This window comes from Phyllostomus discolor, chromosome 4, assembly GCF_004126475.2.
Source record: "Phyllostomus discolor isolate MPI-MPIP mPhyDis1 chromosome 4, mPhyDis1.pri.v3, whole genome shotgun sequence".
In the NCBI taxonomy this organism is placed as follows: domain Eukaryota; kingdom Metazoa; phylum Chordata; class Mammalia; order Chiroptera; family Phyllostomidae; genus Phyllostomus; species Phyllostomus discolor.
The window spans coordinates 204,548,796-204,620,322 of NC_040906.2; positions in this window are offsets into that span (position 1 = coordinate 204,548,796).

The window sequence follows — 71,527 nt, forward strand, 5'->3', positions numbered from 1 at the left end:
GAACAGCACCCGAGGGAAAGAAGGCGAGGAGCCAAGAGAGATGAGGGGAAAGACTGGTAATGCTCTATTTAAGCCAAAGCAGACATGCCCCGATGCGCTGGCTCCAAGGTTTTGGAAGCAAGGCTGGAAGGGGAGGCGGGGCCACAGCCACGGTGGTTTTCAGGAACTGGCCGAGGGCTGCAGAGGCGCTGGGAGCCCCGGGGAGCTTTAAGAAAGAGGAGCATGGCCCAGGAGCTGCCCTGGAAAGCCCACGGCAGGTTCTTGAGGATCCAGCAAACATCCCAGGACACGGGTGTCGGTTCTCCCTCCTTGCCCAGCCTCGCCCCTCCTGTCTGCATCCCAGGGGTCTGAGTTCACTGCCCGGGCACCTCAGGTGGATCGCCACAGGGAAGAAAGACGATTTCCACTTCTCATCTCACTTTACTTTGGACCCACTTTGCTCCCGGCACAGGGCGTACTCACCCTGCTTCCTGCCGTCTGTGGCCGGAAGAGAGGGCAAGGTCCCCGGAACGAGACACCGAACCCTGTGATGCTGTGCATCTTCCTGGCAGGGAGAAGGCAGAAAGGAGACGGACCTCAGTTAAGGCTCCCCGGATCTCCGGGTCAAGGGTTTCAGTCTCTGACAAAGTAACTACCATGTCGGTGTGGATGCTGTCGCATAAACACATGTTCTTGTTTTTCTTCTCAATGACAGTTTACATTCTGCGGGGGGGTCCACCCGCAAGGCCCCCCTCAGCCACCATGAATGAGAATAAGTCAACCAAGACATGATCTGCCTGGGGAAGAAAGGTGGCCAATCTCTCAAAGGAGAAGGGCCAAGAGGCTTTTCCTCAATGGGCTTATATTGGGTTCATTTGCACAGGAATACAGGTGAAGCTCATTAATCATTATCAGGCAGTAAGGATCAAACAGTAGATAACATACAAAGAACTCTGAGGGCCTATTTTAAGGCAGGGCCAGATAGCTAAAGAGCTATAAGACTTTGAGGAACAAACTCACTTCTTGCTTGGACCCTTGTCATTTAATTGAGAGCATTCTAAACAGAGCAGGTTTCACAGGATTTTACATATTCTTTCTCAAGTCTGATGGCCTGGGGAACCCGCCCTTTCCAGCACAGGGCTGCACCGCCCTCTGTCATTGTTTCAGGCTTAAGTCAGGCAGGGGGAATAAGGCAGCCAAGAGATTAGGAGACTTCTCGCAGACAGAATGAGGACTCAGGCTTGTCAAAGCTGAGGGGCAAGGGTCCATCACCCCCTTTTGCTATGGCCTTCCAAGTCCTTCCCTGGGGCCTCCCTGTGATTGTGCCTGTCTTAGGTCGTTCCCTCCTTGGGGAATCTTACCCGTCATTGTCTAACCAAACATTGGGGGCCAGGTAGGGTGAAGAAAAAGGAGCAGAAGCAGCACTCCTGCCAGAGAGATAAGTTTTGTCTCCTTAGTGGCTTCTGGTCCGAAGGTCGCTCACTCAGCCTTAGCCATGGGGGGTTACAGCTCCTGAAACCAGGCAGGGCGGTTCCCAACACATTCAATGCTATTTTGTATTAGTTTCAGGTATACAGCTTTACATAATCACGTACTTTGCAAAGTGTTCCCAGCTGGTATTTCCAGTACCCACCTGGCACCATACAGTCAGTAAAATATTACTGACTATATTCCCTATGCTGTATTTTACAGCCCCATGGCTGTTTTGTGACTACCAATCTGTTCTTCTCAATCCTTTCAACTCTTTCACCTAGTTCCCCAAACCCCCTCCCTCTGGCAACCATCAGTCTATTCTCTGTGTCTATGTCTGTTTCTGTTTTGTGTGTTCATTTATTTTGCTCTTTCGAAGTCACATGTAAGTGGGATCACATGTTATTTGTCTTTCTCTGTCTGACTTATTTCACTTAGCATAATATCCTCTAGGTCCATCCACGCTGTCACAAATGATATGATTTTATTCTTTTTCTGGCCGAGTCATATTCCATGTATGTTTGGCCGTGGCCATTTTGTCCACTCACCCACTGATGGTCACTCAGTGCCTCCATAGCTCGGCCGTTGTAAATGACACTGCAATGAACAACACATATATTTTCTATAATGGCTTTTTCTAAACATGACTCTTTAGCAAGATTTAGTGTCAAAGTGGCTGCAAATGAAATTTCAGGCATCTCTTAAGATATTAAAAGAAAAAAAGTTGCAATCATTAAGCTAAATTAAAACAATCACACAAATGGCCACTCAACCCTAAGGAAGGAGAAGGACGCTCTTGTTTGGCTGATGTGTTGGATGGTTTCCATGGTGATGAGCATCCCCGCACAGAGCTGGGTGAGTCGGTGTGGCTGGTACACAGGCAGGGAAGGGCAGAATTAAGTGTGGAAAGGCAGTGGCATGTGAGGCTGGAAAAGGGAGAAGGGTTCCCATCGCAGGCCTTGTCATTAGGACCGGTTTTCAAAAACCAACGTGTGCTCAGTGAAGTGTTCTGAGCAAACATGTGATGTAGCAAGCAGGCTCCAAGACGGTCCCTGGTGATCCCCCCTCCCGTGATGTTTACACCGTGGTCTTATCCCCACCCTTTGACTGTGTGCTGGGTGGAGAGTTGCCTCTAATAAAAAGAGCAGAAATGATAGGAAGTCATTGCTGAGACTGGGTTATAAAAAGACTGCGCCTTCTACCTCGGTCCTGGGGAAAGTCAGCAGCCATGCTCTTGAGCAGCTATGGCAAGGGACCTATGACCCACGTGGCAAGGGACCAATGGCTTCAGCCCACGTCCACCTGCGTGAGCTGGGAGCCAAACTTCCCTCCACCCAGCCCTGCAATGCCTGCAGCCCAGGCCAGAGCAGACCCAGAACCACACAGCTGAGCCACTCCGGGATCCCTGGGACTCAGAAGCTGCAAGGTAACGAATGCTTGTTGTTTCCAGCAGCTAGATTTGGGGGATAACTTCTTATACACCAGTTGACAACAATTACAGATGATCTGTGTATTATACAATCAGTCCTGGCACATTGTGGAGAATGGAGACTGTGGAGATGGTGGCCTGGTAGGCATTTTAGGGACAGTTAGGAGGAAGGGCACACCCAGTGATGACCAGCTGGCCTGTGAGGGGTGAGGGAGGGGGAGGAGGCAGAGGAGATGCCCTGGTTTCTGGCTTGAGCATGCTGGGGGACAGAGAAACCCCTCACTGGCCAAGTAGCAGGAGTGGAGGGAGCGATGGGGAGCTCCTGCTGGGAAAGGTCGATCTGGAGACACCTTTGGACGCCCAGGTGGCGGCAGCGCACAGCAGTGGGAGGTGTGAGTCAGGAATTCCAGAGGCGGGGTCAGCAGCGGGAGCTACGGGTTTTGCACTCGATGGCATCTGGGCAGGAAGGGGCGGAGGACAGGGGTGCAGGCTCCGGCCAGGCAGCTCCACAAAACTTATGTATCCATTCCTCAGTTTCCCGGTCTGAAAACAACAGACTCGTGGAACACGTAAGTGAGCTACCCCGTAAGGCACCTAGTGTATAGTAAGTATTGTTGAAGAACAGCTCCTCTGAATTAGCGTCTTTGGGGAAAGGAGGAGAATTCCCAACGGCAGGATGGTCTGGGAAGTCCGCATGAATCGGTTCCCAGTGTTTTGGTGCAGCTGCAGCATAGCTGAGCATCTGTCAAGACAAAGCTGCTGCCAAAAAGCTCAGCTCTGTTTGTGAAAGGGCCGCGCAAACAAAGCGTGGCATGGGTCTGCTTTCGGGATCCAAGACAAATGCAGCAGGAAAAAGCATCCCACAGTCCTTTCTCGAGTAGAACGAACAGTCTGTTGTTTGAAGGAGCCGTGGGTGAAGAGCAGGTGTTGACTGCTTGTAAAGTATCCATCACAGCCAAGAAACACCTTCACAGCAACCTCTAGGCTGGTGGTGGCCACTGCCTGGGCCCCGAGGCCCTGCCAAAATGACAGTCTGGGAAGCCTTCCTGGAGGAGGCGTGTGTTTATCTTGGTGTGGTTGGCATGGATGAGGGAGAGGAAGGTCATTCGGGCCAGCAAGAAAAACCAGTGAGGACTGTGTTCGTGAGCAGGTGGTCTCTGTGGGCAACTGGGACACAGTCCTACTAGGGCCTATCTGTGGTTTGGGGTCTTTGTGCCCCCAAAACCAGTGAGGAACTTGTGCAGCAAGACACGGAGGCCTCTTCCTGAGCCTGAGCCTGGAGACAGGACTGGCTGGTCCCCATGTTCGAGAGCCTATCAATGGGCTTTGTGAGCGGGGGGATTAAGCCTGTGTTCCTGCCCAGGGAGCTAAGCCAGCCTGGTGACATCGCTCCTTGGCCATCTGTCCCCATCTGGCTGACACGCCCCACGTGTGGGCTGAGCAAGTTCCCCGGGGACTGGAGCAAGGCTCAGGCTGGAGGTGGGAAGAGTCAGCATTCTCTTGGGGCGCCCAGCATCCCCCAAAAGTGGGCCAAGGAGTTCAGGGCAGGGCATTCGCATCATCTGCCAGCCACGCCCTCTGTTCCATTTGCTATGTGACCTTGGCAAACTAACTGACCTCTCTGAGCTTATTTTCCTTCTCTGTAAGTGGGCTTAACAATGAACAACACAATGCGCTTGAAGAGCTCAGAAGCAGCCTGAACTTCCAGACTCCTCTCTCCCGCCCCAAGGCGAGCCCTGCAGCCTGGACTTCCTCCACTCCCAGCCGGGGCCGCTCTGCTTTCCCCAGCGTCAGCAAGCTTTGAAGCCTCTGGCAGAGGAACAAGGTCCGCACCGAGGGGTCACAGTGGCACAGCTGTTGGTCACCAGAGCCGCCTCTTGTCCATGATTCACTTTCTCCAAAAAGGAAAGACCAGCAGAAGATGTCAGCAACGAGGAGGAGGGTTTCTGCAACTCTCTGGGCTCCAGTTCGTTTCCGATCTGAATGTTTCCTCGGCCGTTTCCCACACCATCCGCCCGCCGCACACAGTCTCACCGCCCGGTGACAGGCGGCCTGTGACCACAGTGGCCTTCTCGCCACCTTCCTATCACTGCTGTTCTCCGGGGCCACACAGATGCCCTGCGCGCAGGGCGATGCCTGCACCCACGCCGAGTCTTCCTCAGCAGCGTCCCCCAGCACTTCCCTCCCTCTGGGCCACGGCGTGCGGGCCACACGTGGGAGCGCCACGCCCGCGTATGGCTCGCCCTGCTGCCCAGTCCGTGGCCCTTTGCAGTCCATGTCCTTGGCCGGTGCCGGCTCTTAAAGCCATTAACACGCTTTTTCTGGGAACTTCCCTCCCTCCTGGGCCCAGGTGGGGACTGGGTCTCCTAAGAGCATTACTAACAGTTTTAGCTAACGTTTCTGCAGTACCTACTAGGTGCCGGGCACAGCGTTCCGCGGCTCATTTCCCCATCCGGCGCTGGAAGAAACTGCGGGAAGGAGGGGTTTGCCAACGTGGCAGACACGTCATCAGGACGCAGAGCACCTGGGCGGGGCCTTGAAGCCCTCGAACTGAGTCTGCGCCCTTCTCCGCCGGCCGCCTGCGCACTCTAGACGGGACCTCACGTCCCACTGCCCCGGCTGAGCGTCAGCAAACCCGCAGGCCCGGCCTAGCAGGGCGGAGTCTTGTGTCCACGCTTTCAGCATGGAGACCGAGAGTGTGTCGGAGGCAGGCAGAGGCCCGCGGTGCCGCGTGAACTAACGGAGTGACCATCTGTCTCCCTCCCTCCTGCTCCGGGCAGCCAGGTCGCCGGCCACCAGGACAGACATGCAGATGCTACACCCGAGGGGAGAGCCCTGTCATAGGGACTTTGCGCCGCCGCCAGTGGGGTGGCTGCGCTGCCAGCCTGGATCCCATGGACGTCCCGGAATCTGGGCTGCATTAGCACCCCAAGAGGCCCCATACCGGGGAAGATGGTCCTCCCCGCACCTGCGCAAGTCACTACAAATGAAATCCCACCCAACCGCACGGCAGGAAGGCCTGCAGAGCTGTGATTGCACCTGGCGGCCACTTTACCTTTTGAACATCATGTATCAGATTCTTTAAACGAAAAAAAGCCACTTTACGGGTGCTCTGAGCACCCTCTGGAGCTGCCCTTCAGGCAGCCTAGCACTTCTTGTCTCCGTATTTATAATAAACTCCCCTCTTCACTCGAGTGGCCCGTAATGGTTTCTGCTCCTTGTCCTGAACTCCACTGAGTGGCTGAGCCAACCTGAATTTATAGCAGGTTCTGAGCTTAGCCCCTGCCCGCACCCCACCTCCACCCCTACCCGGTGCTGAGCTCCTTGCAAAAACAGCAACCATCTGCAATGCATTCTGAAGGCGATGGATGCTATGTTTGACCCATTGCCGCAAGTCCTGTTGTGTTCCATTGAACAACTCAACGTGAGTTGTTAATTACATCTTCCCAGACACGAGGAAGAGGATGGGAATGGGACCACCCTGGGGCCAGGAAACACCACGCACTGAGGCGCTCCTGGAGGCGGTTCGAGCAGCAGGTTTCTCCGAACACGCGCACGCGCACACACGCACACACCTACAATTGCTCGCTCGCATTCAGGGAGAAGAACAGTAGGTGCCGTGCCCACAGTGGCCTCGCGAGCAAGTTGGCCGGGGCCGTGAAAGGTGCCGAAGTGAGCAACAATGTCTGTTTTTTCGTAGCTGCAGGACCCAGCACCCCCAAGTCACTTGACATGCACAGCGCCCCGGAACCGTAGTCCCATTTTGAAGGGATGCACTCAACCACCATGGCTGCCTTCTTTTCCCACGCCCGCCTTTGCCAAGGGCCGGGTGCTGGGAACAATGGAAACGCCTCCTCTCGAGGTGCTGGAGGCCACCGTTCAACTCAAAACGGTGTCCAAACCGCCCTCATCTTGTCCACGCCTTGCTCCCAACTCTCGGTGGGAGCCCAGCGGCCTCCGTTCTCGTCTCTCTCACCTTCTGGGTGCAGCTCTCCCCGCCGCCTGCCCACACTCGGGGCTGGGCTAGTCGGTGCCCGTGATCTCTGGCTCTCTTCTGTGAGCATCTATCTGTCCCAGGCTCTGCCTAGCAGCCTTCCAGGTGCCACCTTCTCCAGGAGGGACTCTGGGAATCTCGTAGGGCTGCGTCAGCTGCAGGACAAGATCTGACGGCCATTGGGACCCGGGCCAGCACTAAGGCCAATCTTGCTCTGCCACGTCCTTGTGAGCAAAGCGCCCGCCCTGTGCCTGGGTGAGGCATGAACCCTGCAGGGTGCTGACGCCTTGGGCGACTGCCTCTGGTGGGAAGGGCCCCTCCCTGGGGGTGAAGGCAGCTATCCCTTGCTGGACGGCTTTGTCCCTTGTCTTGCCTCTGGAACTTTAAGTACATTAGGGTACAAACGCTTCGCTAACTCACAAAAGGTGCTCGAGGGCATATGGGGGCTCCGGTATGGTTACCGAATAACCAAACAAGGGAATTGTTCCCCTTGTGTCACCTCCCGAATACTCTGATTTGACGCTGTCACTGACTTGGCTGAGCTACTAGAGCATCTGAAAGCCAATGGTTCCAAACTTCAGTTTGCAAGAGGATTCCCTCAGGATGTTCACTAACCTTCAGATTTCTGGGTCCCAGGAGGTGTGGGAAGGAAGGGGGAGCCCAGGAAACTGCCTTTCAACATGTCGCTCCCCTGAGTGACCAATGCGGGGTCTCCCACCTGCTCAGAGATGCAGTGACGGCAGCACAAGTTTTTAATTTGTGACTTTACATGCACACCATGTACACACACATACACACTGCATACATACCTACACATGTCCACACATGCCACACACATACATACATACTCACACAGCACACATCTATAATTAGATGTGCCCGAGTGGATTGGCCACTTTTGCTTCTAGAAGGCTCTGCATATATGGGGATAATTGGACGTTCTTGTCCCTGTGTGCAAACAGATGTGCGGGGGTGCTGGCTGTCCAGCACAGGACAGTGGCCTGCTTGTCACCACCACTGTTCTAATTCTGGAGGCTTGGCCTTCAGGCCACAGGGAACTCAGATGCTTGGATTAGTAGCCAGGAGTGACATGAGGACAGGACGCAGAGGAGGCAGAGCTGGAGGGGACGGCCACCTGATGACCCGGCCCCGAGGGAGGGCCCAGCCTCCCACACACGGAGCCCAGAGGCAGGTGACGACGCCAGCCGGTGTGAGTCTGCCCAGCGTCCGAAGGTGGATCAAGAGGAGAGTGCCCTGCAGCGCCTCACGCTGCGGGGCCCACGGGGTGGCCGGGCCGGGCCCACAGCTGCAGGAGACACAGTCCCTACCACAGGCCATTCGAATGGCACCTGAAGACACTTCCTGTCACTCGAAGACCCACACGCTCCCTCCTTTCCTAGCCCTCACCCCCGGCCAGGCCCTGGGGCTGGCTCTGCTCAGGGAGCTCTGCCTGGCGGGTGTCGCTCTGGGGTGAAACATATTCAGGAGCCCTCTTCCCTGCAGCGAGTCCTGAACACGAGTGACTCCCGGGGGCTAGATGGGCGGGGAGGAGGGGCACGGGGTACGCAAATGCGGCCACGCTGGACAGCGCATCTGTGGGACTTGACTTCCATGCCGGGAGGGACTAGAAAAATAGATCTAAAATAGATCTAGGCCCTGGCTGGCATAGCTCAGTGGATTGAGCGCTGGCTGCGAACCAAAGTGTCGCAGGTTCGATTCCCAGTCAGGGCACATGCCTGGGTTGCAGGCCATGACCCCTAGCAACCGCACATTGATGTTTCTCTCTCTCTCTCTTTCTGCCTCCCTTCCCTCTCTAAAATAAATAAAATCTTAAAAAAAATAAAATAGATCTAAAACAGAGGTGACACTCGAGTGCAACTCCAGGACAGGAGGTTCTGGAATGCTCTTAGAGCACACCCTCCTGTTCTCCCTTTTCAGGTTTATTCTTCCTCCACACCTCCGCTGGGAAGATGTATCCGTGTAGTGGAGAAAAAGAGGAAAGGAGAGAGGACTGCGGTCACCGCCATTGCTCAAGTGCCCCTTCCTCAGTCACAGGGTGACGGAACACACGGAGCAGTCACTGACCCAGAGGGAAACTGAAACCATTTACCAGCCCGAGAACGACGGTCTTCGGGGGTCTGCCCCGCACGCCCATGGCTTCTGCCTGGGCTGGAGGGAGCCGCTCTGCTTTTCAACTGCTTCCTTCGTTTTTGTTCCGAGTACTACGGGGTGGGTGGGGGGAGATGGTATTCTAATCTGAATTGCTTCTAAACTGTTCCTTTTTTCCCCTTCTGGAAGAGTTCCTGCATAAATGCTCTCTCTCCGAGTTCATTTTCAGGGGCTTGTTTTTCTTAAAAAAAAAAAAGCCTACAGATTTTTCTCTGCAGACTTAACGTCTGAAACACACCCAGTTCCCTCTCAAATAGTTTCCTCTGTGCGTTTCTCCATGTGGGTCTATTCCAAATGGAGCCAGCGCTGCCACAGGCCAGACGGGGGCCCTTCCCGGGCCCAGCCGCGCGGCCAGGGCGGTTTCTGCAGGTCACAACCCAGAGAGGAAGCATGCCCCCCACCCGGACCCCTGCCGGGGTGCCCTCCATCTTCGGACAAATGACATTTCTACAAGTCCCCCTCCACGAGAAAAAAGTCTTGGATTCTCGGCTGCAGATCTGGAAACTTTGGCACACACCCCATGTTGCTATCGGGTACGGCCGTCAACCCCACCGATCACGGCCACTGATCACGGACACTGCACACCAGCCACGGCCCATGGACTCGCCTTCCCCAGGGTTCTCGCCCAGAGGAGAACTGGGCACGCTCGCACTGGCGAGGACGCGGGCTGGGAATGTGGAACACATTAGGCTAGAGACGGGAGCCTGGAAGGAATGAGCACGCTGCTGCTTCAGGCAGCTCGGCCGCACCTGATACTAATAAAGGAAATGCAGGCTGAACGGTATTTAAAGCAACCGTGCAAATTGGAACAGGCTCATCTGGTCAATAAAACAGGAAGGCGATCCAGAAGTCAGCAATAAATAAACTGAATAAACTGATTCGGTCATTTCTATTATTTTTGGTAAGCTATCCATGGGACTCCATCTTTTGAAAGATTTCACAAGTGTTTACTCCTTGTGTTGAACTTGAACTCTTCCCTTTGCATGGGAGCGGAAGGCTCCTTCAGAGCAGGGGTCAAGGGAAGGGCCTGGCGTGTCAGGGGCAGCCCCGTCTCATGCAAATTATGCTTCCTGCTAAATAGTTTTCAGATTCCCCAAAATGTACACAAAGACCACACTTGTTAAAATAACAACGATGAAGATGTTTGGAGTCTGAGCCAAGTACTTTACCTAAATTGCCTCATTTCACACTCCCCAAACCTCATTTGATGTTATGATTTCCATTCTATACGTGGGAACACTCAGACCCGGAGAGACCCAGGGACTTGCCCAGGGTCACGCACCTCGGGGACTCGGGAGCTGGCCAGTGACACAGGAATTCAGCTCCAGTCGGGCAGCCGACTCTGAGGCCTGTGCCCTTATGTCCTGAGACCCGCACCTGACACTCCGTGACCCAGGAGCTGAGAGCGTGGTGTCATCCTTCTGTCATTCCAGCCATGCTGAGAAATGCCTGGCATGTGACTGTGTGACGGACAGCCTTCCATGCGGCCAAACCATGACCACTCCGGCGTCAGCTACAGTCCCCATTGGGTCACACAGTCACCATTCCCTCTGTGTGGGACAGCGATGAGCACCTCCTCTCTTAACGTCCCAGTACAGGGTGGGGCAGACACAGGTTTACAGCTGTGTGTAAAACACAGTCTATTCTTGTATTGCCTTATTCATTATTGCATCATTTCCCTTACGAACAACCGTAAACCTACTTTTGCCCACCCTGTATATAATCCAGATTGTTGACTATGATCGCCATGCTGTACGTGAGGTCCCCAGAACTTACTCATCTGACAGCTGAAGTCTGTACCCTTTGACCAGCATCTCCCATTTCCCCCACCGTCCCCCCCCCCCACAGCCCCCAGGACCTGCCACTCCACTGTCTGTCTCCACGAGCTCAACATCTGCGGACCCCACTGGGAGGGGAGATTACACAGCTCTTGTCTCTCTCTGTCTGGCTTGTTTCACTCAGCACCACAGCCTCCAGGCCCACCCACGCTGCTGCAAATGGCAGGATTTTCTCCTTTTTCGTGGCTGAGTAACATTGCGTGGTACACACACATGACGCGCACCTTCTTCACCCGGCCATCGGGGGACGGACGCTCGGGTGGCACCAGATCCACACCGTGGCTCTCGTGCAGAAAGCAGCAGTGAACACGGGGATGCGGGTACCGCTTCCAGATCCTGTTTCCGTTTCCTTCGGCGCAGGCCTGGGGTTATCTTTCACTGCGTGAGGAGCACACACCAGCAGTTTGCACAAAGCAGAGGCAGTAAAATCAGCCAGGGTATGGTTTTATACAAAAGACACCAAGGTAATGCAGCAAAATTTTTGCAAATTTAGAATCCATTTGTAGAGACAACACTAGCAATGGATTGAGTTACAAGTCAAGATAGTGTATAATCGCCATTGAAATCATAGCCTATTTTAGCAAAGCCCAGAATTTTGTCATAAAAACCCAATGTGAGCGCCACCACCTGGCAACACCCAGATCTCCCGCACGATGAAGTCCGCGTGGCCGCTGCGTAGAAGCTGCTCTGTGAGCGCCGCAGTCTGCAGAACTCTGCAGTGAAGACAAAGAGAGGACATGTGGAGAGAGGAAGGAGGGGTCAGAGGTCAGGGAAGAAACGTGACGAGCCCCTGGCCTGTCCCCGCTTCCCCCTAGTCAGTCACGCTCCCCGCCCTCAAGGGCCACACCACCACACACCTGCTTTTCGTCTTTGTTGAAGTTGGGGGGTGGGGGGCAGAAGAGAAGGGAAAGGGAGAAGGAAATGGGAAAAGTGTTAAGGAAGGAATGAAAGAAACTCGCCAGGAGAAGAGAAAGTTTTAAATGGCCTTCGCTTTGCTCTGAAGGTGAGGACATGAAACAAAGTCACTAGAAGAACCCCCATCACTGTTCAAAATTTCGAGCAACGGCTGTATCCTGTTCACTCCTGTGGAGAGAACAGGCAGGAGGAAGGGCGTGGGTGTGCAAGGAATGCCGCAGAAAGTCACGCTGTAACCAGGGCTGCGTGCTTTCTAATGCTAAGACGATTTGCAAAGTTAGGTAATTTAGTCTCCTGTTATTCCCAACAGGGATTCTGAACACAAGGCGTGTAGACCTTGGAGGGATCAATAAACCTAAAAAGATGCAAATTAAGTTGCTGTGGTTTTTCCGGGAAGTGGTTCTGGAGCTCCCATGGGTTTCCCGAGCAACAGCCCCACCCTGGACCGCGGATCCAGACGGAGGTGTTTTAAAGGCTCTAGTTTCACAGTCCTCGCTTGGCCGGCATTTGTGAATCTGACCCCAGGGTGCCGTCCCCAGAAGGGTGAAACAGTGACTTTCTCAGACTCTCGGATATTTGTCTAGACACTTTTCTGGGTAGACATCCATATCCTTGAGCCACTTCTCTTAAGGTTTCGAGTGTTCTCACCGCAGGCCAGACCCTTCCAAGCATGCACCGGCCTGTCAGTTTCTCTCAGTGCATGGCACCCGTGGAGCCGGCACCCGCGGAGCCGGCACTGTGCTCCCACGTAAGTCCGACCAGCACAGGGGAGGACGGATTGCCTGCCGCATTTTGGACACCGGGCTTCTGCCGATCCAACCCAAGATCACATGGGCTTTCTGAGAGCTGCACAGCCCTCTGTCTTACGTCAAGTCCCTTTGACTAGTAAGTGTCCGACCCTCTTCATTTCGTGACCTCCGAACCCAGGCACTCTCGTTCCTCTCGTACTGGCGCAGTGAGTTCCAGACCACGAGAGGGCAGAAGGTCACGTGCTCCTCCTCTAAATTCTGTCTTGTGGGGTTCAGTGGCTCTTTGGCCGGTCACTGTATTGTAGGGTCCTGATTTCTCACCCAGTGTGACGGCTGTCCCTCCCGGCCTCACGCCCCCCGCTTAGCGTGACCTCGATGGCCTGTCCGAGCCACTGGCCTCGGTTCTGACGAGAAGGAGACCGAGCAGAAGTGGCTCCTCCCTGCCGATGCTGACCGAGGTTGGCCAATGAACCCGTGCTCCTTGGAGAGAAGGTGACCCGCCAGCCGTCAGTCTAGCTGATGTTGCGGCTCCGGGCTCACCCCTCTCCATCCTAGCGATTCGAATACCACACAACTCTTCCTCAGGGAACCGGCTGAAACTTAGATCCTCTCCTGATCTGGAGAACTCTCAGACAGTTCAGTTTGCCTTGTGGACACTAGCGCAGAAAGACAGATTTGGGCTCCGCAATTCAAGCTGCTCAGGAAAGGCACACAGAGGTGCTCCGGGGGATGGTGAGCGCCCCGTCTTTGAAGGGCGCCTGATGTCTGGCAAGTCACGGACCAGGAGTAGAACAGGGAAAATTCAGGTGTTATGCAAGTCGTTGAATTCCGCCATCCCGTACGGTGACTTGCAGTTCCAGACCTTTTTGCATGTGGACAGCTTCCAGCGGGTAACGAATAAGCCCAGTGCCACTTCGGGGATGGCGCGACTCAGAGCTCAGTGATGTCACCATGATGTCATCATGGCTGTACTCACGCTCTCTCTCTACCTCTCTCTCGCACGCATGCATGTGCTCTCACTCTTTCTGCTTCCTGGCTGTGTTGGCTCTGCCCTCGGCCTGCCTCTGTTCCTGCCTCCCGTTCCTGCCACGGTCAGATGCCACAGCATCCTACAGAGCCTGTGCACTCCTGCCTGCAAGTCTGGGGGAGAAGAGAGCATGTGTGGTCCAGCATTCGTGGCAAACGGCTTAAGACCTGAGCTGATAAGACCACAGCAGGCCATGTGTCTATCCTGCAGCAATCACTGTGGCCACAGAGGTGAGACGCACTGTTCGGGTTATCTGCCGCTGGGTGGCAAACCTCTCCAGAACCTAGGAACTCAAATAATAATCATCTCATCGGCACTCATGGTTCTGGGGGGTGGCAATTTGGATAAACTCAACTGGGTGAATCTGGCTTGAGGCCCCTCTAGGATCTGCAGTCAGATGGTGCCAACAGGTACCTGGAGCTGAAATGGTGGGGGAGGGGAAGATGGCGCTGGGAGCAGACGGGCGTGCCTCTCTCGGGCCTTCAGGAGCTTCCCAGCTGGGCCGGCCTAGACCCCCCCCACCCCCGCAGCATGGAGGTCTCACGCTGTCAGGCTGCTTCCCGGGCGGCATCTCGTGAGAACAAGACCTCAGCGTTTGGTATTTTCATGGCCTGCCCCCAGAAATCGCATAGTTTCACTTTGCCCTATGCTATTTTGGTTAACACGGTTACAAAAACTGATTCAAGAGAAGGGTACATAGATTCTATCTCTTGATGAAGAGTGACAAGGTTCTAGAACATTCTAGAAGAACAGCCATCTTTGGAAAATAATATCCACCACATAGCCTGATGGACTTAACTCAGTCAGAACCCAGCCCCAAGCTGGGAACCCTGGGGTTGACAGTCCCCAAAGAAAACTTGGGGTGACTGATGGAGACGAGGGGCAGGAACAGGGAGGAGAACCACCCCTCGCTCCAGAGCCGCACAGGCGTGCAAGGACAGGTGGGGGAGGGGGGAGGTCATTGCTTTCCTCCTCCTTTAACTGTTAACTACATACCCCTAATTAATATGTACGACTTAATTTTGTAGAAAACTGACATGTTCAGCCAAAACTAAATGCAAAAGTTTAATTTTAGAAAGAAGACATTATTACGTTCCACCCCATTAACACACCCACCAGCCGAGAAGAACCCTGACCCACGGAGTGAATTTTCCGTGCGCTGGTTATAAACAGGGTCATGGCATGGACAGAGGCAGCAGAGAACAAACTATTTTTAGGGGCTCGGGCAGACCATTTTAATGTTGACAAACAAGGTGCTAATTACAAGTATTGCTGAGAGTCTGATCGCTAAGCACTTTTGAGATTGCAAAATTCTTTCCTATCCTCATCCTGTTACAATATTCTTAAATTCAAGGAAGAATTCAGCAAGCACAGGCAAAATGTGTAGAAAACAACAGCAACTCAGTATTCTCATGCTTTGGCCAAAGCGACCTTGACCCTCTCCCAGGTACTCGGGCATTATACTGTTTTCTAAGGGACGGGAGTGTCGACCAAAAGAAATAGGAAATGTATTATTATAAACTCACCATGGAGAGGTAAAAACCTACCCTGTGCTTGCAGGCTTGTTGTTACAAAGATTCCTCTCCTTCCACCCAGACCGGCTGAGAGCTTAATTACAGCACCCCTGCTGGGAGCCTGCGTCTCTTCCTAAGTAAATGGAAAGCTTGTTAACATAACAGCCCTCCACCCTCCCGCTCTGAGGGAGGGCCTACTGCGGACCAGCACCTGCTGGTGGCTACCGGGAATCTGCGTCTCTCCTGGCGGCCTGCCGCCCTGTGGGGACAGGCGACAGGGACAGCGCCTGGAGGGGAGCAGGGGCCAAGCTCCCGGAAGGGTGCGCAGCGCTGCGCCCCAGCCTCCACCCCCAGCACCCACGGCCGCTTTCGGCAGCACGCGGCCCGACCGCACAGAGAATGAACGTGCACCCGGCTCTCCTGCTTGGCGACAGCCGCGCGGGATTTCCGAGCAGCTCTCTCCTCTCAGACGCGAGCTGTGCCAACAACGCAACCAGGGAACCAGCTCAAAAGTTCAGCATCCAGACAATGGCCCATTGTCTGCTTTGCACCAAGTCCAAGGGCAGGCTCGCCCAACTCCTTTTTTTTAAAACCGTATTGACTACATTGGCCTATTGTTTTACCATTACGTACAGTTGTTTGGATCACAAGAATCTACCACCATTTTTAATTTCTTGCAGGGCACACTTATCCTCCAACATGCGAGCTCTTTGGCTTTGAGCAGCATGAGACCGGCTTCCACCGACAGAGCTTGCGGCCTCCCTGCAAAAATGGGGACCGGGCGGGCCTGAGAGCTGGCCCGGGGCTCTGCTGCTTGCTGTCCAGTGTCACGAGAGGCTGGCTCGGCCTTTCTCCTGGGGTGCCCACGGAACCCCCAGACTAGCATCGGGGACTCCCCATGCAGGCGGGCTTCCCTCCTCCCTCCCCTCCTCTGACCTCCCCAGCCCCCTTGGAGTTCCCATTTCCCCCGTCACCTCCTAAAGGTGCATGCACTCCTCCGTGACTGCCTGGACCCCACTTCAGCCTCGCACCAGGAGCACAGGTCCCCCCGAGAGCCTTTCGAGGCAGGGCAGGGGGGAGCACGTGACTGCTATGCTGGGGGCGGGGCCAGCCCTGAGCGGCCTTCCCAGCGCCCGCCCACTGGAGGCGCTTCACGATCATGCGGGCCGGGCACTGCTGCTTAGGAAGCGCGACAAAATCTGTGGCCGTGGTGCTTGGACTTCAGAGCTATCTTCCCATCCTACAGGTGGAAAGGGGGGAGCTATCTTTCTTGTAGGCATTAATAAAGAAAATCTCAACGAAGATGGGAGTCGGGAGCGCCTGCAGGGGGCGCTCTCCTGCCCTGCCTGCCTCTCAAGGTCAGTTGCCCCAAACAGAAAAGCCCCGCCTTGCATCTCCAGCAGAAGACGTTGTCCACTATACTACCCCAGCCGGAGGAAGGAAGATTATCTCCTCCCCCAGCAACAGCCCAGCCAATCAGAGACTGTCACTACACTGTGAACTAGTAGCTTCCTCCCAATGACTGTGGACGACAGGTCCTCCCGACCTCCTCTCCCCCTATAAAAGAATGTCCCCCTCCTCGTCCTCTGGACTGGCCTGTGGCCTTGCCCTAGCTCACAGGTCCTGATTGCAGTTATTTGCTATTCCTGAGTAAACCCGTTTTTGCTGCTAAAATAACTAACTGTCCTGTTTTTTAAACTCCACATCAGTGAGGTCAGGTGATTTTCCCTAAGGTCACCCGCCAGGAAACGGTAGAGACGAGCCCCAAACCCAGGTCTCCCCATTTAGCCGGAGCTCTTCTGAAAGTCCAGGTCACTGACCCTATTCTGGGGGCCCCCTTTGCTCCTCAGGAAGAGGTCTGAGATCAGGTCTCAAAAACCTTCACCCCAGAGCGATTTCAAAGTTTAATTAAATAAAATATTGCTGAGGCTGTTTGCACGGGAACAGGATGATCTGGCCTCTGCTTTGAGCTCTGCCGTGGATTAGCCGTGTGGCCGTGGCCAGCGACTCACCCATTCATTCACGCAACAGTTTCTGAACACCTTTAAGTGCGGGGCTCGGTGCCAGACTCTGAGGCAACAGGGGCATCAAACGTGAATGAGTGGCTCGTGAGCACGGGACAGATGGACATCATGCAAGGTGGCAGACGGACACCACGCAAGGTGGCAGACAGACACCATGCAACGTGGCAGACAAACACCATGCAAGGTGGCAGACGGACATAATACGATGTGGCAGACGGACACCATGCAAGGTTGCAGATGGACACCATGCAAGGTGGCAGATGGACACTATGCAAGGTGGCAGACGGACACCATGCAAGGTGGCAGATGGACATAATACAGTGTGGCAGATGGACACCATGCAAGGTGGCAGACGCATTTGAGAGGATCCTGAACCTGTTTCACATGCAGGAATTGGATTCAGGGATGTCCCACTTCTGGGTCACACTGAACGAAGAGTCGTCTTGGGCCACACATTAAATACACAAACACTAACGAAAACTGATCAGCAAAAAAATGTGTTTTTTTAAAGATTTTATTTATTTATTTTTAGAGAGGGAAGGGAGGGAGAAAGAGAGAGAGAGAGAGAAACATCAATGTGCGGTTGCTGGGGGTCATGGCCTGCAACCCAGGCATGTGCCCTGACAGGGAATTGAACCTGGGACACTTTGGTTCGCAGCCCATGCTCAATCCACTGAGCTACGCCAGCCAAGGGAAAAAATGTTTTAAGTAAATGTATAATTTTGTGTTGGGCCGCATTTTCATAGCCATCCTGGGCCGCATGAGGCCTGCGGTCGAGGGCCAGACACCCGGGTAGATGATCTCTGGGACCGTCATTCTTCAGTTCTGTAATCACCTCGCCCGTCACACCCCGCATGACTAATAGCGTTGGATGGGTAACACAGGAAATCGAACCTTGTAACAAATGTAGACAGTTCTCCCAAGCTCCTCAATTAAAACACCAGCACTGAGCAATTTGCACTCCATCTCTCACTTCCCTGCTCCACACCCTGGAGAAGGCTGATAGGACAGGAAAGGGATCCAGGAGGGATTCAGGAGACAGAGGGAAATGAAAGCCCACTTGGGGGTCAAAGGCATGGCCCCCAAGCACGGCCTTCAAGGCTTGGAAAGTTAGGATTTGAAGGCACCTGCCCTTGGACTCGGGGTCATTGCCCAGTCACGCCCGCCCCTCGCTGCTTTGCTCCATCACCCTGAAAAGAACCGTCACTGATGAAAGGGCTCTAAACCCCCGCTCGAACCCCAACACGTTGAAAGGAGTCCCTGACATGGGGTCTACTCCGTCTGTCCCTAAACCCAGATGCGCAGTGGAGGCAGCTGGGATGCGGCTGGGACGCAGCTGGGACGCATCAGGAAGCGGGAGGGCGGCAGGTGCTCACTGCTGGGAGGCAGGCTGCCCCGCAGGGCCCTCCCGCGGGGGCCGGGCATGCTGCTGCCGCTCCACAGCAGCCCTGCGCCTGCAGGACCAGCAGCCAGCAGGTGGGGCAGGCGCTGGGGCAGCAGCTGGGGCAGGAGCCAGGGCAGCCGGCAGCCCAAGGGCGGGGGCCAGGGGCAGATAGGTGGGGACACTTTTCTGTGATCCGTAAGAGGGAGCCTTTCTTGGGTACCCTGGGACTTTGGAGCTTGGGTCAAGCCTTTGAGTCTCGAGGAGCATGTTGATGGACAGTTCACAGGGACCCCCCTGAGTCCCACAGGGCCCAGTGTTACACCGCGAGGACAAGACATTCCCATTTGCCGGCCCGCCCCGCCCCGTACCGCTGTGTGAACCTGATGTTCTGACACCTGGGGTCTTGCAGGCCCTGCCCCGTGTGACCTTCCCGGGGCCAGCCTGTCCCCCGCCTCCTCTGGGCTCTCACACTCAGGTCCACTGCCCCTCGGTCCCAGTCATCACCCAGGTGCCCGGACCAGACAGCTAGGGACAGCGCCTACAGTCCAAAGCCCCCTGGAATTATTTCAACTAGCCAGTCCCAAACCTGTTCCCATGGAAACGGCAATGAAGGCTCTCCTCGGGGATTCCCCTCACTCCCTCTGCCCCGCCCACTCCGTGCCTCCTCCTGTCACTCCTTCCGCACGGTGTCTGTCCCCCGCCCTCCTCATCCTCTCACGGCAACTGTCCCCTGACCTGTCGGCTTCGCCATACCTCATCCATAATAAAACCTGATCATAAACCCCGCATTTTAAAACACCCCCCATACACTTTCTCATGGGAAATCTCTTTTCCGTGAGAAGAGAGATTTCCTCCCCAGCGCCCCTGGCTGTTAGGATCACGGTCGCTGACTCGCTTTGCCCCTGCGAGGGAGGCAGTGACACAGTGTGACCAGTCAGAACCAGGGCCCACAGCGCGCTCTCAGCCCAGGGCTCCGTGGTGGCGGACTCGAGCTCGGCCCGTCTCAGGTCCGGTTACGATGCTGACAAACCTCCGCTTCTGACCGAGCAGGCCCCGCCCCACGAGCAAACCCCGCCCCACTCCGGCCCCTGCTCCGGTTTCTGTCGTTCCTTCGAGGGTTTGTGTCTCCCTAGTGAGCTCCAGCTCTGGGAAGGAGAGGCCTTTTGAAATGTCCCCTCCGCTGCTCCTGCTGCCACCGCTGGGGGTCCTCAGGCCCAGGGGCTGGTGGGGGGGCGGGCTGGGGTCTGGTCTCCTGAGCATCAGGGAGCCTCACGGGGGGGGGGGGGGGGGGGTGCATCCTCCCTAGAGAGAGCCAGACGAGCTGCCCGGGAGGGGTGTCTCGGGTGCTGGAGAGAAGAGGCAGTTCCTTCACTTCCTCTTGCCTCTGGCCCCACAGCCCCCAGCGTGCACCTGATTTCCAGGCAGAGAGAGGGCTGTGGGTGAGACAAAGTGGGGGGCTTGCTCTCAAAACTCCACGCAGCATGGGCACCGCGGCCGACGACAGGTGCGAACGTGAACTAGGACTGAAGTCCAGTGAGTGGGCACAGGGACGAGGGCGTGGCTTAGACTGGGACATGCGGAGGACAGTAAGATGACTGATGATGGGCAGACAGAAGGGGGGGGAGAGGACGGTGTGGCCGAGTGGTGCTGGGAGGACCTGCTCACAGAAGCCTCGGAGACCCACCCCCAGGACGGCCTCCGAGACCTTGCCGAGTCCTGCATCCCGCAAACAAGGGCCAGGGGAGCGTGAGGCACAGCTGACAATGTCTATCATTTTTTTTCAACTACTGTACAGATTTGTTTTGATAGGAAATGTCAGATCCTGAACTAAAATCATATCTGACATTTTTCAAAATGAATTCCCTTTTTGTAAAAAAGATCGCCTTCTCTGGGATAGCAGGGTTGACATTATTTAACAAAAATTTAGCCAAAGACAGAAAACACTTCAAATGAAATGTTATCAAAGTTTTCTCTCTGATCCCCAGCCACAATGCCCTCCCCCTTTCTTGTGGTGAGCCTGTTCCTATCCAAGGAAAACTCTGACCCAGCAGGCTCCCCACACTGGGTCTCAGCTCCCACACAACTGACAGCCATGTTTTAAGCATAGTGGAGAGAATGAAGGAGTGTGTTTTTGCCAAACTGCTGCCACGTAACTCCAACCTTCTCCACCCGCAGAAGCCGAGTAACGTGAGGCGGACCCTTGACATCCACTCACCCTGCTCCCCGTCTGTGAGCCCAATAGCCCTGACAGTTTGTGGAACTATCAGAATACTTTCCGGATAGTAAATATTCTTCCAGCTTTTTTTTTTTTTCACAACTAAGCATGAATAACTCGGGAACATGAACTGAATCATCCTTACATGGAGCCAAGTTTTCAATCAACATGAAAAAATGCATAACTGATGGACGAAGAGGCAAAGATATGAAAGATTAGGACTTCCAGCCAAGATGGAGGCGTAGGTAGATACACTGTGCCTCCTCGCACAACCAAAAGAAGGACAACAACAAATTTAAAAACAAAAAACAACCAGAACCGCCAGAAAACCGAACCGTATGGAAGTCCGACAACCAAGGAGTTAAAGAAGAAACATTCATCCAGACCGGTAGGAGGGGCGGAGATGGGCAGTGGGATGGAGGGGACATGGGGCAAGGCGGCAGCTGGAGGACCAGGTGGGCGAGGTGGGGGCTGGTGGACCGGGCAGTCCCACATGTGCATGTGGGTAAACTGGGAAGAACAACTGGGGAGCGAGACAGATCGTGCAATCCAGGGTTCTAGCACAGGCAAATAAAGCCCCCAAGCCTCTCACTATAAAAACCTTTTGAAGTTGGAGCAACAGGATAAACTCCCAGTCTCACAGAAGAGTTTGTTGAAGAGACCCACAGGGTCCTAGAATGTATATCCACATACCCAGGCATGAGCACCAGAAGAGCCCAATTTGCTTGTGGGTAGTGCAGGAAGTAACAAAACTCCTTGGAGAGCTGAGCAGGAAGCATTGTCCCCTCTCGGGCCCCTCCCCCACATACAGTGCCATAACACAGCACTGTGGGTTGCCCCACTCTGGCAAACACCTAAGTCTCCACTCCTTACAATGTAACAGCTGAACGAGACAAAGAAACAGGGCCCAAACTAAAGAACAGATCAAAACTCCAAAAATAGAAAATTAAGTGATGAAGAGATATCAACCTATTAGATAAAACACTGGTAATCAGGATGCTCACAGAAATGGTTAGTATGTTTGCAAAATAGAGGAAAAAAATGAAGGCTATGCAAAGTGAAATTAAAATATATATATAGGGAACCAATAGTGAAGGGAAGGAAACCAGGACTCAATTCAACAGTTTGGAGCAGAAGGAAGAAATAAACATTCAACCAGAACAGAATGAAGAAACAATTCAAAAAAATGAGGAGAGGCTTAGGAACCTTCAGGACATCTTTAAACACTCCAACATCCGAATCATAGGGGTGCCAGAAGGAGAAGAGGAAGAGCAACAAATTAAAAACTTATTTGAAAACATAATGAAGGAGAACTTCCCCAATCTGGCAAAGGAAATAGACTCCCAGGAAGTCCAGGAAGCTCAGAGAGTCCCAAAGAAATTGGACCCAAGGAAGCACACACCAAGGCATATCATAATCACATTACCCAAGATTAAAGACAAGGAGAGAATCTTAAAAGCAGCAAAAGAAAAGGGGACAGTTACCTACAAAGGAGTTCCATAAGACTATCAGCTGATTTCTCAAAAGAGACCTTGCAGGCAAGAAAGGTCTGGAAAGAAGTATTCCAACTCATAAAAGGCAAGGACCTACATCCATGATTACTCTATCCAGCAAAGCTGTCATTTAGAATGGAAGGGCAGATAAAGTGCTTCCAAGATAAGGTCAAATTAAAGGAATTCACCAACACCAAGCCCTTACATGAAATGTTGTAAGAACTTATCTAAGAAAAAGAAGATGATCAAAAATATGAACAGTAAAATGACAACAAACTCACAACTATCAACAACTAAACCTAAAAATGACAAAAAGAAAACAAAAACAAACTAAGCAAACAACTAGAACAGGAACAGAACCACAGAAATGGAGATCACATGGAGGGTTATCAGCGGGGGAGGGGGAATGAGGAGAGAGGGGGAAAGGGTACAGAGAATAAGAAGAATATTGGTAGGTACGAAGTAGGCAGGGGGAGGTAAAGAATAGCATGGGAAATGGAGAGGACAAAGAACTTGTATGTACGACCCATGGACATGAACTAAGGGGGGGATGCTGGTGGGAGGTGGGTGCAGGGCAGAGGGGAATAAAGGAGATAAAAAAACAGTAGAACTGTAATAGCATAATCAATAAAATATATTTTTTAAAAAGAAAGATTAATTTCTCTACAACCATCGCAGACAAGATAGCAACATCCCAGGTACCCGAGTCTGCTGGTTTGCAGCAGGTCTCCTGGACTTCTCAGCAGCCAGCCCTCTCCCGCTCTGCAAACGCCGCCTGAGGTCCCTGGGGTGGTGGCACCGGCAGGGAAGGGCGGTGGGGGGAGCCCAGCAGACACACAGGCTCTTGCCAGCTGGGTGCACGGGACCTGCCACAGACAGAGTCCAGGCTGCACCTTCACCCTGACGTAAACCCCTACGGGGGACACTGGGCTTAGACACACGGGGGAGAGGAGGTGAAAAGCAGCAGCAAACAGATGGGACGAGCATCCTGTGCACCTGGCAGCAGAGTGCCAGGCGGTGGGGCCAGGGGCTCCCGGAGGTGCGGGCGGAGCACGGTCAAGCACGACGAGGTCAAAAACTGCCCCCGACACTGTATTTTAGCTGCAGAACACAGGGCAGCTCTCGGGGCTGGCTGGTGAGCCCTGGAGCAGGCTTCCCCAGAAGGCAGAGCTGGTGGGCGACATGCAGGATAAGAGAGGGGGCTCCACTAGTGTCTCCAATGGTGAGACTGTCACCGTCACCTCACCCCCTCTTTAATCCCGTGACATCAGTTTGCCACCGGCGGTCCATACTCCACAGTTAGAGGTTCATTCCTTTGACTTGAGCCGTTATCACTGATGCAATACTCATTACTGTAACAGCAGAACTGCTGGTTCCCAGCTGAGCAGGCGTGGGTCCTCTGTCCTGAGAAGAAGTGCAGAGCACAGGCCGTCGGGGGCCTGGTGTGGGGCCCGGAGGCAGAGGGGCTGCCGAGAAGGGCCTGGGGGACGGGGGTCACCGGCCTTCCTCTAGGGTCTTCCTCATCTAGGGTCTTCCTCATTGAGCTTCTCACTTGATTTAAGGAAGAACTATCAAACTCACGCACCACGGAAGGGCTCTCTCTTCTCCTTCACACTGGCCAGAGACACGTAAGAAGAAGATCTTGGCCAGAAATGAGTGACCCTGCTCAGCCAGCTCTGTCCCCGGAAAGGAGCCGGAGGACAGTGCCTGCAGGGGCGCGCCCCAGCCTCCTCTTCAAAGCCACGACGGGCCAGAGGGGAGGGGCTGCCCTGGGCTCACCCAGGGAGGGGGCCTCAGGGCACTGGCTCAAAGGTCACAGAACCCACGAGCGACGTGAAAGCAGAACTGAATTTTGAAATCGATAAAAGTCCGTTTTCGTCCGTGACATAGATTCTGAAGGTTGGGTCCAGAAAATGGAGCAAGCAGTGAGAAGAGAGGCAGGTCCCCTGGGGTGGTCCCAGGAGAAACGAAAGCAGACGGTCACCAAGCACATGGTGCCGCGCCTGGGCCAGGCCACCAGCCATCGAGTCCCCCACGACTCCGTGAGGCACGGGCTACCGCCACCTTGACCTTAGAGGCTGGAAGGCCCAGGCCTAGAGGTTGGAGGATTTGCCCGAGGCCACGCTGCTGAGCGAAAAGCTAAGCTTCTGCTCCAAGCTGGAAGAGCCAGTTTTTCTACAAATGAGGACATGCGATTTATTACTCCTAGGAAAATGTTGTTGAAGGGTTAGGAGTCCTTCCTGTGCAGAGAGGGAGAATTCTTGCCCTGGAGCCAACCCCTGAGGCATCCAGTTGGAGCCGCAACTCTGGAAAAACCCTAACCTGGGGGGGGGGGTCCGTTCCCAGGAACTGTGTGCGGGAACCAGGGCTGGTCACACGGCTCTGCACCCCCTCTTCAGTGGGCTCCCCCGGGGGTCTGCTCTGCAGCAGAGGCGGCCTCAGCCTGCCCCCGGGGCGGTAGACCTGTGGCCTCAGGGGGAAGCCTGTGCTTCTCTGGGAAGTTCGGAAAGGGTTTGCCTCTGCCCTGGGACGCGGCGGGAGACTGCCGCTCTCAAACCTAATGAGGAGACAGGACATCGATTCGATGGGGAAGCAGATCGGTGGTCCCTGCCGCCGTGGCCCATGGAGGAAAAGGGAAACCTATGCTAGGTTAAGGATGTGAGTGTTGTCAACAATTACCATGTACTGGACACACGCCGCGTGTCTAGCTAGCACTTACATGGAGTTTCCGTGTGCTCAGGGACGGCTCGGTGGGAAGCGACAGCGGCCTCCGCACACAAGGTCACAGCAGAGGTCAGAGCACCGTGGACAGGACACTGAGCCGAACCTCGAGAGCGCCCCCTGGGGGCTTCCTCCCGCACCTGCCCTGAGAGCCGGCCTCCGGGCCGGATCAGGGCTTTGGCTGACGTAGGACTTTGTCTCCTGGGGGCTCTGACCCTCCCTGGATTCGACCTTCCAGGACCTGAAAACTCCTGTGCCCGACTCTCTGACTTTAGCGTCCGGGCTTCTTCATTTGTAATCTCGAGAGAAAACCGAACAGGCTCAGCTGAGCCTGTGAGTCCATCCCCTGGGGTCACGTGCCTGCCTGTGGTCCGGTTTGCTAGGGAACAGGGTGGCGCTAAAACCACGTGGTGTGCTCCTGGCCTCCTGGGACCGACCCTGCACCTGGCTTGTGGGCAATTCCAAGTTAGGGGTCACGGATGGCAAGGTCCTCCAGAACACGTTCACCCCTCCTTTGAGGAGGCAGGTATCATCATTTCCATTCTACGTATACAGGGAGGGGCCAGAAAGTTTGCCCACAGCCACACAATTAACAAGTGCAGAATGGAAATAAGCCCACGTCACTTTATATCTGCTACCCATTGCCGCGTGGCAAGCCAACCCCAAACCTGGTGGCTGGAGAGGAAATCCATGCGTTTGCCCACAGCTCCGTGGGGAGGCCGGGCAGGCTCACCAGGAGCTGGTCTCTGGGGCACAGGCTGCGGCCTGGCTTCCCCAGGGCGGCCGCAGCTCCGCGTGGAAGGTGCTGCCGATGGCCTCACCCGCACGCCCGCCCATCAGCAGGGCCCTCTGCTCACGGTTCATGGCTGTCCACCCTCCAAGGCCTCTCTTCTCTCCCGGGGTCTTCTTTTGCAGGGTCTCTCTCTCTCTTCATGTGCTGTGTCCAGCAAGACAGAGGGGCCGCTCCATGTGGCGGCTCAGCATCTGAGAGGGTGAAATGGGGACCACAGGCAGCTGGAGCCAAGCTCTGGGCAGGAAGCCACATCGCTTCTTTGACGTCTGTGGGCTCGAGCGGGTCGAGGGGCCATCCCAGACCCAAGGGGAGCGCAGTGGACTCTGCCTCGGGCCAGGAGGAGAGACTGTCGCCCTGCCGAGGGGCTTGGGGACCGGCCAGGATTTTCATGGCCATCTTTGAAAACCGCCTTCCACAGGATCCAAAACCCGTGCACTTGGTGCAATGCCAAGCACCCCAGGGTGGTGGCCCACACCCTTCTTACGTCATCAGCTTTGTCCAAAGACAGCCTGCACCCAAGCCAGCGGCGTGGGGCTGAAGGTAACACCTCCCCTCCAGTTGTTTAATGAGCCTGGAGTCCTCTGGGGCCAGCGCTGAGCTGGACCAGGAGGCACCAGTGAGTCAGAGCTGGCCCGGGCTTCCCAGAGGCGACGGGCTCCTAAGAGCAGAAGGACTCGCCTCCAGCGGAACTGACTCATGGCAAGGCCCCTCCGGGAACAATGAGGACTTCTGGACGCAGGAAGCGTGGGGGTCGCCAGCTAACCTGGGTCTATTAAGCATCTTATTTTTCTAGGCATTCTGTCAGATTGAGCTACTCAGAAGCCTTAGAAAATAAAACTTAAGACTGGGAAGTTATTAAATTCATATTTTTTAAACATGATTTTTAAAAGGAAAAAACACAACAACCCTCTCCACCTCTCGAGTTGGAAAGGGTCCCAAACAGAGAGGAGCGGCCAGCCCCAGCAGGGGACCATCAAGGGCCGATGGCGAGACCCAACCTCAGGACACTCGGGGAACCGGCCTGCCCGTGGTGTCGGGCGGCAGGAGCCAGGCCAGGGCTCACAAGGGTCCCCAAGACTGCTAACTGCAGCCACTGGTGACACAACTGAGACCCTCCCACTGCACATCTCAGCGAGGAAGGGCGCTCGGGACCCTCCTGCCCCTCGCTGCTCTAAGCCCATCAGAGAAACGGGGTCCCTGCAGCCCCCAGTCTCCAGGCCTGACTGTGGGGACCCCACACCATGACCTTTCCTACCACTGGTGTAAGCCTATTTGTCCGTGAAAACCCAGTAGCTTTCCCCAACCCACCTGCGACCTTGCAGGGTGACCCCCGAGACAACCCCCGAGGCCGCCCTGCATGCACCTCACAACCCTGGGGTCCTCCCCGCACAGAACTCTTCCAGAAACACAGAAACCCAGAGGCGTCTCTCTGGGGCAGCGCCACAGCCTGGAGGCTCTCCGTTACCCACACGGTAGTGTCCAGTTTCCTTGACATCTCGGAACTTACTGGTTTCACCCCTGTGTGTGTGTGAATGCGCTGCGTCCTTAGAGGTTTTCATAGCCTCTCAGCCACGCCTGGAGGTTCAGGCTCGGGCTGCCTGTTATCTGCAAAGGTGCCTGTGGTGCTGATCCCTGAGCCACAGCCCAGAATCCAGCAGCTAAACCCTCTGCTGGCCTGTCGTGAGGGAACCGAGCTGCGGAAGTGAAGGTGAGACCTCCCGGCCACTGGAGTTTCAGGATCTTCTCTGTCCCCAGCGGCTTGCTGGGTGACTTTACACGGGGGAGCCGGCTCTGCCGCAGCCTCCTGGGCCCCGTGACCCAACACCAGGCATGCTGGGGGCGGGCGGGGAGCCTTGGGGTGAAGCAAGGCCGGGTGGGTCATTTCAGAGCTCTGGTTGGGGTCTCGGTCAGGACGGGTTGCTGCGGACACACCTGCACAATCCCTCCTGTCACCTGAACGGATCCGAGGTGGGCACCTGAGTCACTGTGGAACCAGCAATGGGATGGCCGGGCCTGGGTCTGCTGGGCACTGCAGGCCTTCCGCCCCCACGTCCTATCCCTCCCCCCACCTCCCCGGGCTTCATTCACCCCCCTCCCCCTCTTCATCTTGGAGAACTCTCAATACACACGTGCGCCCCTTCAAGGATAACATGGGAAGGCATTCGTTCGTGAAACATCCAGCCTTCTGCCTGGCGGGCCTCTCCAAGTTCCAGAAGCTAACAAGGGCTTCCCAGTCCCGACAGCAGCCGGAGGCAGAGCTCAGGAGCGTCCTCGGGGGATACTGTCTAGCAGTCAGCCGGCTGCCTCTCCCGGGAGGGGGTCAAGCCGCGAGGCTGGTTCATCGGCTGAGACCCCATTCAAAGGCACGCTGCTCCCATGGAGGCCGTTCCTGGGCCCAACCTCCTGCCAGGAAGATGCTTTTCCGGAGGCAAACGGGTCTGGCCGGATGGCCCAACGGAGCTGGGGAGTCTCAGGGACCCCAAAGTCATTTCCGTGAGAGAAAAGAAGACGCCCCTCCCAAGTAGCCTCAGTGTCCCTTCTGGTCCCGCAGCAGTGGCGGTGGCAGCAGCGGCGCGCAGGGGCTGAGGCCAGTCTCCCACGCACGGGCACTAACGCTCCCAGGGGGAAGCCAGGCGGTGCAGACAGCCACAGCTCCAACCTGGAAACCGAAAACCCAGCAGTGCTCCAGGTGGGAGGTCAGACACGGGGGCAAGCTTGTTCTCGGGCCACAGGCCGGGGCGGGACTTTGAAGACAAGTCCCTCCAAACGTCTCCTCCAGCTGACTTCAGCCCTCGGGACAAGGGGGGGGCATCTGAAGCGAGCCCTGCTGACTGCAGCGGGCGTGCCCGGGAGGGCCCCGTGCCCGGGGGGGGCCCGGTGAGGAGCGTGTTTCTGAATCGGGGAAGCGGGAAAAACCACTGACACTCGGGGACCAGAGAGAGCCCCTTGTAGGAGGCTCTGCAAGGACATTCTTCAGCTCTTGGGTTGACTGGAGGCCTGAGCCATGTGCTGGGAGGATGACAGAGGCACCCAGACTCAGACCCAGACCAGCCCCTCTGGAAGGTACTGCTGACGCACCCGCAGCCCTGGCTGCCTCTCGCACCTGGGAGTGGGAGGGAGGAGGAAGCTCACAGAACTCAGCGTTGGTGCCCAGAAGCTAATGGTTACAAAATAAAAGGACCCCATCTGCTTTCTATGGCCATCGGACTCTCTCGTTTTTCCCCTACCTAGGTGCCTGTTCTGTCTCTGATGCCGAGGGGGCATCCTCACTCAGACGGGGTCTGTGGCAGCTTCGCAGCGTGGCCGCAAACGCTCTGCTGTTCTTTCCACAGGGAGGGTGGGGCTCTCCCCCACTGGAGGAGTCCGTGACGGCCCCGACCAACAGAAGTGCTGAAAGTGGCCTCCAAGGCTGGGTATGAAAGGATTTACCATATTTTCCGGACTGTAAGATGCACTCCCCACCAAATTTGGGAGGGAAAGAGGGGTGCATCTTATAGTCTGAATGTAGCTTGCCTGGCTTGCTGGGGGGGGGGGCAGCCTATGTTATTGATGTTATTAAATACTTTACCACATTTTTTGCTTCAAAATTTTTTTTTCCTATTTTCCTCCTCTAAAACCTAGGTGCGTCTTATGGTCTGGTGCGTCTTATAGTCCTAAAAAATACGGTATTTACCACAACTTTCACTCTTAGAGCGCTGAGCCTCCAGGTCACAAATCTGACTGCCTGGACGCCACCATGCATGGAGGAAGCCCAAGCCACACGGAGGCCACACACAGGTGCTGTGGTGGGGACTCCTCTGAGCCCAGTTTCCACGCATCCCCAACACCAGCCCAGGCACCAGACGTGTTTGAAGAAGTCTCCAGATGATCCCGGCTTCAGTGACTCAAGCCCCCCTCGAGCACTCTAGTCCTCCCTATCGACACCTCAGACTGGAGCAGGAACAAGCCATTCTTAATAGAGTGCCGTATTTAAATTTCTCCCCCACAGAATCCATAAGCACAATAAAATGCTCCTTGTTTCATGCCCCCAGGCTTCAGCACTGGGTAACCAGGGTGTAACCTAGGCTGCATCTCTCCTCCCAGCCCTCGCAGGGGACCCACGGGCTCTTATGGTCCCTCCGACGGCAGGCGGCAGCAGGTGTCGCTCGTCTGCTGAGTGCTGCGGTGTCAGGGGTTGGGAGGAAGGCAGGGAAGGCCTCCCAGAGTTCCAGTGTGTTGGGGAGATGCACCTCCACAGCCAGGTGCTCCCTGCTGCCCATGCACAAGCGGAGGCTGTCATTAAGGGCAGGTCACGCACCCTGAGAGGGGGCTCCTCCCTGCCTCGTGCTCCGGGAGCCACACACAGAATTCACCTAGAATGCAACGTGACTTGTGTCCTCTGGAATTTAAAAGCTCTGCCCTGCCTGGCTGGCGTAGCTCAGTAGATTGAGCATGGGCTGCGAACCAAGGTGTCACAGGTTCAATTCCCAGTCAGGGCACATGCCTGGGTTGCAGGCCACAGCCCCCAGCAACCGCACATTGATGTTTCTCTCTCTCTCTCTTTCTTCCTCCCTTCCCTCTCTAAAAAAATAAATGAATAAAATCTTAAAAAATAATAAAATAAAATTTTAAAAAAAGCTCTACCCTGACAGTGCCAAGAAGGGCCTGGGGTCTTCCCAAAGCTCTTTAAGAGACTCCTCTGACTGCTCAGCGGAAAACACACAGCCCTTCCCAGGTGGCTGAGGCTGACTAATCGAGGGGAATGGGGACAATAAGGGCTTGCGAGAGGCAGGAAAAGCGCCACTGCAGGCGCCCCTGGCAGCACATGAAACGGATGAAGATCCTATTTTATGAGTCATGACACCAAGGCAGAGAGCCCGAGCAGAGCCCTCCCTCGTGTCCCCTGGCCTGCCCAGGGTCCTGTCTCCTGGCAGCCCGCCCGCTTGGAGACAAACCCTAGGGGCACCGAGGACACAGGGAGGACAGAAAACCAGACACTCACTCAGGAGTTAAAGAGCAAATTCCAAGGCCTGAAGTTCGCCGGCCAACAATGACTTCACGTTCTTGGGAATCAACCGCTGACCAGATGCGTGAAGAGGAGGTCGGTGCACGAAAACAAGCCCATGGACAGAGATGCGACTCTGAGCCCAGAGAGACTTTCCCACGGAACGCAGCTCCCCAGCCCCAGCCCCCTCAAGCCCACCGAAGAGGGGCTCCCACCCGCCTGGCGGCGGGAGCAGGGTGCTTTGGACTCGGCCCCAAAGGCTGTGTGTCCTCAGCAGATAACTTCCAGGAAGGTAATACCTCTGGGCTCCATGGACTTGGAAGTCCAACTCAAATATGATCACTGTCTGGAAAACTCGCTTTTTTTTTTGTTTTTTTGCCCTGGCAAATGTCCTTTCTATCTGTTTTAAATTTAAAAGGAATAAGTATCCTAGAATGTTTAGAAAATATAACTGCATATTCCCTTGCATGGGTCACGACTTCAGCAAAACCTAAACCAGTTTGATTCCACATCTCACACTGGCAGCCGGTGTCTGCAGAAGGAGAGACGGAGGCGGCAGTTATGGGAGAAGGTGGCAAAAGTCGAGGTGCTCACCAAGACGGGGACTCTCAGCAATGAGCTCCCTGGGGGTGGGCTGCGTCTTGGCCCTTTCACCAACAGCATGGTGATACCAAGCACCGAGTGGGGGTTTCAATGAGGATTTGATGGATAAATGAATGAATACACGCACACACACACGCACGCACACATCTATACATGCACACACATGCATACAGGCATGTATAGATAAGATGACCCTTGATAAAACTTTCTCTTCTGCAAGGATTGAATTTCCAGCCTGGTCCTGCCTCTCTAAATTCTCTGGCCATAGCTCATGGGGTGACCTGGCATTACTTAAACATTGTATCTAAATTCATCACTATCTCATCGCCAAATCCAGTTCTGTGCCCCACCCCACCCCAGAAAGTCACTATTTTCTGTTGAAGGCACCACCCAGTGAAAAATCTTAGAGTTTCCTTTACCTCCTGCCCCCCCCAACCCCCACATCTACCCAGGTCTCTCGATTATTTTTCCAAAGTGTCCCCTGTTCCACCCCTTCCCTTTCACGCCCTCTGGCATGATCCCATCTCTGGCATTATCACCACACGCACAGGTGCGTTATCGCTCTGCCACCGAGGTTTGTAACCGGACCCCAGCGCCAGGGTCTCTCACCCCTGTTCGTTACCCACAGAGTAAACGCCGCGCACCCAGCCAGTCAGTCGATGTCCGGAACAACCTCATGCCGACTCACCTTTCTGGTCGACCTGTTCGTCCTCATCCCGGGCTTGCAAATCCGCCTGTTCCACCAGTCCCACCTGCAAAAGGGACAATTTCCTTTCTCCATCTCTGGAGACGATGTCCACACTTCAACCCCCAGCTCAGTCCCTGCCTCCCTGCGGAGCCTTTGGGAGCACCACCCCAGAAGGAACCCAGCCCCCAACATCTCCCCCCGGGTGGTCACGGTGCTGTCACCTTGCAGCCTCCCAGTCAGCCTCACCACTGTGCTCACTGTGGTGGGGCCATCTGGTCAACCCTCACTTAGGTCTCCTCACTCCCTGAGACGCTGGCACCAACCGTGGTCATTGGCATCTTGTCCGTGATTGGTTATTATCCTATGACTGCAAAGGTCCCAATTCTCACATTCCTCGGGGATGAGCTCTTCTTTGGATCACTTACCACACATTAAAGTCATCTGTTTGTCTTCACCAGTTGATTAGAAGCTTCTAGAGCACCATGGCTCTGTCTTGTCTTTTTATCACCAGCACCTGGCACCGAAGCAAATAACACTGGTGAACCAACAACCTCAGCTACCCTTTCTCCTGCACACAACACCCGGCGGACACGCCTGCTCATCCTCACAGCCCCCTGGGAGTTCGCCGTCACGCCCTCCATCTTACACCTATGGCGCCGGAATGTTGGAGTCAGAATACCCCGCCCACTGCAGAGATGGGGTTCAAATCCAGGCCATTTCAGTTTACGATCCATATTCATTCCTCAGCAGCCCCCTTTCTCATTTTCTTGGACCCCCTTTATTTCCTTGTGCCCAAAGAACCCCAAACAGAGGCACAGAAAGCCAGGTATGCCAGCTACAGAGGGACCTGCCCATGCAATGTGATTTGAGGGACGTGGCGACCGGGCGGTTAGGAGCCCCCGCCCCCCAAACTCGTGCACTTTAACTGGCAGGAGGTGTCGCCATCAGAGGTCGGTGGTGTCGGCGAGCAGCACACCAGCAGGGTTTCTCTGGTGTCTTGACCACTCGCTGTCATCCGTGATAAGAAAGACAGTGACAGGCATCCATTGCACCTCTTTAACCTTGACCCGAAGGTCCCACTCCTCCCCAGACAGCTGCAGGTGGAGCGCAGCGTATGAATCCGCAGACACGTTTGTGTCCAACTGGAATACGAGTTCCTTTGTTAATGTGGGAGTCTTTAGGGGAGACAGCCAACTTCGGTTATAGCCGGTTTAGTCCCGTAAACCCATGGCCGAAGAGCTCATGAGAAACGAAGGCCAGAAATATGGAGAAAAATAGAAAAATAAATGTGAAGAAAAGCTCTAGTTTACATAGCCACTTTTGGTGTCTTTTTAAAGATGAATGCCTGTTTTAAAACAGCTGAATGGTTTCTTAACCAACAGCAAAAACAAAAACAAAAAAGAAAACAGTTATTTAATAGTTTAGTCTTGCATCCACGTTTGCCCTCTTGACATTCCAAAATAGACTTAAGAAAAATGTGGTTTACTTCACTGGATTAACTGACCAAATAAGTGATTTAATAATGTTTCTAAACACATACTTAAAAACCTATCTGTTTCCACCAGCTTTTAAACAGACTACGTTGCTGCTGTTGCCAAGAACTCTGTCACGTTTCTGATGTGTTCTAACAGAAGGGACAGAAGCAGTTAATTTTGTATGTGCAAATGTCAGAGAGGCCATTGTCTGGGTAGCAAAATAATGAACTAAGTGTTGCAAGAAAGCAGTGAACGCTTCTGTGCGTGCAGTGATTGATCGTGAAAGACACATTAAAATGTAACAATAATGGGGGAAACCTGGAGCATTTCCCTTTACGCTGTGGTCTAGTGTGGACACCTCAATCCCTACACCTGCCACCTTCTCCAAGTCAGGACCCACTTGCGCCCCCTGCAGGTGCCTTCAGACGAGCATCGCTTTCTCGCCAGTAAAGGACGCTCCGGTTATGAAACTGTTCGTGACTTCATCCCTCGGTTCTGTTGGATGCCTGGGTGGGTTTCCACGCTGGCTAAGGTACTGGAACAAATATCCCTAAGATTCCTATTAACTTAGAAGGGCTATGACTTACCCAGCCATAATTCATAGCTCCTGCAAACCAGAGCAAACTAGGAATCTATGCCTTGCCTGGAAGGGAGATTTGTTGTAGGTCTTGATATGAATACCATGTGCTTGTTTAGAAGCCTAAATGCTTTCAAAGTGCTCCCGAAAACGTCATTCATAGAAATAAACTCCTAGGCTCTCGGAACATAAGCTACTCGTCTTGGATCCACTGCACCTGTCTGGTCTAGGCCCTATGACCAAAGGTGCCACGGTTTCCAGAGCAGGGAAGGAAACGAGATAGGAGGGGCTTGTAAGCAGTCTTAAAGGATAAATCCCAAGGGCCAGCAGGGACCAAGTAGATCTTTCTCCTGGCTTAGTGGGAGGTAGAGACAAGGAAAGAGGCTGAAAACCAGCGGGTCTTAGGAGGCTGCTGCCTGAGCTTTGAGTCGGCATCCCCAGGGAGGCTGTCCCCTGCTGGAGGAGGTATTCTCTTCCCAGGAGGTCCCATCCCAGACAGGCAAGCACCCTGGGCTACCCACAGTGCATGTGTACACTGCTGGTGACATGTAGACCTCTGGGCAAACCGTGCCACATGCCAACCTTTAAGACTGTGTGAACTGCCAAAAAGTGAGCAGACCTCCAGCGGAGAGCAGAGGCCTCTGCCTTCCCAGGGCACTGCACAGACTCGTGCCCGGCCGCTCTCTCAGGTGCACACCGCAGACCAACTGTCGGCAGCGTGCCAGGTGCCGTGGCGAGCCGAGTGTGTGGAGTGTGCTGTGCAGAGCCCCAGGTGTGCTGCACAAAGCCCCAGGTGTGCTGTGCAGAGCCCTAGGTGTGCTGCACAAAGCCCCAGGTGTGCTGTGCAGAGTTCCCAGGTGTGCTGCACAAAGCCCCAGGTGTGCTGTGCAGAGCCCCAGGTGTGCTGCGCTGTCCAGAAGTTCATGGGGTCAAAGTCTTGATGCTGTTGTGTGGTTAAGTCAATACAGATTTGGCAGAAGGTAAAAAGTACATTTTCAAGGAAAATTTCAAACATAGACAATTGTAGAGAAAAGATGATAGCGAGCCCTCATTCCCTCATGATCCAGGCCTGACAATTATCCCAACATGTTGCTGATCTCTCTTTGTCTTTCCACACCTCACTCTCGTGTGTGCACATGCACACACACTTTTTCCTGGACCATTTTAAAGCACATCTCAGACATCACATCATTTTGCTCTAAATACTTCCGAAGTCATCTCAGATGGCCCTGTTTTCATATGCCTCCTGTGACAGTGTCGCACTTCACAAGATTGACAAGGACTCCTTGTCCCCGGCTGGCACCCGCCCTCCACGCCGATTCCCCCCCACCCCGTGGTCTCGCCGTGGCCACTCTCCATCGCTGTGTCGGGGTCAGGACCCAAAGCGGCCCCTGCTGCTCTGGCTGCTGTGTCTTAAGTAGCATCTTGTTGTTCTTCTTTGCTCTGACTTCTTTAAGTCCCACTGTGAAAACCAGACGTCAAAGAGCACGGGGTATTCGCTGATCCTTAGACCTGTTCAAAAATAAACTCGATTCGTGCGCCCCTCGTGGCGTTGGGGTAGTCACCATGGTTCGAACAAACCTAGAGCTCTGTGCCCGTCCCCCCCTTCACCTGTCACTCTCCATCCGTTTTCCCACAGCACACCTCCGTTCGTCCTTTTTGACTTCCACTCTCCGATTTCTGGCGCCCTGTGGATGTTTTCAGATTTCTTGCTTTGGGCAACGTTTCCTTGTCGTGACTTCACACTCCAACTCCCAAGACAGACGGGCCAACACCTAGGCCCTCGGCCCCGGCCCGGTTGGTGTGCTGGGCAGGAAGCGTGCTCCCTGTGTCACACCCAGAACTCAGCTGCCGGGACTCTGTGCGTCGTCTAACAGGGCAAGAAGCAGGAGGCCATGGGTCCGCAAAGGTCTGCTCTACGTTGACTGGGGCCGGGCCCCAGGCAAGGTCTCTGTCCTCGTCTAAAAGAGTGGTGTGGCCCTGGCTGCTGTGGCTCAATGGATGGAGCTCCAGCCTGAGAACCAAAGGGTCACTGGTTTGATTCCCAGTCAGGGCACAGGCCTGGGTTGCAGGCCAGGTCCCCAGTAGGGGGTTCATGAGAGGCGACCACACATTGATGGTTCTCTGCCTATCTTTCTCCCTCCCTTTCTCTCTAAAACTAAATAAGTAAATAAAGTCTTTAAAAAGAAAAGAAGAGAGAGAGGGAGGTGTGGCTCTGATCCTGGGCCTGTCCCCCACCGGCACAGCTGTCCCACGGCCTGTGCCACGGCCACACGGCACTGCCAGGCCTCCCCTCCGTGGAGCTCAGCGTTCAAAGCGAGGAGGGCAAACCAGGCCGTTCTTTGCCAGGGGGACATGCTGTGCAGCTGCCTATGAGGCTCTGTTGCGACTGAGCAAACCCCAGTGGAAGTTTCCCCGAGGGAAGGCCATGACCTTCCAGAGAGGCTTGAAGTGGCCGTCGAGTGGCTAAGGCGTCAAACGGCAGAGAAGCTGAGTTAGGATCTATGCAGTGCGGTTATTAAAATGACCCCAGGGTGTGGGTTTTGTTTGTTCATTTGTTTGTCTTTAAAAGAAGCATTTCCATCTGGTCTCTCCCCTCCATAAACGCCTGGAGGATCCATGACGCCCGGCCACCTGCTGCTCGCCGTCTGTCCTGTCTGTCCTCTAACTACAGCACCCACCCCCCACCCCTGTAGGCCACCGGCCAGCCAGCCTGGCACTGGAGACACAACCACAAGAGCCATTCCGTTACCTGTTAATCACGTCACGCTGGTCGACGTCCGTCTCTGAGCGTGCTCGTTAACCAAGGAACGCATTTCAAAGTCAGCCAGTCCCCAAAGGACCAGGACGTGTGGTCCCACTCGTGGGAAGTATGGAAAGTGGTCAAAATCTCACAGACAGTGAGTGGGATGGTGGGCGCCAGAGGCTGGAGGGCAGAGAACTCGTGACTGAGGGGCACGGAGTTCCAGGTGCTCCTGGGGAGAAAGCTCTCGGGACCCGTCGTACGGTGCTACGGATGTGCACTCCCGAGCGGCTCACTTCACAAGGGTGAGGATGGTGCATTGGACGGCATGTGTTTCTCACCCCAATAAGGACAGACACGCAGACAGATGGACACACAGAACCAGTTCAAGCAAGCTCCCTTGATCTGGCCAGCACCCAAAATAGACACCTTCTGCAGTTTGGCAGGCCTTGTTTTTACGCTGCTGTGCCCTTTTCTGCACATGGGGAAACGGGATGTTTGTCCTCTAACCTCTGCCTCACCAAGGTCAGCTGACCGTCTTTGGTGTTGTTGGCGTTTTCAAAATCTGTGCTTCCCTGGAGCTCAGAGGAGGTTTTTTGGGGGGAATCCACACCACTTCCTTGCATGCAATATTAATTATTCTTTTGCAGTGATTTGCATATTACAAATGAAGAAAGAAGGGATTTGAATTTTTGGCACTTACTGACTTCTCTCTCTCTCTAAAAAAAAAAAAAAAAAGCCAGTTTGGGAATCTTCAGGAGTTTCTTATAGACTCGGTCAGAGAGGCCCGGGCCAGAAATGTCGATGGAATCCTCCACGGCTTCCTCGCTGTTGCCCGGGTGACCCCCAGGTGCCAGGCTCCGCACTCACCTGTGAGCGCGTTCCAATGGCCGCTCCTTGGGCTATCGGGAGGGGAACCTACAGAATGCCCACACGGCAGTGGGGCGGGGAGCTGGGGCAGGGCCCTCCACCTCCCACTGAAGATTCTTCTGGAACCAACACACATAAGGCTGAGCATGTGCTTCCAGCAGGTGGGTCTCCCAGGCCATGGGAGAGGCCCAGGGGCTGCCAAGAGGGGCAGACACGGCCCTGAGCTGAGACTGCCCCCTGCCCCCCGGCCCAGTGCAGGTCGGGAAGGAGACGACTGAGGTTTCTTCTCACCTCTCGCTGCCCAGCAAACCCCCCGGAGAGCTTTGGGGAAGGGACACCCAGGACCAGCTGGACCAGTCTCCTCGAGGTGGAGCCCCACACCTGACCCTGTGTTTAAAACCTCCCAGTGATCCCGGGGCGCAGTGCGGATTAGGAGCCGCTAGGCTAGAACCGTGGCCTGCGGGACTCCCTCTGTCCCTCCTCACGGAGGGACGCACTCAGCAGCCTCCCTGCCCCCGCCTCCTCTCTTCCCGGGGAAGATGTGAAGCCTCTTTGGTGTCCTCTGCCTTTCCTATGCAGAGTGAAACCTCCTCCAGTGCCATCTGCATCCCCCAGGGGCTGGACAGAATGCAGGGTCTCGGGCCCCACCCACACCCACGGATGGAAAAGCCACATTTAACAAGATCCCCAAGCGACACTGTGCCCTCAGAGGCTGGAGAAGCCCTCTACCGTGCTGTCTCACAAGGTCACGGTCACGGCACACTGCCGGTGCTCTCCCAGGCTCTCTAGACATGAAGGACACTCCCTGAAATTCGGTCGCCCGTCTCAGTGATGCCGGCCAAGGGCTGTCACCCCCAGGTACAGCAATTCCCCGTGGCCACGCCGACACAGCAGCGTTAAAGGCAATCCTCGGGCCCACCCCCCCTCCCCCAAGCTCCAGCTCATCGTCCACAGGAAGCAGAAGCCCCACCCCCTGACACTGCCCCGAAGGCCGGGAGAGAAGAGCTGTTTGTACTCGGGGCTGTGGGAGGCATGATTACATCTTTAAAAGGTCGTGTTCCCGCCGTGTCCAGATCGAGCCCAGGAAGTAATTTATTCTCAAGTTTTTAAAAGTTTCCAGTTAGAAGAATCTTGGAAAGGAGTTGACCTATATTTACTGTAACCATATTTTCCAAATAAAATCCCAGACACGCGGTCTGAGATAAGCCTCTGCATGCTCACCACACCATTTAAAAATACAGCGAGTTGCTTTTCCTCTCTCCTGCTTAAAAATAGCCCCCCGTGTTCATTCCAGCAACGGAGGGAACGGCAAGGCGGAAATGCGCCTGCAGACCCACCGCCGCCGGCAACGACCTCTGTCAACTGTCCGCCCACACTTCTCCTCTGCTCCTGTCCACACGGAAGATGGTTTGTGCTGAGTAGCATGCTGTACATATAACTGTGCATCCCAAACTTTCCACTGAAGTTACGTCACAAGCATTTCCTTATGTCACTGAAGATTCTGTGCAAACCTTACTTTTAATGGCTGTCTGTCTTTGTAAGCGCCGTAATTATGTTTATCCACTCTAGATATCGTTGGAAGTGTACATTGCCATCATTTTCTGTTAATATTAAAAATACTGCCCTGGCTGGCGTAGTTCAGTGGATGGAGCGCGGGCTGGGAACCAAAGTGTCCCAGGTTCGATTCCCAGCCAGGGCACATGCCTGGGTTGCAGGCCATAACCCCCAGCAACCACACATTGATGTTTCTCTCTCTCTCTCTCCCTTCCCTCTCTAAAAATAAATAAAATCTTTAAAAAAATACTGTGATGAACAGTGTTACCCATACATCTTGGCTCACACTTCTGAACACTTCCATAGTGTATCCAAGAAGCACGAATACTGCATTATGAGATAAAATCTTTTCATATCTCTCCACAGACATCACAACATGTTTTATGGAAACATTTGCCAACTTATCCTTAACACCTGTTCCTAACGGCACCCACGAGACAACATTTTAAATCGGTACTGTTCAGATAACTTGGAAAGCTGTAAAAACATACTTGTCAAGCACTTACTATGCACCAGACACTTTGCTAAGTGCTTTATACGGACTGCCACTTAAGACAAGTTGCTGTTATGATTCCCACTTCACACGAGCAGACAACCGGGCTGATTTCCCGAATCATCCAGCCTTTCTGCTGTAAAGCTCAGAGTCAGTGCTGAAGCAGAGGCGCCGTGGATCGCCGCTGTTTCAAAGCCGTGAGCAAGGACGAAGCATCACGCTCCCAGAGGGAGCTTCAGCTCCATCTCCACTCGAGGGGGAGTCTCCTTCTGAGCAGCAGGCAGACCATAGACCTCCTCCTTTCCTACTTCCCCAGGAGCAGCTCTGTAACAACCACAAAGCCACTGGGAAGCCACGTTACCAGAATCCACCTCATTAATCACTCAGATCCATCACTGACCCATCCCCTCTTCTCTTTTGCACGTGGCCGGACACTGGAAGAAACCTCTGAGCAATGAGACCAAGCGAGCCTCTCCTGGGGGTGGAGAGGTAGGCAACCCATTGCTCGTTACAAATGCCCAAGGTCATAAACTCCTTTCTGAAGCAGTTCCCTGTTCCCTCACCCGGCGCTGGCGGACGGCACGCGCAGACGGTACACAACGTTGGAGCAGACTTATTTTTCTCCATGACCTGAACAAGCAACTTGTTGTCCAGGTTAGCTTCAAATAAAATAAAATTCTGACGATGATCATCAAAATCAAGGATGCCAAATGTAAACGCTATAACATGAGCCCGTATTCTGTGTTCTCAGATACAAAGGGTACAGCCTCTCACAGATCCTTGTGTGGGGGTCAGCGGTCTGTGAGCCCCTAAAACTGTATCCTCGTCCTTGTGAGTATATGCAGATACACATTTTGGTGTGCTCTCATAAGGTTCTCAAGGGGATGTTCCCCCCCCTCCCAGATTACTGAGAACCATTGATTTTTGACGGTCGAAAGTTTAAAATATGAATGGGTAAAGATCAAACTTAACTTCATAACGTGCAATGCACGTTTGTGATAAGTAATTGTATTTATAGCATCAGTGCTTTCTGGTTTGAGAGGTGCCGTTAGCAAGACGCAATACCCTAGCTAAGTGCTGAGTTTGGCTAACCATAAACAGAGCATAATAAATTAATTTCCCACTTGTTATTCCTTCCTGATGAGAAGATTATCATCTCGGTCTTTCACCATCTCTCTCTCTCTCTCTCTCTCTCTCTCTCTCTCGGCCTGTGCAAAACACCACAGTGGATACTTTGAACTACATTTTTTGGATGAAGAGCCTGAGACTCTGAGAGTTAAGTAACTTATTAGGCCCTTTGGCTGGGAAAGGCAAGAGCCAAGATTTTTAATGCAGACCTAAGTGGATCCTGAAGTTTGCGGGTTTTCCAACAAGGCAAACCACTATCTTTTGAAATTTATATTCCACTTTCCGAAGTCAGGATTTTTGGGTTGAAGTTTTTCCTTTAATGGTGGGTGGTTAAGCTAGAGTATTTTATACCGGCAATTATATTTACCAACTGTATTCATGAAAGATTTTAAAATACCCGTTGTTCTGACACGGTCAAAGTGATCCTAAAGTATTTTCTCTAACGCTGGCCTCGAATGATGATGACTCGATGGCAGTGCGAGATGCTGCCATGACCCAGTCCAGAACTTCCCAAGGACCCTCCCTTGGGAGCCAAGAGAGGCAGCCCAGGGTGCCTGTGAGGACCGCCTGAGCCCAGGACGGTGGGCTCCGCTCTGCCAGCAGCTGAGCCGGGAGGACCACCGGAACAGAGCCGGCACCTGTTACCTCCCTCCCGGTGTGGGGGTCCTACCGGCAGCCTCTCACCGCCAGCTGCGTGGGAATTAGGGCCACGTCTCCCCAGTGGTGAGCGGCTTTTGAAGAAAACATATGGCTGCATGTGTGGGTCATAAAGTGAAGGTTCCCCGGGAGCAAATGACCGGGGAAGGGAAGGAGACATGTTTACAGCTGTAAAGCGGAGAGTTTGAAATGAGAAAACAGCATCACAGTGGTTCTCGCCAGCCCCCGCCCCGCGTGTGTGGGGTGCCGGTCTTCAGTGGGCAGCCACGGGCCTCCGTGAGGCCCCGTGGTGATCCCCCATGACTCCTGAGCTACACGTCATCGTCACAGTTTCCAAGTCACTGGGAAGCATTCAATCCCCAGAAGAGCGATTTTCTCACTGAGCGAGAGGAAGCAGGGAAGTGGGGAGGCTTGGCTCGGGGGCCAGGCTCGGAGCTCCCGGCACACACCGGCTCCGGAGAGGGCTGTCCTGATGGAGAGAGACATTGGAGAGCGCGGCCCGCTCTACCTGAGCCAATCACAGTTTCCAGCACGGCTTCCAAAAGCCCATCTGTGTGTCTGCCGGCAGATCCGCTTCCAAGGTATTGGACTCGCACACACGTGGCTCAGATATCAGCGGGTGTCCTTAGAACAGAGTCACCAACGTCACCGCTGCCAAGACGGCCCAGCTGCCTCCCGTCTCCTTTTACTGTGTCACTCTGTGGGGACAGCTTCGCGTGAGTCCAGGCAGGGCTGGCTCGCCCGAGCGTGCCCCCCTCCTTAGCAAACTCGCTCCTCGCACAAATGGGACTGTACACATCTGCTGCCAGTGACCACTCTCGCCCGTGCTGATTTACCCTGGACGGGCGCCACGTCTAAATCAGCACCAAAAGTCTAACCGCTGTTCTCAATGGAGAAATGCTGCCCCCTAGGGAGCACCTCGGAAATTTGCGGGACTTTTTTTTTTTTTTTTTTTTTAATAATTACGGAGATTGGGGTGCTATGGCATTTAGTGAGTGGATGCCAGGAATGCACGGAACAATTTTGTTCAACTTTTCAATCTTCCCCCAAACAGTTACACAAATGAAAAGCTTGTTTGTAGTTTTCTGAGCCTGGAAGCCAGCTCCACTCTTACATAGAAACGCAAAGCATTTTGCATGGTTTCAGAAGACGCTGGATGCACGCAGCCAGTGTAACCCCATTCCTCCGCAGCATCGTGCAGTTGCAACATCGTGTTCACGTCTGTTTCCAAGGCAACAGAACCTTCTGACTTAAACCTGCTCTAAGGTGGCAAACAACCATCCTTCCAATTTCCACTTCTTTTAGTCTCACTTCTTGTTTAGTTAAAATAAGACCTTGTGAAGGCACGTCTCCTGTGCTCTGCTTTACTCAGCTGCTCACCACCGTCCAAGGCCAAGGTGAAAGGCTGGAGTCAACCCCAGAAAGAGACTGGAAGAAGAAAGTATCCCACCACTATTTTAAAATAAGCATTAATAGCACTGGCTGGTGCGGCTCAGCGGATCAAGTGCAGGCTGTGAACCAAAGGGTCACCAGTTCGATTCCCAGTCAGGGCACATGCTTGGATTGAGGGCCAGGTCCCTGGTGGGGGGGCGTGCAAGACGCAACTACACATTGATGTTTCTCTCCCTCTCTTTCTCCTTCCTTTCCCCTCTCTCTAAAAATAAATAAATAAAAATTTTAAAAAATAATAAAATAAGCATCAATAGTGTCCAGCATATTTTTCAGTTCTTAATATTTTCGAGAGCATGTTTCCATGCATGTGAAGCATGGGTAAAAATTTAAATCTTTGCAACAACAGAGAGGCTGAACAATAGGAGGCTGCAGGGGGCGGAGGACGCAGGGACTTCAGGACGACTCGGAAAGGGAGAGCGTGGCTGCCGAGCTCCGATGGTGGACTGCACAAAGGCAAGTCGTCCCAGCAGCTGTCCGGCGAGCCCCACGCATGCACAGACGCTTCGGTATTATTTTCCTGGCACTCGGTGACTCATTCCCCAGATGTGAGAACACCATCTAAATCCTAACTGACGCCGCAGCCACACTGCGCCGGGAGCGGAGGATGAGCCAGCGCTCCTCACGTGTCTCACTCATGTATCATAATTGGAACACCAACGTGCATTCTCTTCTCCACTTTTTCTGTTTTAAATCACAAGAGTAAACATACAATTTTGTGTGCGCATGCAGTTTTATAACCCGAGTGGCCTGCGCCTCCTAAGAGGTAAGGAGGGTCATAACACGTGTTCTAGCGGGGAGGGAGAACGAAGAGGTGGCAGCCTCGCCCCGCCCCCCAGCCCCGCCCCCGCCATTCCGGGGATGGCGCTGCTGCTGGTTTTCTGCAGATTGGACTTTCCCTTGTAACGTGACTCAATTTCTTCTAGGGTAGGAGCTGGCAGCCTTTTCCTATCGAGCTCGAGAAAGTAAATATTTTAGGTTCGTGGGCTGTCTCTGTCTCACAGTCTTTCTTTCCCCCCTTTTTTTTCAATTTAAACATTATTTCTAGCTCCAGAGAGGTACACAAACAGACTGCAAGCTACATTTGGCTTGCGGCCTATCGTTTGCCGGCCCAGCTCTTCATGGATGGAAAACTGGGGCTCCCAGACTGAGCCCGCGCTAAGGGTTGTGTTCCTGGGCTGAGCAGAACGTGGAGCTGGACGGAGAGTGAGAAGGAGGTGGCGTACGAAGGACAACTAGCAGGGCAGGGACAAAATCTGGATCCTTAACCCAGAGGGGAAGGGCACCTACCTCTTTAAATTGGCCAGTGGCTTTATTTCGATTTGGACTTAGAGAAGGGTGGGAGGAAAGTGGTGGAGGCGAATTTCCCACGTGTATCAGACAGCCTGGGCAGGCAGAGATAAGACCTCCTTCTGCAGAAAAGGGCAGGCACGCAGCTGCTGTGAAAGCGTTGGCTTCTCTGCGCGCGGGACCCTCTCCTATAATGCAAGCCATGGCGCGTACAGTGTCACGGGCCCTCCGGGCAGCGCCCTGGGAGAACGGGGCCCAGGACTAGTGCAGAAAAATGTTGACCGTGGCTGCTGCTGTTGCTATGAAGTCCCATATCCCGGACCCAGGAGAACTGTGTCTTTCTGGGCCTTGGAACAAAGGCTCCTGCAGCAGAAGGAACCGTGAGCCAAGAAGCCATCCCCAAAGCATGCTGTGCCATCTCCAAATATTTTTATGCTGACGAAAGCAATTTTACATCCTCCTCAGGTGGCCCTCTAGAAAAGACCCAGGAGACTGTGGGACGTGAGACCAGTGACCGTTGCTCACTTTTGTGTCTGATTCAGAGCCTAGAACAACGCCCAGCACACACGGGCCCTCAGTAAGTGTGGAAGCGAGGGGGCAGGGAGCGAAGCGGAAGGGCAGGGGGAATTCCCTTCAGGTCTCACTCGCATAATAAACACTGTCATAAGGATAGGCTGTGGCTACTCAATTTTTCCAAACAGAGAGAGAAATCCACAGCACGCCAGACCTGTTCTAGCTCCGTCTCTTTAAAGGATGGACTTACCCAGGACTCTCCTTACCCACAGCTGGAGGAGAGAACCCAGGAGGGAACTAGAGCAGTATAGACTGAAGGGCTTGGGGCCGGAGGGAAGAGAGCAGTATTTTAACAGTTTCCAAACGTGCGCTGCATGATTGGGGGGTGACCACGATGCAAGGGGCCCGACGGCACTGTGTACGGTGGGCGGCTCCAGGAGTGGAGCAGCCGGCGCCGACTCTCTGTGGGCAGTCGCGTGACCGAGCTACTCTGAGTGCGCTGCTCTAGCCGTGAGATCTGCGTGTCTCCCAAACACGTAAAAAAGTAACCAGGGCCCCGGATGAAGGGCCACTCATGAGGATGCTAGTGACCAAAGCCTGCCCCAACGCAATGACAGGTGCCTTGAAAGTGCTTCGAGGAGACAGGCACACTTAGGCGACACGGGGCTTGGAATGGGACAATTGTTGCTATTATCACTGAGCTATTTTTCCAAGTAATTGTCCATGACCTGCCCCAGCTCTGAGGAGGAGCTGAAGTGTCACTGCCCCACGCAGGGGAATGAGGGGCAACGGGGACACGGGAGGAACCTGGATGGGCAAGTACGGAGATGGTGATTCATGGTAGCCATTATCGCCAAATAATAGGTCCGCAGGTCCCCTTCCCCCGTTCAAGGCACTGAGAGCGAAATGCAGCGTGGGGCCCGACTTTCAGGGCGTGTGAGCAGGTCCCTGTGTGGCACGGGGCTGCCCACCTGGTCACTGGGACCAGGACGCCCCTCTGGTACCTTCCTCATAAGCGAAGGGGACAGGTGCGATGATGCATCCGCTCCCATGTGTTGCTCCAGCCTTGACTTTGGAGTTGGTCTGTCATGTACCGTGCTTTCCAAACAGTAATTCGCAGCGCGGTGCTGGGCACTCTCCGTAAGAGTTTCCTGGGAAGCTCTTCTGATTTTAAAGGTTAAATATCAGAGATTCTGCTTGAGGCATGGAACTCAAGAATACAAATTCTTTTAAATGTCCCTACTGGTTCTTAAACAATCAAGTTTTAAAGTCACTGGTGTCGACTCTCTAATTAATGGCACTTGACTAGATTGTCCTGGTGTTCTCTGTTGCTAAGGTATCTATTGCTGCGTTGAAGCTCCTCACTTCAGACTTGAGGGCTATATTCCCTGTCCCTACCGATGGAGCCCCAAGTACTGGCCAGATGAGTAAGTCAATGAATGAACGAACCGATGAATGAATGAATGGGTGGGTGTGGCTGCATCCAGAGCCAGGGGATCAGGAGGAAGGATAGTTTCTCATGGTCTTCACATGACCCTCCCCATGTCGTTTCCTCACATCCACCTACTGCCTCCAGCCACCCCGCCACTGGGAGAGGAGGCCATGCCCCCCCGACCTGGCCCCACCAGGAAGCAGTGCATGCTGGGAGCGTGGCAGCCACTAACCCCCTCTCCCGAGGAAGCAGCAGCGCCGTGCTCTGTGTCTGCCGCAGCACCAGCTCCGCTCCCGGGCACAGCACGCCAGACCTTCAGTCAGGACCCGAGCAGGAAGCAGCTCCGCGGGCAGGGCATGGGGGCAGCCCGGCAGCCCGGCAGCCCTGAGGGGGCCTGGATCCAGACTCCCGCCTCCACTTTGTTTTCACACTGAGAGCAGGCGGTGACCGGAGAGAGGGGCAGTCCATCAGCTTTGCTGCAGGAAGGGGGCAGGAGGGAAAGGGGAAAAGAGGAGCGCGACAGGACGAGCTGGCCCTGATGGCCAGGAGTGGGGCCAGCGGCAGCCACTGCTCAATGATGGCGCCCTCTGTGCCTCCTGAGTCGGGGGGCGGGTTGCTGAGAGGGTGCCCCCCTTCAGTCCCCCCACTGCCTGCACTGGTGACGTCTGCTGGGCCCCTGTGTACCTGGTACACGTGGTCACAGACTGATTTGATTTGGTCTGGTTGGGTGTGGTTTGTTGGGACACAAAGGGATGGTTTCCAAGCCCAGACCAACTCCGCAGACTGGAGGTGGGGTGAGAGGCCGCTGAGCACCCTGGCCCCGGGCATTCAAAACAAGCCTGTGAGGGCCGTGGGCTTCCAAAACCTGGAGCACTGGGGGCTCTATCCCTCATACCGAGATCCCCAGGAGATGTGCAGCCACAGCTGACACTCATACCCACATACGGACTCAGCCAACTCCACCACCAGCAAGAGCCACAAGTCTTTCTGGACAGAGTGTGGTTGGTTGAAAATATGCACGCAGAAGGTGGGTTTTGAAGGAGAAAAGGAAGCCCGCCTCCCAAACAGCGGTGGTATTTCCAGATGGTGAACGACCACCACCCACAAAACTCAGAGCCAGGAACCAGCGGGTTGTCTGAGGGCTGGTGGCTCAGGTGTGGCAGGCATGGAGGCACTGATGGGGTGACAGGCACCTGTGGTTTGTCAGACGAGCACACCCTTCTCTGGGGACCATTTCCCCCAACCCGCCTCCACCCGCATGACTTCCATAGCATACACGGCCTCCGTGACCCACCCCAGCCGGGTGCTGGGGCTGTCCGATGTGGTGCTCTGTTGCCAGGTGGCCACAGTTCCTACCTGTGGGTGCTGGCGCTCTGGTTTGCTGCACAGGGCACAGGGTCACCTGGTGAGCAGGGAGGAGGAAGAGAGAGTCTGTGTGGCTTCTAAGTCTCTGGGGTCAGTTAACCCTGAGTCCCAGACACTCCCTGGCCTTGGGTTTTGGACACCCACCCCTTCCTAAGTGAGAAAGTGGTTATTTGCAGCCGAAGGAGTTCTATCCAGCCCGGTTCCTAGGAGCCCATGGAGAACGAGGAGGAAAGAGCCCAGCGCAGGTCGAAAGGCTAGCCAGGAAGCACGCTTGTCCCGGTCGCCCAGGCTTGCTGGGCTGAGCTCTTCACCACGGCTGTGACGGTGAGAGTGAGCAGGCCCAGACGGCACTGGAGGGGCCCAAGCCGCAGGGGTGAAAACAAAGGAGAGAGGGACCCAGCACTGGAGGCGCTCACCATAGTGACGTTTGCTCGAGACTCCTGTGTGGGCAGCGGCCCTTCTGCAGCAAGGGTGGGTGTGACGGCCCAGCACTGACCCAGCAGCCCCCAGGATGGGACTCAACCACAAAACATGTCCGAAAGCCAAGGGCATGCACTGAGGGTCAGGGGGCCTGTGAATTAACCCGAAGAAGACGCCTGAGCCAGCCTTTCCGAAAAGGAAATGAAGCGATTCCGCTACCAGTCCGCCAGCAAGTCCTACTTTCTCCAAGTGAGAGAGCGGCCGCAGCTCCACAGGGGGCAGCAGGGTCTGTTCCCAGAGGCCCCGGACTGGCCTCCGGGGAAGCCGATCAGCGGAGAGCTGGGTGCTGGGGGGCGCCCGGTCTGGAGGAGCACCCCAGCACCCCAACTGCAGCCTGTGCTGTCCAGCCACCTACACGGATGCCTGTGGGCCCTTCCCTGCAGTCTGGACTGATGATACACTTTTGAAAAATTTGTAAAGTAGAAATCTTATAAGCTTTCTTTGTACCAATCTTTCCTTTAATTAAGATCTCTGATGTTAATTATGAGAAGTAGAAGAGGGATTCCCTTCAACGCTGATTCTCTCAGGGCCATTTTTATGTTTTGATTTTTTTTTTTTGAGTATACACAGCACTTCATATTTCCCACATTTTCAAAAGCTGATTTCGATTTCCTGCCTGAATTCGTTTCCTAGGGCTACCGTAACAACGCACCACAAGCTGGATGGCTTCGTGCGACAGAAATGTGTCCTCTCCCAGGCCAGGAGGCAGGACGGCGGTCCCCAAGCCATCAGCAGGACTCTGCTCCCTCGGAAGGCTCCAGGGAAGGATCGCTCCTTGCTTCTGGCAGCTTCCGGCAACCCTTGGTTTGCTTTGGCTTATAGATGCATCGCTCCAAATCGCTGACTCTGTCATCACCTGGCCCCCTCTCCTGTGCGTATGTTGTGAGTCCTTTCTGCTTCTTATAAAATCACCAGTCATTAGACTCAGGACCCACCCTAATGTAGTATGACTTCATCTTGACTAGTTACATCTGCCAAGACCCAATCTCCAAACAAGGGAATATCCTGAGGGTCTGGTGGACACATGTTTTGGGGTGGGGGTGCTACAACCCCCTCCAACGTTACTTGCAGGGGTCTTGTCCTGTGACTAGCGCCTCTCAGACTGGGAGTCAGCTGTGGCCTCAGAGCCTTTTTTAAAGAAAAGTTTATGCAGAATCTAATCATCCCATGGCATGAAGTGTCATCATCCATCAGTAACTCGGGGATCTCTAAGGAAAACACGAGTGCCTAACAAAAAGAATTTGGTCTACAGCACAAGTAAATAAGCTAGTTGGTTGGCCTCCCAGCAATCAGTTTCAAAATATAAACATTTTAGTTTCTGCACTGTGAGGGGTGAGGAGTAACCTGAAACAGTCAGGATAGGCTACATGCTATGCTGCGGTAACAAAAGACCCAAAAACCTTAAGGGCTTAAGCAAAGGTTCATTTCTCGTTTTCGTTCTGTGAATGGACCAGCAGAGGAATCCACTCACTACAGCCACTCAGTGGCTGTGGCTCACAGACCGGCCACCATCTCCAATTGCTGATTGTGGTGCCAGAGGGAAGGAAATGGGTGGAAATCAATTCCACGGTCTCTTAATGCTTCTACCTAGAAATAACACGCAACAATCCCACTCTCGTCTCATCAACCGAAGCAAGTTGTGTGGCCACGCCTCACTCTTAGTGGGCTGGTCGGGTGGGAGAGAGCCAGAAACACTCGGTGACAAGCAGCGATGACAGCCCCAGTGCCCGTCCTTGGAGACGGTTCAAACACTCGGCCATCTGGGACTGATTGCAAATGAAAACAGTGTTCAGCGAAGAGCCTACACAGTTGAGAAGATTTCATAGGAAAGCTGGGTCGAGCCTGGTCCTCAGGAGGGGGAAAGAGTTGGGGAAGCTGTGAGGCAGGTGCGAGGTGCAAACTGGGGATGACGTAGACCATGACTCGGGGGGCAACCTGAACTCGGAGTTCGCAGAAGATAACGAGGAAGCTGGCTGGGAGTGTGCGTGTTACCAGGACTCTCGTTCCCCCACATGTCTGTGGAGTAGACTTGGCATCCCGGGGTACGGAGTAGAATAGAAAATATAGTTTGATCTGACCCACAGAATACTAGACAAAACATGTCATTATGCTTTATTATGCTTATCTAGGACACGAGAAAAAGGAACACGACCTCCAGCATACGTGGAAACCTGAACACGCGTGCCAGCCTCCTGCCACTTCTGCTCTGCGCCAGTCGTCACGGCCACATGTGACCAGTTGTCAGGACCCACAGCAGTCCGAACATTTATCACGAGAGGTGACGGGGAGAGAGTTTTCTCTCTCTTCGAACGCTCCTCTCTTCTTATAGGCGTTGGGACCTACCGGTTTGTAGTCTGACGACCCCAAGTGACACTCGTACATGCCAACTCTTAGAAGCTAGCCGGCCGCCTAAATCCACTCCCTCCCAATGCCCAGCATTCACTCATCAAGTTAATTAACTCTGGGTAGCAACTAAAGGAAAGGCAAAGAAGGACATCGATGGTCCTTTCACTGTGCCCGCATCACAAAGGGAAGCCACACATGGGAAAGGCAGAAACCTGCCAGGAATCCCCAGCTCCAGCCCAGAATCTGCAGTCTGCTAGGGGGGGCTCTTATAAATCATTTTAAAATAACACGGTGGAGGCCCTGGTTTGGGAAGAGGAACCTGCAAGCCGTGGGCAAGAGTCCCCGACAGCACTCCAGCAGTGGGCTGGGGAGACGGGGCCGCAGAGACCTCACAGAAACATACCGTATTTGTTCACGTACGGAGCGCAAGAGCAGAAATCAGAGGACCCTGTGCAAGTAGGTTGATAGAGAACAGACTTAGAGGACGAAGGCACGCGGAAAATGACTCAAGGCTTTCCAACTGGCGAAAGGTCACCTTTACCAGGTGCAGATGTGGAGAAGGCAGGGCGCCTCGCCCTGGGGGACTGGGAAGACATTCTCCCAGAGCAGCGCATGCTCTGGGTGAGGAGTCCTTTCTGCACGCAGGCCACTCAGAAACGACAGAAGTGTTTACACAGTTTACAAAATAAAAATATCTTCATTGAGTCTAATCACAAATGTCTATGAAGACACGTACTCCTATAATCTAGGATATTTACTTCACTGCATAGAAAAAGGGTTCAGGGTAAATTTTTCTCAATTATTAAGCACTGACGTCTGAGGCCTCTTCGAGCAGCAGTAATGCAGAAGCGCCGGCACCCAGAACACGAGACCGGAGACCGCGCCAGGAGGTCAGGCGGACAGACCGGAGACCAAAAACAGGCCTACCTGCCTACAGTCTGTGAGAGTGGTCATTCGGTGATGACCTGCGATGCACCGGAAGGCTTCCGGGGACTCGAATGCACCCAGGAGCAGCTGCTGAGGGCCAGGGTAGGCTCCACTCCGTGCCACAGGGCACACTCAAAGATACAGACTTCAGAGCCTGGGGGGCGGGGAGCCCCATCAGTAAGCGCTTGCCAGTGACGGGTGCAGGGCACACACACAGGCAGGCTGAACACGGCAGGGAACAACAATGAAGCGTCCATCTGGCCCGGGGAGGAGGAGGGCGGCACCAGAAAGGAAGGGCGGCCTGAGTAGGACTGGATGGAAGAGTAAATGTGGCTGCGATCCTGTGTTGAATGTCTCATCGTGATCTCCCTGGTCCGGTGGCAGGGGCTGCGGGGATACCTCGGTCGGCCTTGTAGGGACCAATGGAGGAGCCAGTGAAATGTTTTTGTTGGATAAAACAGCAAAAGAATTCTTATTTTGGAAGACTAATGGACATCAGGTCATTATACAATGGGGATATTGAAAGCAACATCATCTAATTGTCTAATTATCTTTAGGGCCTCATGGTCCAGGCACAGCACCTTTGGTGCTCCTCGATCCAGCCAATGCTCGTGTCACTGAGACCTGTGTTCACCAAGCTGTGAAACAGAGGACAATCACTATGTGAAGGAACTCAGAAGCCCTTTACTAATGGGAACAATGCAACCGTAGTTCTAAAAATTACACCCTCCTCCTTATGTTACCTTGGCTTTGCTTTTTGTTTTTCATTAGGTTATATTAACACCAGGTATTGCAACTTCATGATCTGCTCTGCCTTCTCTGCCCTCACCAGTTCAGAGCATCCCTGAAGAATAGACCAGTTGTATCTTACTGCTTTTACTCTTCAACAGGATCCCTTCTCCCACACTAGTGGGTTAAACATCGAGTTCTCCATGTCAGCTCTCTATATTTGGCTCCAACCAAATAGAGTTTTAAAAAGCTTGGCCTCAGGACAGTCTAAACTCTTCTCTCGAAGGAAAAAGTCACAAAATAAACCAGACAGTGCATACTATTTCTGGGTTCAGCTTGTTGAAAACTTTTCAAGTCTTACTGGATGACATTTACAGAGCAATTTCAAGAATGCTTCATAGAACAGGCTTTGAAAAGCGTGTCTTCATCTGCAGTATCCATTTATACAGCATCAGTGCACAATTACAGTTCAGTACTCATGCTAAAAATGTGGCGAAGGAGGTAAACCTCCTCTGTGGGCCCAATCAAGCTGAGTTATCCAGGGAGACGCCCTGGAGAGGGTACTCGATGGGGCTCCACCAGAAGTGCTCAGGCCCCTCCCTGATAAAGCTGGATCCCAGAGAAAATGGACTTTATTCTATTTTTTTACATGGCTAGGTTCTAGGAAGCAAAGGAAATCTCCAAGGATAAAATTTCTTCATTAAAAAAAGTCTTTGAGCTGAAATCAGAGCGGGGAGGCGCAAGATTTAAACAAAGGCTCAGGCAGGGGTGACAAGCACAAGTGGTGACACGACGCTACGATAGAAACCTGAGCCCTGAGCCTGCTACTTAGTGGAAAGAGAAGCCTGACATCCCTGCATCATGTCTGGCCGCCAGGAGACACTACAGTGCCCTGGATCTGAACAGAGGCCAATGAGAGCCTTCTCTGGAGGAACAGCCCCAGTCAGACTCTTGAGATTCACCAGCATGAGCCAATCCAATTCGAGCTCACAACCAAAGACCAATCCAGTTCGAGATCACAACCAAAGACCAATCCAGTTCGAGATCACAACCAAAGACCAATCCAATTCGAGATCACAACCAAAGATCCAATTCACATGGGAAAAATGACCTCCAGTATGAGTTAACAGAAACAAAAACAACATATTTAGGGCCCCACCCAAAGACTTCAGATATTAAAGTCATCAGACACAGATAAAGTCTGTCTGTATTAAATGCTTGAAGGAATTACGCATAGAATTACCAAAATTAAAAAGCAGCAAAAGATGATTAAAAATGAGCAGACAGAAATTTTAGGTATTTTAGAAATGAAAGATACAGTTGTCATAAACAAGAAAGAGCAGTGCTCACAAAGGTGACTGTCAGGATGGGTGGGGTAGGACAAAACAGTGGCTGTACTACAATCAAAATGGTGGCTGGACTACAATCAATCATGGCGGCTGAACTACAACCCAGAAGAGATGGCTGACGTCACCAGGGCACGAGGGGAACCACCAATGATATGTTGCCGCTTTGTTCACAAGGGATCAATCCCTAGCTCCCATGGAGAGCCAACCCAAAATAAAACCCCACCATTTTTCCTGCTCGGAGTGACTTTTCCGGCCCCCTTTCTCTGGACCACAGACCCTCGCCCAGAAGTGCAAACTCCAATAAAAAGCTTTATACTGCCTAACTTTGTGGCTGATTAGCATGTATTCCTCGGCAGAGCCTAAGAAAACCTTTCAGTAACAAGGGAAGCCTGTGTCAGACAAGCAAACTGGTTTCCCCTGGGCCCCACGGGGTGAGAGAGATGTCACTAAGAACAGAGACTCAACAACGTCTGGAGAAGCAAAGTCACCGTGGAACTTCATAAGCTCCTGGCCTGTGCTTAGAGCTAGAATTCAGGTGTCTCGGGGGTGGGCTTTCAACAGCAGGTAACAAGAAAGACTGGAGGAAGGTGTAAAGGGCCAGTCACTTCTCGCTGGTGGGGCCACAGAGAATGGTTTTCCCAGGAAGTTGTTTCATGGGCTGTGCAATGTAGTCTCACTTTCCAGAGTAGGTCCTGCAAGAGAGTCAGTGGCAACTTGCCTGTTGGCAACTTAAAGGTGTCCCCTGTTGGGGAAGGCTCCCATCTGTCACCTGTGTCCCTACAGTACTTGACAGTAACTCCTTTACAGGACTTTTGACCTTACCACCAGGCTGCTCTCTCTACTGGATCAGCACCTAGTATCTAACTTGGAGATGAACAAGGCTTCAAAACATATTTATTGAGAAAAAGGAAGGAAGAAAGAGAGGGAAGGAACGAGGCAAGGAGTGAAGGCTGCATATCACTTATGCAACTTATGTGTCAGGCTCTCAGACTTGTAGAGCAGGGCTTGCGTCGTAGAGAGACATGCATGTTCCATGAACACGCAGACTGCTTAGAAATTCCAGGAGCGCTGTTCCTCAGAGGGAGTCACTATTTCGGACTGTCCATCTATGAGACACGAGCCTGGAGCACTACTGAACGTCGGCTTCCCTTCCTCCATCTCCTCTGAAACCTGGTCGGCTGGGTGGGGAGAGCAAAGGCAAACGGGCTTGAGCATCACTTTGCCCTTTATTCCCCTGGCACAAAGCCCTAAGAAATAATGGTGGATCTTCACACAGAATGCTGACACCTAAATAACTTCATGCCAGGGGCCTACCAGCAGGTTCCTGCACGGTCTGGGGTCTCCATCTTCCAATCCTGGGAGAGGGAAGCAATGGCAGGCTCATTTACCCAAAAGCATCTGTAGAGACTTTGTTCGATCTACCAGTCCACAAAAAGCACTGAATGCCTCCTTGTCTCCAGCATGGTTCCAGGCACCATCGAGGAGTATGAAGAAGTGCTAGACATAGGCCCCGCCCAGCAGACTCAAAGCCTATCTGGGAGGGTTGGTTGCCATATCAGTCAAGGTTCAGCCAGGAAACCAAAGCCACGTTTCAGGGATAAGGGGTTTAATGGGAATTAGACCTCACATTAACTCAGGAGACACTGAAGCCCTGAAGGCTTGGAAGGCAAAGCTGGAGTGGAACCAACTACAGCCCCTGAAGACCAGCTCTGGGGGCGGGGGGGTAGTCAGAGCTCAGAGCTTGCAAACCTGAGAAGCCAAGGACGGGCAGCCCCAGTCGAGGCTGCGAAGGGGCTCGTGGACAGGTGCCTGGGAAGCCATCCACCTTTGTGGGCCCGCAACCTGGTGGTGAGCTTGGAAATGCTATTGGTCAGTGGGCCAGCCACTGGGGAGATGTGCTGGACACAGAACAGAGACCCAGCACAGGCTGCGAGCCGCTGGGCAACTCTGCATCTCTCTGTCACCAGATCTAGCCACAACACACTTCTGAGAGTACCGGCCACTGCGTCACTGCTGCCTTCCAACTCTCATGGCAACCTCTTTTGGCCAATTCTAAACCAGGGAAGGGATTCAAGGAACCGTAGCTCCCAGCTTGACCAAGTTGGCCCAGAGCAATCTAGCACAGCTGGCAATAGAGAATAACCCCTGAGTGTGAAGAGCATGGTTTGAAGCAGACAGGCAGGAGAGAAGGCAGATGGAGTTTATGGAAAGCTTCACGGAGGAGGCACAGAGTTCACTGAGACTCAAGGAGGGATTCGACTTTGAAGATGGAGAAAGGCATGAGGAACTATTTCCTGTTTAAATGTGGCTGCTTCCTTCATGTCGGTGCCGGTCCCAAGTGCATGCAGCTTTCACAGAGCCCTGACAGGAACTGGGACATGGCCACGTGGGGACAGAGACAGATGAAGAGCCTTGTCCTAGGCTCGACTCTGACCTTGGGAAGCACTGAGCCAGGTCTTGCTGCCCGGACCCAGCGACTTGCCCCACGTGCATCAACAGGTCTGCACAATGGCCTCCACCTCCCGCCCACTGCTTCCTGTCTCCTTGGAGCCCACCTGGCAGGACTGCTCAAGGACACCAGCCCACCGTGAGAAGAATGAATCCTGTCTGGGTGCTTCTAAGGACAAATTTTTAAATGAAGACCACTTTGAAAACAAGGAGAGTTTTGTGCCCTGCTGACCCCAGTGAAGTACCTGTCGCCACCCATGCCCAGCAGCCCAGGTGGCAGGTCTGATGAGCTGGATGCACCCGGCACAGAGCAAGCCGGTCAGGAAAGAGACACAGGACCGCAAGCCTCTGACACCATAGGGCCAACAGGAGCCCCCGCCCCAGGGGTTCCGCCAGCGCCGGAAGCTGCAGCGGTGGCCCAGGTGCCTCGCAGTGGGGACGGGCTGCAGAAAGGGGGCTGGGTGCTCGGAGAGAAAGGACTTAAGAAAAAGAGGCGGGGCCAGTCCATGAAGAATGGGCTCCCGGAGGAAGAACCCCAGCTCTCAGATAACGCAGTCATCCCCGTTGCCGCGGGTCCTGACAGCTCCAGGCCTCTGGTCAGGAGATTAACGTCCAACACCAGACCTAGAAGGCACCCCGGCAGCAGGCTCCCCAGCTCCCCCGTCCTCTTGCCTGAGGAGCAGAAAGACCCAAGATGGTCCCAAAGAAGCTGCTGGCTAGCGTGCTAGGGCCCAGACCCCAGGAAGGTCACACAGAGAAGGAGCAGCTCGGTCCCTCGCGTGTGGTCGGCCAGGTCTCCTTTCTGATCTTTGGGTCGGTGCTTTGGATTCCAGGAGAAGGTTGTTCTTAGTTTTCAAGCCACTATTCACAGTAAGCTCTGACTTCAGAATGACTTTGACACATAATAATTAAACATTTAAAGTAATAGTGATGGAGTCTGTTGACCTTAAACAAGCAGCCAGATATTTCTCCAGCAAAACGGGTTTATTGGTGAACCACGAAGAATTGCAATCGGTGACCTGCAGCCTAACAAGGAACCACATGCAAGTCCACACTAATAAAGAAGAGGCAGTGTCTTTCACGGACTAGGGCAGGGCTGTTGTAAACGAAGATTCCATTGGAGGAAACTGGAAGTTCCAAGTGTGGTGACTTCTCATTGGCTGAGCTCTGGCCGCCTCCCATTGGCTGAGCTGTTCCTGGAGCAGGAGGACTCTTCTCTTCCTCCTGCTGACGTAGTCACGTAGGGCTACGTGGGTACCTCTCGTCCGGTGGGGTCCTCCACGTGCGTTGAGGGCATGTGCATGACTTGAAGTCCAGGCTTCTGTGTATTAGTTTTCACAAGTCTAACTAGACGGTGCTTTCTCCCACTCTCTTCCTGGAGACAATGCTTCCACTATTTTCCACTGTAAATCTTTCATTTTTGGATTCTCAGTCCAACAAGAAAGCATGAGATCTGTTTTGTTGGTAGGTGCGCCTGAGCACATACTTGGGCGACCTGAGCGTCCCCGGGGAGGGACTCCGCAGGTCAGCGGGACGGAATTGGCTTGAGGAAGAGGGATTCGCACTGACCACAGGAAATGAATAACTAATTTGACAGCCACGGAAGGAATGAATAGATTTTTCACCACAAGAGAAAGCAAAAGACTTGTTAAAATGTGCACGGAAAGGTGAGAAGATCCATTTTTATTAATGATGCTGTTCAAAAACAATTAATCTAACATGAGCAGCCTGAAATATTTTCATGTGCAATGACAAAAATGAAAATTATTGGCCCCTGCAGCTCCTTAGGGATTGTTGGTCTATGAGCAGCATATGAAGAAACCTTTGGAACTGGATCCATATAACAGAAAACATCTGTTTGGGCATCTTTCAATTCCAATATGTTTCAGGCAGGGAAAAGCTGAAATTTAGAAATACCGATCTGCCATGTAAACTGGCCATTTCTGATTGAAACATTTCATGGACTTCCTTGGCAGAAAGTTATGATGATCCTTTAAGTTTGTCTCTTTGCCCTTTGCGATTCTTAAAAACATTTTTCTCTCCATCTTCTTCTGTGGTAAATAAAGTCACCACGCGTACAAACAAAGAGTGATTGTGAGGCCAGGGTTAAAAACATTTCCCTGTTAATGGGGAGTAAAAGGGGAGAAATGGAACCACCTGGGTTGAGATTTCTAGAAAATCTTAGTCGTACGACACTAGTCCCGATTGTAATGTTTTCAGGTGGAGGATTCAAGGAACAGTGGGAGGAAATCCTGCATTTTCCATCTTTTAAAAATCTGTGATCCCACGTTGCCCCCTGAGGCTGCGTGCGCTGCTTCCCAGACCCCAGCCACGTTTTCACGCCAACTCCAGGCGCTCAGCTCCCTTTAGTTACAATCGGCAGAAACTAGGCTTTCCCCTTAAGTCTTTCCAAAGTCACAGATGATGGCCTGGTGGCCAAATACAATGCATGTGACACAGAACACTGGGACTTGTCCTACCTCCTGGCATTCTCTGCTGTTTGGGCTGTTCCTCCTCGTCTTCTCCATCCCATTTGCAGATTCTTCTTTAGCCCTTTACCCTTAAATATTGGCATTTCCCAGAGCTCTGTCCTCCATCCTCTGCTTCCACACCCAGGATGTATCTGATCGGGCCCTCCTACTCCATTCCCAACCTTAAGGGGGCCTTGGCCCCTCCTGCCTGAATGGCTGCATCTGCCTCCTCACCAGCCTCGCCAGCTCCAGGTTGCCTCCTGGCCCCACCCCAACTCCTGGCCATTCCCTGGGTTGCAGCCAGGACTATCAACCGAAAGGGTAAATCAGTTGTGTCACTCCTTCCCTGCCTTAAAATCCTCCAGCAGCTTGCCTTGGCTCTCAAGACAAAGCCCAGATGACTCAGCTTACCCATCCCAACCTGGACTCCGCTGGCCTGGCCTGCCTCTCGTCCCGCCAGTCCCTGCAGCCGCCTTTCACTCCCCCTCTGTCCTTGGTGCCAGCGGTCTCGGCCCACCCAGAGGGCCCTCAGGCTCCATCACCTCCCGACTCACGCTCATCCTACGTGCCCCGTTTTCCTCTCCAGCATTGACATCTGTGCCTCCTTTAAGTTTGTATTGGTCAGTCTCACCCATGGGTTATCCGTGTTATTTATCTTTTCAAAACACACGTCGTGTGGCTTTGTTGATCTTCTCTAGTCTGTTTTTTATCTCAGTAGTTTATGTCCTTGTTTCTGTTATTCCCTTTCCTCTATTTTCTTTGCAATTGTTTTGCTTTTCTCTTTCTACTTTCTCGAGATGAGTAGTTAGTTCACTGAGTTTTCCCTCCTTACATCCTTTCCTAATATAATGTAGTAAAGCGAAGACATCCCTTTAAGCATTGCTTTTGCTACATTCCACGTGTTTGGAAAACAGTATTTTTGTTGAGATTTTTGTTGGTTTTTGGTTTTTGTTTCTTTTTTGACCTGTGGGTGGTTTCGATATCTTTCTTCACTTTTAAACATACAGCGATTTTCCAGTTATCTCTCTGCTTTTGAGCTGTGGTGACATCACCTCTGTATTTTGACCCTTGACATCAATCATCAAGACCCGCTTCTTGGCCAAGTGTCCATGACTGTTCCAAGGGTCCTTGAAAACCAGGTGCGTTCTCACGCTGTCCCTTGTGTCTCCGGGTTCTAGTTGTGTTTGTGGGGTCTTTCACAGCCTTGCTGATATTTTGCCCGCTCGACCTGTGGGTTTCTGCGAGGGGTCTGCTGCGGACTCCCAGCACGACTGCCGGTCTGTTCCCGTCCCCGCTCAGGGTCTCCACTGGCCTTTTCTCTCAAATGTCGGAGGCCATGAGGACGCACATCAACTTTAAATGATCTGATCTTCCCGATGAGTCGAATACCTAATCAGTAAGAAGCGACCCTTGATCTCCAATAATTTCTTTTCACTTTAAGGTCATTTTTTTATATCCACACAGATTTACCAGCTCTCCTTTGACTGCTGTTTGCAGAGTATAATTTCTTCTACTCTTTTCAAATTTTTACCCTTATATTTCAATGTATGCCTTGAAAATAGAGTATAACTTGGCTTTAATTTGTAATAGATCTAGGCATCTGTCCTTTAACTGAAATACTTACTCTATTTATATTTACTATAATTACTAATATATTTTACTTTAAACTTACTATCTTACAAAATGCTTTTTATTTGTCCAGCTCACTCCATGTCCTTTCTCTCTCTTTTCTTGCCTTCTTCAGAACTATTTTTAAGCATTCCATTTTTTATTTTTATTTCTTATGCTTACCCAAGGACATATTTGTCATTGCTTTTAGAGAGAGAGAAACATCGATATAAGACAGAAACATCGATTGGTGGCCTTCCATGTGGACCTTGACTGGGAATCAAACCCACAACCTTTCCGTCTGCGAAAGAACTCTCCAAGCAACTGAGCCACACAGATCAAGGCTAATCACTCCATTTTTATTCCATTTTATCACTCTCTTAATTTTAAAGTTTTACACTTTTTATTATGCTTTCAATGGTTACCTTGGAAACCAAAACAGGAGTCCTGGGCTTGCCAAAATCTAATGACAGTTGGTACTTTCAGCTCCTCTTGGGCGATGTGAGGACCCCAGAACACTAAAACCCTTCCACCCTACCCCCGACTTGGAGATTTGTGTTGTCCCATGTCTTTAGATAGGTAGAAAGATAGACACCACACACATGCATGTCCCACAAATACTATTGTTTTATAAAATTAGCATCATTGGATTTACTCATAGATTTATACTTTTCTTTGGTCTTGATAACTCCTTTATTTCTAACCTTTCATCTAAGATCATTTTCTACCCGCCTAAATAACTCTCTTAAATGATTCCCTAACGTTCCCTGCTGGGGACGGCTCTCTCCATGGCTGTGAGTGTGATTTCCTGTTTTCACTGCTTCTTTCTCAGGCGAGTGTGCGCCTCCATATGGCTACTTTGGGGGCTGGTTTGTGTGTTTAACTATGTACTTGACCTCGTGTATTTGTAAAAAATTGTAGAAATACTTTGAAGCCTACAATGTTGTCAGTTTTCTTTAGGTTTAATTTTCATTGGCTTCCGCCAAGTCCTGGGGTACCGTCCCCTCATTATCCTCATTCCAGCTTCAGGTGAAGAGACTCCGAGGTGGCCCAGACGAGCCAGCACGGGCCACAGCTCCTGCAAGAGCTGTTCGACCTCCACGTCACCCTCATCTTCAGGCGAAGTGGCTCTGCTGAGTCGGAGGCTGCAGCATAGGCTGGGCCCTGGGCCCCCGCTCCCTGTCCCCCGACCTCACAGGGCCAGGAGGGGCTGCTCACCCTCTGACCACGTGTTCCAGATTTCCGACTGCCCCCTGGTTAAAAGTGATCCCCAATGCCAGGCTCACTGTCCTGGATTTTCATCTTCTCCTGACAATGTTGTCAGTTGTCTCAGTCCAATAATTCCTCATTATCTCACGAGCTCTTAGGTGCCTTTGAGGAACGTAAAAAATGTCATTTAATTTCTGGGGTGATTATTTTCAGTGAGATGATTGGTTTAAGTTGCCCCATCACTATCACCAAAAGAAAGAATATCTCTCTTTTCTTTTTATAAATCCTCACCCAAGGATATGCTTATTGATTTTTTAGAGAGAGAGAGGAAGGGCTGGGGGAGGGGAGCGATGAGATAAAGGGAGGGAGAAACATCCATCAGCTGCCTCCCTTACACACCTTGGAGATCGAAGCCACAACCTGGGTACGCGCCCTGACCAGGGATCAAACCCACAACCTTTTGATGTGTAGGATGGCGCTCCGACCAGCCGAGCCAGCCAGGCAGGGTATGAAAGGATCACTTTGGGCACTTTCAAGCAACGTTATTCATCCTGCCGTCACTGCTGTGAAGTGCCCCGTGGCTGGGCTGTGCCGGCCTGGGGACGCGGCACGGCGGTATCCCAGGGAGCTAGACGCACTGACAGGCCCAGTGCTGGGCAGAAGGCCGGCAGAGCAGAGCACTCCGGTCCTCCAGCCAGCCTGCTTGGGTCCCCCCCGGGTCTCCTCTCGTTCCGCACCGCCGACCCTCATCAGGGACTCGAGTCCCCCTCACGTTCCCTGTGTCCCCGTCTCTCCCCAGCGCTCCCAACCACCCGTGGCCCCTTAAGGCCAATTCATCCCGCAAACGGCGTTAGAATCCATCCTCATTTTTTCATGTTTTCCATCTTAAAAAATCAAAAGTGATTGTTTTCCTATATGAATTCAAAGGACTCTTAACTTCTCTCTCTAAAAAGGAAAGGTCTGGTTGCGTGAATCAGAGAGAGGGTTGAGACATGATGTTGAGTGAGCGGTTCATCGCGGTGGCGTGCACTGGGAGGGCCTCCAGAGTGCACACAGGGAGGGAATCACTTAGGCAGAGGACTTTCTGTGTCTAAAATCATAGCCATCACGTTACCCATGCACGCTCTGTCGCGTCCTCCAGCACCAGGCTAGAGTAATTAGGCCTTACACTCGGCGCGGAAATCTGTGCAGAAAGCCGCTGTTTCTCAGCCCGTCTTTCGTGTCCTAGTTCCCCAACTAGGATGGCCCTGCGGCGGCCAGCGAGGCAGCCCCACCGTGCCAGCGGCCCCATTTCTCTCCCCGCCCGCGAGGCCTCCCTCCGGGAGAAACATCTGTAAACTCCATCCTCGGACAAAGGCCCATAAAATGGGAAACCCACGAGACTGAGCTTATTAAAGCGAAACCCAAAACAAAACCCCACATTCCTCCCGTTTCGGATTGTCTTCCAAAGGACCGACAGCCTTCAGTCCCACAAACTGCCCCCGTATGTCCACCCCAATAAACACAAATACGCTTCCCGTTGAGGGATCTTCAAGTGCACGGTAAGGAAAGGTCAAGCAGCTTCCCTCGATGGAGACGCACACTTGTAAATAATGAGGCAAGGCAGTAAGTCTCAAGAGGCAGGCGTTCATGCCCCCACAATTCCCTGAGCACTCCCCGCAGTGCGGGCCACCCCTCCACCAGCCCACAAACAACCTGAACTAACTGTTTGCTGTGGAAATGTACACCGGCGGCAGAGAGGAGAGGAGGAAAGTACTACAGCGAGTGTGGCAAAGTGTGTGAAGGACAGACAGACATTCTTTGCACTCCTCTTGCAACTTTTCTACAAATCAGAAATCATTTCAAAAGAGAAAGTCAAAACAAAACCAAAAGGAACAACAATAAACTCTGAGGCTTCACTTCCAATTCATGAGCTGAATAAACCCAGATCTCCACACCGTAGCGTCTTTTAAAACAAGGCACCACGAGCAACCTCACGTCCTACAGGCGGGTTGCAAACAGTCACCTGTGCCGTGAGCTTCTGCAGCATCCTTCCCCTCGGTCGTCCTTCCTCTCGGTGGTCCTTCCCGGAGCCTCCTCTTGTTGCCACGGTCACGCTCGGGTGTTTTCCAAGTCTCTGTCGGGCACAGGCTAACAAATCCTCTCTCTAGGTAGGGGGCTTCTGCAGATGCTCCTAAGCACAAAGAAAAAAAAAAGATCGAGAATTCACAACGTTACTTTGTTAAAGAGAAACCGACTGCACCGCTAGCCCGTTAGAAGACAAGGTGTGTGGCGGCCGGTCGTGAGTGTTGCGTGGGTGCGTGGGTGCGTGTCGAGGGCCGAGAAGAAGACTGGAACACAGCTGTACACCAACACTGCCACGAGGCCTAGCGACGCAGCCCCAGTGTGGCGCGGGTGCCGGCCTCTGGCCTAGTCTTGCTCAAGGTCGGCCCTGCTCCCGAGCTCCATCCTGACTCGACTCTCCCGCCGCCCACGTCGGGGCCCTGCTGCCCTGCTCCCCGGAGCCCCTGGCTGCGGAGAAAGCCAGATCGCCTTGCGCACCAGCTCTCACACTCAGTCTTTCATGCACAAAACCGCTCAGCCTCGACCACACACAAACTCACTTTTGCTGCAGGTCTTTCTTCTCCGCACATCCATCGGCTGCAGGACTTGCTGGAGGCGGGACGCTCTCCAGCTGAAGCACACTCGGCCGAGTGCCAGGTGCTGGCGAAGCCCTGTGCAGCATGGCCGGGGGCTGCCGGCCTTCCTGGGGTCAGACAGGAAGAGCCGCATGCTCCGTGCTGAGCCAGCTGGGTGAGCAGCCCCTACTCCTCACGCGCCCCTTCTCCTGTGGTTGGCTGCCTCCTGACTTTCCCGTGGCCGTGGGTGAAACCTACTTACTTGCTAAATATTGGCCTCGTTGGGCCTTAGAGATCTCTTATTTTATTGACTCATACAGTCACTCAGCAAACTGTGTCCCTTGTCTGCGACAGACTGGGCACGGGGAGGGAGAGTGCAGGGTCGACCTTGAACAAGGCCCAGGTGCAGCACCTCTGGTCCCGGAGCCAGGACTGCGCGCACCGAGGAGGGGCTGGGTGGGCTCTGGTGCCGTGAGTGACAAGCACTAAAGCCACAGTCAGTGCAGCCCATCCCTCCGGGGGGTGTGTCATTCCTGAACCGTTCCCTCCTTTCTCATGGGGACTCGCCACTGAGGGCTTTGCTGGTCCCTCAGCGACCTTGCCTTGCGGGACGCCACACCTGTGCAGACATGGACCCGTGAGTGACAGCAGCTACACTGAAGGAGACCCCGCATCGCGGGCCTGGCAAGGGTCCGTTCCCAGGTCCCCACCAGAAAGTGCAGACAGCACGGCTTGGAGCACAGGGACGTCGACAGGGGTGGGGGCAGTGGGGCAGTTTGAGAGTGTCAGGGCAAAGACACGCCCGGAAGGGGCAGGATCCATGTTCCTGGGGGAGACTCTCCGGGCCCAGATCACCCTATGGGCAAGGGGGTCCCACCAAACTCACACCAGGCTGAGTGGAGTTCCCGCAGCCGCAGGAGTGTGGGGTGTGCAGAGGAGCGGAGACCTGGACTGGCCGAGCCAGGTGCAGGGTCCGCTCCGGGAAGGGCCACCGCACGCAGCTGCTGACCACGCATTTGTGAGGCGGCCTGCATGCCTGGAACCCTCCCCGGGGGCCCCTGGGCCCCACGCCGGGACAGACAGCGGGAGGCGGTGCTGCCCGTCGGAGCGGGCTGTCCGAGACTCGCGGGACGGTGCCAGACTCGCCGAGTGATTCTTTTTCCTTCTGGAAAGCAGACTTTCCTGGAATAACTGAGCCAACGTGCGCTTCCGCTCCACCCTCCCGAGTCTGGCCAGGCAGCCCGAGCTCAGTGCCTGCAGCTCTCCCCCTGACCATGACCATGGCCTCACCCCTGAACACTGCAGGCCAGGCCTCCCCGAGCCAACACGGCAGGGATGGGAAAGGGAAACAACTTCGCATGGGTCCCAGTTCGAGGACAAGGGCACAGTCCCTGTGGGTCCCCGCAGGGCGTCCTGCCCTGTAGCATCATCAGGGACAGGTCTCCAAGGGGTCACACCCCGCCCTGGACCACCGCACAGCTGCCCTGAGATGCCGCAACAGTGAGCCCCGCCCAGGTGCCCTGAGTGGCCCGGAGAACATTTTCCTAGTACCGACCCCAAACACCCGCTGCCTGACCCCTGCGTCCTGACCTCCAGCCCCCAGGGAGGAGGAGGAGGCAGGCCCACGCTCTCAGAAGGCCTCAGGTAACTCCAAGAAGTGCTCACACCTCCTGCGGAGTAGCCCTGAACACTCACACAGCGACAGGAAGCAGACACGCCCCTCACTACATTCACGGACAAGGAGACAGGGGCTGCAGTTCTCCACCCTGACGGGCCTGTGAAGCCCACCTCATAATGCTGTCAGGTGAGATGGGGGCCAGCGGAGAGATGGAGTACAGAGGACTTTTAGAACAGAGAGGCCGTTCTGTACGATGCTACATCATCCTTTTGTCCAGACACGTGGAATTGGGCAACTGAGGGTGAACCCCAGAGTCAACTCTGGGCTCCGGTTAATAACAATGTATCGCTATGGGCTCATCGGCCATAGCGAATGTTCCACTCTAATGCAAGGGGTCAATGAGCGGGGGCACCAGGGAGAGGTGGTCCACAGGAGCTCTGTACGTTACGCTCAATTTCTCTGTAAACCTAGAAATGCTCCGAAAACAAAGTCAAGGCTCTGGACTTGAGTCGTCCGCCCCTTGGGGCACCCAGGTGCAGCAGACAGCCCACCCAGACTCTGTCACCAATAAGGATGTCTCCTGGGCCCCCCGCTCCGAGTAGATGCTGCTGAAAGCGGGGTGTGGCAGCCTCGCAGCCAGGAGGCAGCACCTCTGTCTATGGGGCCGTCCAGAGGCAGACTGGGGTGCAGACGGACGGTTCTCAGGGGACCTGGAGGTGCAGCCACCACCTGAGGCTGCCCACTCAGCCCCCGGCAGGTCCCCTCCCAGAGGACGCCTCTGCTGGAGGCTCCACCGTCAGCGGGCAGCTCATTGGCCGTGAACAGCCTTGGTGGGCAGGCGCACCGCTCAGGGCCCCTGCCCCCCACCCCGAGCCTGCTGTGTGCACAAGACCCACACAGACAGCCAGGCAAGGCCAACTGTGAGTGTGCAAACAGTCCTGGCAGCAGCCCGTGCTGCCTGTCCTGCAGAGGGTGGAGAGCAAGAGCTCTCGGCCAGGCTGGCCGAAAAGCGTAAGCTTGTGGAGCCCAGCGTGTCCCCCGCCTGCCTCCCACAGAGTGAGTGAAGTCTGGGAGACCCGCAAAAACTGCAGAGGAAGCGAAGCAGGGAAGACGCACTGTGTAGGGGAGAACCGTGAAACTCCCACCTGGGCCATGAAGGCCACGCACGGATCATCAGCCTAATGGACAGCGCAGGCTTAGGGCCACTGGATAATTAGTTCCCCAACAAGCAAAACTCAGGGACAGTCATCTTAGAACCCACAAGCAATGGGGCCCGCGGTTTGCACGTGTTTCAGACATTCTGTGTGCCACTAGGCCTGGGTCTGGGACGGAGCTGGCCTGCTCCTCCACAGCATGCGCTGTGGGCGCTGTTTCACCGGTTCCCCCCTCTGCTGAGCCAGCTGCCTCTTCTTCAGGCCCTGCTTCTCTCTGCGGGTGTGTGCACGTCTCCTGCCTACTCTTTCCTCCTCTCGGCATCCTTGGTAGATAAAGGTCTGCAGGTTTCCCCAGCCTTTCAGAAGAGTTTCAGTAGGAAAGGGGGCTGGGTTCGCCCCGCTCACCTGGCACAGGTAAGTAAATACGGCACTGGTACATGATACCTGATTTCCGCTTCCATGGTGCAGCCTGGATGATTCTGTGAATTCCCAGGGCATGTCTGCTGGTGGAACAGGGGTCTCGGGAAATGTGGAAGAATCCAGACAGAAACCAGCGGCACCCTCTCACCCCGAAGATGGCTCCAGAAACACCAGTCTCTGGCCACAAAGTCCCCAGGGCCTCCCCTCCAAAGCAGGAAAGCAGGGCTGTGGCAGGCGAGCTTGGGGAGGGGGAGAGGGGGGCCTGGGAGCCCCGCTCAGTCGTTCACACGCTGTCGTCTCTGATTGGGACGAGCACTTCCCCCAGAATCCCTCTTCATCCTGCATTAGTTGTTTCATTTAGTCAGTTAACTAACCAAGCCCGCCCTACGTGCCAGGAACTGTGCTGTGGACACAAAAATGGATAAGCCAGGAGGGTCGCCCGCAGGGGACAAATGCCGAGAGACACAGCGGCACATAACGGGGCATGGAAGCAGAGCGCTCGGAAAGGTGAGCTCCTCCAGGGGTGGCCGCGAGGATGTCTTCAGAGACAACTGTGCTGGGAGAATGCGTCAGACCGCATCAGAGGACACACAGCGGTAGCCAAGACCACAGATGGGAAAAACCAAGGACCCCAGAAAAGCTGCCCATGTTGGATTGCAGCCCCTTGGCGTGAATTAGGATGAACAGTTCAACAGGGAGCCCCCAGCACACAACAGAGTCCCGGGGGCGTAAGAAACAGAATGTCCACCTGTGAAGACACATGATCTGTAGAAACAAGACACAGCAAGTCCTACCTCCTTATATTCAGCTTTGGTTCCGAGTACGGGTGAAAGCAAAGGCCGCAGGTTCCAACAGACCCACAGACGATGGGAAAGCTCCCGTCGCACGTGTTCTGAGACGGCAAGGCACCGAGCTCCCCGTTACGCCTTATTCCAGAGTCACCTCAGAGAGTGAAGCACATTCACGAGTCGGACACCTTGAAGACGCTCAAGGGCTTGGTAGCTAACCAGCTTGGCCAATGCTTACTCTCAACCTTGTCGAACCCAGTCTAGGCTAATTGGTTTGCAAAGAAATTCTCCTGTGACATCTGTTTATAAATTCTAAAAGCCTTATTACTACCTGTCATGGAATGTAACCCTTAATCACTCTGCTATGCTTGCTTTGCATGGTTGTTTATGGAGAACTGCATTTTCTTGCTATTTTGTTTGTTTTAGAAAACTGTATTTGTTATGTGTATTGTAGGACGCTCTTTCACTCATCGAAACCACACTGTGCGCATCGGCACTGCGACGGCTGACTCGCTATCGTGACCTCACTCATTTTATTCTGCAAAGCTCATCTGTATATAAGCAGCTTCGGTTTCCTTGTGAATCAGAAAGTATCAAGAGTTTATCTTGGCTCTTACCCTAGGCTGCTTTGAGAAATAAACAGACTCTGATCAGATTCATTCCTTTAGAAACAAAGCAAAGTGAGTTTTCCACAACACAAATACATGAAAAGTTCGGATGAGTAATGCCAGAGACGAATCCCACCAGCCTCTCCGAATGACGCTTGCTTCTTGTACCCGAGAGCTCCTTCTTCTCTGTCGCGCACACGCCTTGGCCCCGTTCTCCTGGGAGGTGCTTGCTCGGGCCGAATCCGCACCAGTGTGAACCTGAGCGGGGAGAAAGGTCATGTCCACAGGTCTGTCCTTGCTCGTCACCAACTGCTCGACTAGGGGGAGCTGGGAAAAGTGGTCTTCTAGGCATCACGAGGCGACACACCCATCTTGTTACTGCTGAATCCCCAACACCTGTTGCTGCGCCTGGCACGTACAAGGTGTGACCGAATGCCCCGGACTGAATAAACCAATTGCAACCTCCATTTCCCGGGGCATGCCCTGAGCTAGAGAATATGTCCCGGTTCCTTTGTTTCCACGGCACACACAGCCGCAGTCTACCGTGTGGAAGAAAGCTTTGTCTAATGGAGTTACCGTCGCGCTTGGGAAAGTGGAAACTTACACAATCAAAAAATACTCCAGTGACGATTGGTCATCGCCCTCATTTCACCCGTGATGGGGGGCAGCCCAGGGAGGAGCTACAGTTGCCTCTGGCTTCCTTTCCCTCCACTTACCGAACCCCTGCTGGGAGCGGGTACTAGGCCAGTGCTGGGACGGGGACAAGGCTCCACCTCCATGGACCTCGCTGCCCAAGGACGCAGAGGCTCCCAAGCACTGGTCCTCAAACCAGGCCAGGCCAGCACCCCAGAATCCCCTGGAAGCCTCATTAAGAGTACAGGGTATCCATCAATGAATGCCAAAGCTAGTGGAAATGAGTATTGTCCCAAAACCTCTCTCTGAAAGACACTTACTGACTGCAAAGGGTAAAATCGCCTTACAGTGGAGGACTCTGGCAGGAACCACCTCCACCAGTGACCAAAGTCCCCCCATCAGGAACTCAGCTAATGGACTGCGGGGCCCCAGGGACTCGATCCACACAGAAAGACGCTCCATCACTCCTTGGCACAGCAGATGGCGCAGAGTGCATGACCCAGATCCGATCATGAGGAATCGTGACACGCCCAAAGGGAGGGACGCATTGCGAAATCACTGCCCTGCACTCTTTCGTGAGGCCAGAGTAGTAAAACTAAGTCCTCAGGGACCGTTCCTGAGGGAGCGAGGCTGAGAGATGCGCTGATGCAGCGCATCACACAGTCTCCAGCTTCCTTCCTCTGTAAAAACACTGTTGGGCCCTGGCTGGTGTGGCTCAGTGGATTGGGTGCCAGCCTGCAAACCAAAGGGTCGCTGGTTTGATTCCCAGTCGGGGCAGATGCCTGGGTTGCGGGCCAGGTCCCCAGTAGGGGGCGCACGACAGGCAACCACACACGGATATTTCTCTCCCTCTTCCTCCCTCCCTTCCCCTCTGTCTAAAAATAAATAAATAAAATCTTAAAAAAAACCACCGTTGGGACTGTTGGCAGAATCTAAATAAGTTTGTTCATTAACAATACTATTTATTGATACTAATTTCTTGATTGTGATCATTACATGGTACAAGTCCTGATTTTTAGAAAATGGAGATATTTAAGGGTGAAGAGGCATCGTGTCTGACGTCGGCAACTTTCCCTACGGCGGTGCAGGAAACACTCGCACACTAAGAGACACGCGCTTTGCGTGTGTGTGGCGTGTGGTGCGTGTGGTGTGTGCGTGCTGAGAGAGCCAGTGCCGGCACGGTGAAATGCTCCCTTCTAGACTGTCCACGTGAGGTTATTCAGGAATTCTTTGTATGGTTCTTGCATCTTCTCTGTGCCTTTTAAAATATGTCAAAAATGTTTTTAATTTAAATAGAGATGCTTGGGCTGTCCCCTGGAAAAGTCTGACTCGGTAAACCTGGGAGGAGTGTACATGTGTTTATCTTTCCGAAGAGCAAGGAGGTCCCCGTGCAGCCTGCCTACAGGAGGGACAGGGGAGACAGGGTGCCCACCATTCGACCCCTGGGCTTGTCAGGGACAGAGCCGAACCAAACAGCTCTTCCCTTCCCATCCCGGCCTCCTGCCACCGTGTTAGACGCTTTATTAAAGCAGAATGGGGGGCACATTGTGAGATTATCTCCCATCAGTAGGTATCCAAACTGCAAAACTAGAAAAAGAAAAGACGAAGAAGACATCGCCCCAATGCAGGTCAAATTTACACAACGCTCACGCCAAAATTAAACTTCCCACCCTCTACGAACCCCAGGAAACCTGCCCCGTCTTCCTTATTTCCTGCCGAGCCACCAACACTGTCACCCGCCCCCCACCTGGGCTAGGACGCAGGAGAGCCTGGGGCCTGCTGCTTCTCGGTCGCCTCCCAACCCCCCAGCCTGAGAGCCCAAATTCTGCCTTCTCTCCCTGCCTACGCCTTCCACTGTTTTCGTGGTTTCCCTCCTCCCTTCTCTCCTGCGGAAACCCCAGCTGCACAGACAGTGGGCCGCAACAGTGCCCTGCAGCCCACCGCTGGTGTGTTTATTCTTCCTGCCACACTTTTTCCCCTTGTGCTTCCTTTTGCTACGTCAAGTTCATTCGCCTTTCCCCACACCCTCCCACACCTAGGAGGTCACACTCGCCCTGACATAGCAGTTCTGTGCCCTGTGATCCATTTATGGTGTGCGTGTGCATGTGTGTGTGTAAACACACTTGTGTTTGCACCAGGAACTCCTGAACCCAGGAACATGACTGAGTTCTCAGCCCGCACAAAGGAAGGGCAGCCCACCACGCACCTCGCCTTGGGCCCAAACCCCGGGGCTCACAGTTCATTTTTTAAAAGACTGAAGTCGTGTCAACCCCGGGGGGACCCTGGCTTCTGGCTCCCATCTATGCGAACTATGACTCAACGATCATTTGCATCTGAGGTTCTCACAATGGGAGGCTCTTTCCAAAAGAACCTGGCCCCAGACCTCATCAATGTGTGTAAACAGAGCTGTTCGGGGAATTGATCAAGTTCTCCTTCGTGGGGCTGAGTGGAAAACGAATGTTCTAATCGCAACCCTGCCCAGTATGATCTCAAAGGCAACTTGCAGGAAAGAAACAAACAAAGCAAAGCCGTGGACAAAACAACAGGATATTTTCTTCATCTTCAAAAAAGAGAGGCGGGGTGGGA